The sequence below is a fragment of the Calonectris borealis genome, unplaced genomic scaffold (assembly GCF_964195595.1).
Source record: "Calonectris borealis unplaced genomic scaffold, bCalBor7.hap1.2 HAP1_SCAFFOLD_249, whole genome shotgun sequence".
Taxonomy (NCBI): domain Eukaryota; kingdom Metazoa; phylum Chordata; class Aves; order Procellariiformes; family Procellariidae; genus Calonectris; species Calonectris borealis.
Genome location: NW_027441633.1, coordinates 1 through 60,137, shown reverse-complemented (window position 1 = coordinate 60,137; position 60,137 = coordinate 1). Strand labels below are relative to the sequence as shown.

General features: G+C 58.0%; 4 long non-coding RNA genes across 7 annotated transcripts; all 4 read left to right on the top strand.

Moving 5' to 3' along the window:
• Window positions 1-1,329: 1,329 nt before the first annotated feature.
• LOC142077428 (uncharacterized) lies at window positions 1,330-7,118 on the top strand. Of its 3 annotated transcripts, XR_012671815.1 has the most exons (6): window positions 1,330-2,295; window positions 4,346-4,409; window positions 4,792-4,965; window positions 5,070-5,305; window positions 5,659-5,812; window positions 6,009-7,118. It is a non-coding gene; the product is annotated as an uncharacterized LOC142077428 (long non-coding RNA). The 3 variants fall into 3 exon arrangements; XR_012671813.1 differs by lacking the exons at window positions 5,070-5,305; window positions 5,659-5,812 and having other exon boundaries at window positions 4,905-4,965; XR_012671814.1 differs by lacking the exons at window positions 5,070-5,305; window positions 5,659-5,812.
• A 9,674-nt stretch (window positions 7,119-16,792) lies between these two features.
• LOC142077430 (uncharacterized) lies at window positions 16,793-22,294 on the top strand. Of its 2 annotated transcripts, XR_012671818.1 has the most exons (4): window positions 16,793-17,469; window positions 19,520-19,583; window positions 19,966-20,139; window positions 21,185-22,294. It is a non-coding gene; the product is annotated as an uncharacterized LOC142077430 (long non-coding RNA). The 2 variants fall into 2 exon arrangements; XR_012671817.1 differs by lacking the exon at window positions 16,793-17,469 and having other exon boundaries at window positions 18,995-19,583.
• Window positions 22,295-33,693: 11,399 nt separating this feature from the next.
• On the top strand, window positions 33,694-36,363 carry LOC142077427 (uncharacterized). Its single transcript, XR_012671812.1, has 3 exons — window positions 33,694-34,087; window positions 34,470-34,643; window positions 35,689-36,363. It is a non-coding gene; the product is annotated as an uncharacterized LOC142077427 (long non-coding RNA).
• A 10,146-nt stretch (window positions 36,364-46,509) lies between these two features.
• LOC142077429 (uncharacterized) lies at window positions 46,510-51,649 on the top strand. Its single transcript, XR_012671816.1, has 4 exons — window positions 46,510-47,258; window positions 49,309-49,372; window positions 49,755-49,928; window positions 50,972-51,649. It is a non-coding gene; the product is annotated as an uncharacterized LOC142077429 (long non-coding RNA).
• The last annotated feature ends 8,488 nt before the right edge of the window (window positions 51,650-60,137 follow it).

The following is a 60,137-nucleotide window of genomic DNA, read 5'->3' as shown; positions in this document are numbered from 1 at the left end:
CCCCAGGGCCCCAAGGGGAAGCCCTCGGAGCAGGGACTTGGGGTCGTTCCAGGAGCAAAAGCTGGTCCCAGCCAGCTCGCCTCTGCTCCCCCGGCACCGGGATCGGACCTTTCAGTCCTGTTTCTGCCCGAAGCATCACACAAGCGCTTGCCCTCCCCGGGGGCATCTTTGGGCCTTGAGAACAGGCGCAGCAGCTGGGTTTTTGGGCTCAGAAATGGGTGCCAAGTGAGCTGGTTTGGGGGCCCAAAGCAGAAGCCGGTTTGGCCGTTTGTGCGGGGGGCTGGGAGGGCATTGGGGGCTGCGGGGGAAAGCAGGGGGTGGGCAGGGTGCGTGGACCCTCCCCGGGGGGAGGGGCTCTGGTCCTGCTGGACCCCGAAGTGCGGGAGGCCGGCACGCACCAGGCCCAACTCAACGTCTGCGGTGGTCTCTGGGGGGAAGAGGTGGTCTCTGCTTTTCAGACCCCGCACGCCCTCTTCGAGTCCAGCTCTTGCTTGTCGACTGCTTCGAATAGTTATTAACTGATTAGTCGTACAAACTAATTAATGTTTATACAATGTCCAACTATGATATTTAATCCTAATAGTCGAGTTTTGACGGCGATTGGTTTACGACCTTGTCAAAAGCCCAGGCTGTTGCAAATAGCTGGAGCTTGTAAGGAGAAGGAGCTGAAATCAACGGTGCAGAGCTGGAGCTTCAATTAGCCAGAACCGTCGCAAGCAGGAGCTGGAACGAGACGGGGTGTCCGCTGTCTGGGGCATGCCTTAGCCAGAGGCAAAATTACCAGCAGCTGTAACGAGCGGGAGCTGCGATTCGCTGCAGTGTCTGTTTGCCGGAGCATCCGTCGGCCAGACTGCACTCCCAGCACGGCTGAAGAGCAGCCAGGCGCAGGCAGGGCTGTCCCCGGCAAGGCGCTCCGAGCGGCAGGGAGGCGAGTTGTCCTTCTGCTAGCGGGGAGCCCGGCCTCTTCCCTCGGGGATTAAATCCACGCCACGCGTGGATCCGCTCTCTTTGCGTGGAGGGTCTCTCCCGGTCCCGTTCCCGAGGGCTGAAGCGAGGTCCCCCGGGGGGCAGGCGGCAGCACGAGGCGGCGGTGTCTCCCCGGTACCCGGCAAAGGGGAGCGAAACCGGCCGGCTGGAGCTCCCGGGGTGCACAGCCCGGCCCCGCACGGCAGAATCCTTCCCTGGGTTTTCGCCGTTGGCTGGGTGTGACAAACAGGTTCATTTTGTGCCTCCTCTTTTCCCAGCGTCACCTTCTGCGTCACGTGAAGAAAATCCTGCGTGGTTGACGCCGCTTGCTGCTCAGGTGATGGCACGTGTGGGGCCGGGGGAGCCGGGAGAAACATTGGTGCGTTCAAGGTCGCTGCAGGTGCTCCCCGTTAAACCCAGGGAAAAGGCAAATTTGCTGCTGGTGCAGAAAAGCTGATGAACAATTGCCGTGAACAGAGCGTGCCTACGTACCCTCGTTAGCGTAACTAACCCTGGGTAGTTACGAGTGTTTTCCTTTCAGGGAAAAGAATGAGCTTTCATCTACGAAAAATTAAGAGCTGCCTGTGTCCTTCTTTAAGTTCAAGTGTTTCTCTTCTGTTTGTTCATACTGATTTTATGGGCAGGTTGGAAATAGCCTTTTATTTTTATAGGCATAACTCAATTTGTAGTACTACGTGGTGTCAGGAGAGTGAATTTTGGAGCACCCAGGTATCACTAGAAACGGAATGAATGAGACACGATGGAAACTGATATTTAAACTTGATTTTTACTTGATATTTTTTTTTTCCTGAGAGTGTTGACGGCACGTTGTCCTGTGGCTCAATCCACGTTCTGTTCAGTGGAGTCTTCAGTCTAGGACTTTTAAGGAAAAAAGTTGGTCCTTCCGAAAAAGGGCTAGTCATTCATAGGCTCGAGGCATAGACTTGGAGAGCCGCTTAAGTACGTGATCAGAATTAAAGCCAAATGTCGCTTCGTGTTGCTGCTGTTGGCCTTCACTTTCGTTAATTTCCCCGCTGCTCCGTCATGGTTGGGAGCTCTGAATCATCATTTTTTTCACTCCCTAACGCATTTTTCTCCCCAAGGAGAGGCTACGTTTAAAAGTTACTTAGTTTCCTCGCAAATGCATCGGTCAATAAAACGGAGTTATGATTATTAAAACCACACAAATGACACCGGTCTTACAGATCTGGACTATTTCTGAACACGTGTTCATCGCGTGCAGATGTCATTGGGATACGGATCACCTGCATTTCATGCTCTGACGAGACAATCTGCTGAGACAGGGACGAGCTCCAAAAGAAAAAAAAGGTACAACGTCAAGGTTTTGTTTTGTTGTTGGTTTTTGTGGGCTTTTTGTGTTTGTGTTATTTTTTGGTTTGTGTTTTTTTTTTTTTTAAAAAGAGTGCGATGTTGACTGGTGGCAGCCTGCAGAGCTCTCTTGCTGCCTGACCTCTCCTTTTCTTCTCTGTCACTCCTCTTTCGTGGCTGTAATTTTCACTCGGGTAGTTTTAGAAGAGCGATTTAGTTCCTCGCCTGTGTAGATGTGCTGGTAATACCTGGAAGGTAAATGCTTGAACCGGTAGCGAATAACTTGGCTACAAGTAGAATTTCTGAAGGAAGAACAACAACAGCAGGAAGCAAGTAGCGAGTTACCCCAAATTTGTGTGTGTCAAACACATCAAAGTTTTATTGCCAAACATTGTTTGGCAATGTGTTCCAAATGGCTCGTTTTGGTAAACTTAAATTTTCAGGAAGTTCAGGGTTGTGTGTGGAAAAACGTGCCCCTCTGTCTAGGTGTCCTGCTGCGTAAATAGCATCAGTCAGTAGCACATCCAGCGGCAGGGCTGCTGTTCCCTGCTCTCGATATTGCCGTAGTAGTGTTGTGATATTTCGACCTAAGAGGCGGGTTTAGGAATGGAAGGAGAATGCCTGCGTCCTGCAAGGGCTACGAATGCCGACCCTTTTCTCTGCCTGCTGCTTTCCTGTGCGTGAGATGAAACTGTATTGTTTTTCTCCCTTGTTCCCGGTAGAAATATTTCTGAAGCTGTCGCTGCTGTGGGTTTGCAATGTGCGTTACTGCGTTTTTGTAGAGTTCTAGTTACGGATCGTTTCTGCCGCGGCAAAGTGTCAAGATACGGTTTTCAGTTTAAAGCTTCAGAAGCTGCATTCGCTGAAATCGGCGTAGGTGAAGCTGGTTGTTGTGGTTTAACCCGGCAGGCAGCTAAACACCACGCAGCTGCTCGCTCGCTCCCCCTGCCCCCAAAGTGGGGTGGGGGAGAGAATCGGAAAAAAAAGTGAAGTTCGTGGGGTGAAGTAAAGACAGTTTAATGGGACAGAACAGGAAGGGGAAACAATCGTAACGATAAAAGAATATACAAAATAAGCGGCGCACAATGCGATTGCTCACCGCCCGCCGACTGATGCCCAGCCGGTCCCCGAGCGGCAGTCGCCGCTGCCCGGCCAACTCCCCCAGCTTATGTACTGAGCGTGACGTCATATGGTACGGACTGTCCCTTTGGCCGGTTTGGGTCATCTGTCCTGGCTAAGGTCCCTCCCAGCTTCTCGCTGGCAGGGCATGAGAAGCTGAAAAGTCCCCGACTAGCGTAAGCGCTACTTAGCCACAACTAAAACATCAGCGTGTTATCCACGTTTTTCTCGTCCTAAATCTAAAACACAGCGCTATACCAGTTACCAGGAAGAGAATTAACTCTATCCCAGCCGAAACCAGGACGCTGGTCTTGCGCATGATCCCGCTGTGCTCGCAGGGGTGCTCAGTGGCTCCTCATCAAAACAGCGAGGTGTGTGTGGACGTCCGTAGGGTTGCGCTAGGGGTCTGGGGGCGTTATGTATTTTTGCTGTTGGAAGACGGAATAGAGCGTGTGCCTGTTAAATCTAACGATGGTCGAAGGTTGGGAGGGACCCTGAGCAGGTTTGGTGGCACAACTGCAGTTTTCAAAGATCTCGACCGTTTGGAGAAACGGCCTGGAAAAAAGGATTCCTCTTTTGCAGCGAGTTCGCGAGGACAGACGGGTTGCCGTACTCTTTAACAAAAATACTCAACTTGGGACGTATCGGGTGAGGAAATCGCGGCTCTACTTAGGCTTGAGAAAACGTACGTAGGTGTCTGTGCCTGTCACCTGCGCGTCTCTAGGCAAGTGAGTTCTAAAGCTGCCGATGAGCCAAAAGAAAAGGCACGGTTGTCTAAAACATGCAGAAGCTCTAGTGGCCTGTCTCAACAACTGCACCAAAGATGATGCAAAATACTTTCTCCTCCACTCAGTTGTAGTCTTCACAGAAAAGGAAGCTTTGTGCTAAACGTGTTTGTTGTTTTTTTTTTTTTTTCCTTTCCTCTCAGCAGAATGTCAACTGCCGTGAAAGTACGAGACGGATGGAAAGGATCCATAGTGGTCTGCAAGTACAAGGTATGCCTGTGATGTGTGTCTGCATTTTTCCTAAGGTGCTTGTAGTGTGGACTTTACAGTTAACACGAAGAATGTGGCAGCTCTCCTTCTATCTGATTTTTTTAACATGAAATATTTTAACACAAATACTAAAAATAAAGGTCTGTTCTGGAGCGTGGTACGCCTATTCAAGGCTTGCTTTCCTTCGTCTGTTTTCTCTTCCTGAAAGCAGAGTCTTCTGTTTCTGTGCGCTTGCTATTAAAGGGTGCTGTGAAAATAATGTTGGACTAGAAGAGGAAAGGAACCGTTTGTAAGAGTTCGGACGTTCGGGAGAAACAGGCTTTGTTTTCACGATAAAAGCTTTATGCTTTTTCAGTCAGTCAGTGTTTAAAATACCTTACAGGAGCACTCGAAAACCTTACTGAGATACTGGCATCTGTGCTAAAAGCAATCAAGGTCAAAGAAGAGGCGTGGACAACACGGGACAAATCGGCGTCGCTTCGGTGTGTTTTCCAGGCTTTCCCGAGAAGCGGTAGCAGCCTCGTAACTAGCGACAGAGAGTCCTGATGTGTTTTCGGTGAGTTACTGATTCTCTAATGTCCTTTTTCCTAACCTGCAGCGCGTAATTTTGACTTCGGGTGGAAAGAGATTTTCCAGAATGGAAATCTTTTTCATTCAAAGGAGTTGCCTTTTACAAACTTCCCATCAGAATGGATCTTCAGAGATGACGTGCTTGGCAGTAGAAGTCATCCGCAAGGAGACTTTTCACTCTCTCTGGAAAAAAAAAAGGAGTTAAGTCGATTTCCTTGCAAGGACCCAAGCGCAGCACATCTTCCAATAGTCGACGTATGGCTGATCTTTGGTTCTCGGGTGTAACGGTCGAGAGATCGTAAAGACGCGTTCCTCCGCACGCTTGGGTACAGCCAACAGCGTTAGCAAACCTGCCAGTCCTTTTTGGTAGCCTGATGTATTGCAGCACCGGGGATTTGATATTCCCCACCGCCTGCCCCCCCCCCCCCCCCCCCCAAAAAAAAAGTAAAACCGTATGGGAGATCTCTTATCTCACTGATTTTTCTATCATAAATGAAACTTTAAAAAGAAAGTTAAAATTGTCTAATTTCCAAACTGACTTGCGTTGTTTAAACTGCAACTGCCAAATAGCTGTAGTGTATAATTTATTAGGTGTGCTTAAGCAGTTGGGTAGTTGCTCTAAACGTTTAAAAAGAGAGGCAACTGAACGTTAGGGGCTTTTTTCCTGATCTTTTGGCAGAGTGCTCTGAAGCACTTTATTTCTGTCTCGCTTTCGACGGCGCGTTTCCCCGGCAGTTCGGTAGCATCGGTCTCGGCGCAGCTGGCCAGGCGTCCCTCCTAGTCATGTCACACGCGCAAAACCCCTGGTCAAACGATAGCTGTGTAGCTTGGAGGTAGATAATTTAACGGTATGAATTCACAGCTACGCAATTTCAATGAACGCAAAAGGAAAATCAAATATTTTTATAGTACGAGTCTTCTCATTGTACGTATGTAAGCGTGCGCACGCCTTTTTAGCATAAAATGAATTGCTGAGATTTGTTCTTTCTTTTTCATTTTACTCTTCAAAGTTTTACGCTTCACTTTCAGCTTTATCGGCCAAGCGAGCGAGATGCGCAGCAGCAGCAGCAGCAGCGCAAGGGCTGGAGCTGCGGCGGTGGATCCGTGAGCGTAGATGCTGATTACGGCGCGCCCTTGTCCTGCAGCCTCACGGGGTTATCTCCCTGCAGCGGTGCTGTAAGGAAGGGACGAGGCGTTTTCCGACACCAGCGAGAGCGTTTACTTCTCTGCGAAGAACGTGTTCAGAATTGTGTCAATTAGTCTTCACGCCGATTTTAAGCGTTCGAATCGCTTGAGCTTTTAAAGGCGGCGTTGTATTTCGAGCTGACCCGTTTGCCTGGCACCCTCCTTTAGCTCGACTGCTACCCTCTCCCTTATCCTGACCGAATTCCTCTGCTGCCTTCGGTGCTGTTTTTTTAACGTGCTGAAATATCCGTTGGGATTTTTGTTTTTCAGATGCCTCGCTGTGAGCGTCCCGTGGTGCTCAGGAGAGACCCCCGGCCCAGGTTTGCCTGCCGGTCGTTGGGCGTGCTGAGGGTGAGGGGCCGGCTGGCAGCCTGCGGGACGGGGGCTGGGGGGGGCTGCAAGCGTTTGGGGGGGCCGCCCCTCCTTTATCTTTCTAGCAGAGCCCCCCTTTTTGGCGGGGGTGCGTGCGTACATACGTAAACGGCATTATTAAAGTAACGAGCTGCCGGTTGGGGCCGTTTCCCTCGTTTTGTGTCTTTTTGGGGGGGTGAATAAAAAGGGGGGGTTGGGGGGCCTGGAGGGGTGATGATGTCATTTGGGGCACCCCAGCATCACCACGGGGGTGATGATGCCGTGGAGGAGCAGGTGAGTGGGGAATGGGGGGTCATGGGGGTCCGTGTCCCCCCCCCCCCCCCCAAAGGGGGTCACAGCCCAAATTGCCTGAAAATTCATGGGGGGGGGTTCAAAAATTTTTAAAAACTGTAAATATATCTGTGAGGCCTCGAAATAGAAAAAAATCTCTCCTTGTTACGTATATTGAAAAATAATATTAATTTATACGTACAAAAGGATTTCAAAATAAGGACCTATATCTGCCCTATTATATAAAGGATTTTAGAGTATAAAAAAATTCGAAAGATGTATATAGGGTTTTAAGATACAAAAATAACTCACGTCTCTATAAATCAAAAAATAAAGAACTTCCAAATGCAAAAAGGATGATACATTTTATACATGAAGGAATTTAAAATAGAAAAAGGTCTGAATAGATACCGCTATCTACACTTACTACGTGTTACATAGAGAGTCTACATAGACATTATATGTAATCTAAGAGATTATGTACAAGTGTAAATAGACATCTAAGTCTAAAACCTAAGTCTATAAAGATATAGGTGTAAATATATGTAAGTGTAAATAGAGAAGTCTATAAAGACATTTAAGTGTTCAAAATATGTAAGTCAACAGATCCATAGTCTGAGCAGGTATTATATATAAGAAGTGGGAAATAGGGGGGTATAAGTGAAACGTAAATATATTCACTAAATATATATAGAGAGATATGTGTAAATACATTAAGTGTAAATGTCTCTGATAATAAGGTTTTTAAAATGCAAAGAAACCCTGTTTACAGAAAGGATTTTAAAATTCGACACACACACACACACACACCCCCCCACACACACACACACACCCCCACACCCACACCCACACCCACCCCCCCCCCCACCCCCCCCCCCCACCCCCCCCACCCCCCCCCCCCCCCGCCCCGGAACACCTCTCTATTGAAGATATAAAAGCGCTTTCAAAAGCTGCCTCTTCCCTGTTCTCCTTTTCCGCCTGTTCCCATCCTGATTGGGGGCCAGTTCCCCCAACAGGGACTTTCCCCTGCAGGGCTGCGCACGCAGAGCGGGACCTGCCGCCATGGCCTAAAAATACCACAAAACCCCTAATTCGGGGCCTGCAAGGGGTGGGGAAAAAAAAGCCCGCAATTTTGGGGGGAAAAATACCCAACTTGGAGCTCCCGGGAAAGCCAAATCCGCCTGGATTTGGGCAGCCGGAAAGCAAAAAAAACCCCATTTTCACGCACAAAACGAAAAAGCAAAAACCACCAATTTTTGTTGTGAAAAAGCGTTGAAAAACCTCCAAATGGTGGAATGTTTTGGAAAAGGAAAAAACCCCAATTTTGATATTATGGAAAAGCAAAAAACCCCCCGATTTGGGGAAGATTTGGGGTGAAACACCAGCCCCTTGAGGGGCATCGCTCGTGGTTATCCAGCGAGGGTCAGTCATCGGGAACGGATTATCTGTTGCGGGTCATCCCAGGCGAGTTTTCTGCTGTGGGTGGTCCCGGGTGGACCCCCTGGCGTAGGTCACCCCCACGCATGTCCCCCCCCGCCCCTCCCGGTGTCCGCCCCGCCTTTCCCGTGCGAGGTTTTCCCCGTGACGCGCCCCCCGTATCCCCTGCCCTCCTACCTCGTGCCCGCACTGCCCTCCTCTCTCCTCTCCCTCCTCCCACCCCCCGTGTTCCGCACTGCCTCCCCGTAACCCCTCTGCCCCGGACCCCTGGGGTGCTGCCTGCCCCGCCAACCTGCCCGTTGCCCCCCGCCCAAACTCTGGCACCCCCCTCCCGCTCCCCCGCACCCCACTCCCACCCCGCTCTCCCTCCTCCTGCGTTTTGGGTTTGTGCTGCAAACGGCGTCGGTGACGCGGGGCTGCGTGAGTTCCCGCTGCGCAGCGCTTGCACCGCGCCGGGGGCTGTGCTGCTCCTCGCCCCGCCCTGCCGGCGAGCGGGCTGGGGGTGCGCGAGGGCCTGGGAGGGGGCACCGCTGGGAGAGCTGACCCCGGCGGACCCAGGGGATGTTCCAGACCCTGTGGCGTCAGGAAATAAAACTCGGGGGGCGGTTGGCGGGGGGGCCGCTGCTGGGCTGCGGCTGGCTGGGCATCCGTCGGTTGGCGGTGAGCCGTTGTTTTCATTTGTACCGCTTGTCTGTGTGGGGTTTTTCGCTCTGTTGTTTGGGGTTTTTTTCCCCCCTTTTCCTTACAAGTGGAGTTTTTTCACTTTTGCCCTTCCAATTCTCTCCCCCCTCCCACTGAGGGGGGAGCGAGTGAGCGGTTGTGTGGTGCTGAGTTGCCAGCTGGGATTAAACCACGGCACAAGGTGAGTTGCAAGCCCTGCTGGCTAAACGCTTTAGGCTCTCCGTGTTATTCCTGCCATCTTGCCATCCTTGTTCTTTCCTGCTGCTTTCAAGTGCCTTGTGCTCCAGCAGCAGGCTGGGAAGGAGGGTTGTGGCAGGAGCTGCAGCACCCTGTGACTCCTTCTCAGGCTGCTAGCTTCGCCCTTTGTATGGGCTGCCGAGGTCGTCGGCTCCGCAGGGGCCACAGGCAGCCCGCAGAGCTTGAGGCCAAGCCATTCCTTTCCCCTCTGCGCAGCAGCGGTTCTGCCGCTGCTACAGGCAGCCGCTTGCTCGAGGGCGAGGGGCTGGGATGACGACAGGCTGCTGCACGCTTCAGTCGAACTGAGACGCCGTTCTCTGGGGAGCCGGTGCAAGGAGAGCTCAGGTCCGTTCTGTACTGCCGATGGCTCTTCACAAGGGAAGCGTGCTCTGGTTTTAGCAGAAAAAGGTGTCGGTCACAGGCAGCCGCCTATCACTGCGCACAGCTCAGCTATTTGGCAGGGGTCTTGCTTGTTCAAGTAGAGGCGTATTCCTCGCCTTGCAGTCTCGATGGCAAAACAATCGGGGGTTCAAGCTACAAAAGCACAGAGCAAGGATGGAACCTGCCGGGCTCTACGGTCAACTGCTGAGGACGCCTAATACACCAGCAGGCCTCTTGGCTTTCCCTGCCTCATTTCTAATTCCTTTGCACGCTGGAGGGCAGGGTGGTAAGTGACGTCGTGCAGTGTCTCTCCTCCAAGTGGCAAGCCCTGCGCGTGTGCAGGGTGAGGAGAGCAGAGTGCTGATAGCACAGAGGCGAGGAAAGGTGCAAACACCGCAACACAGCCCCAGGACCACCAGCGTATCGCTCGTTGTTTGCAGGTCAGCCACTGGCACCGGGTCTGCTCAGAAGCGCGGTTTCCTGATGGACATAGCTGCCCCTCCCCTGCTCTCAGGGTGTCACCCGTGTGGCCTTATTTTTTTTAAATCTCTCTCCAGCATCTGTTGAGTCGCCGCTGTCACTCCCACAACCCCGATGCCACCTGCAGACCGAGACAGCGATCCCTGGGGCTTCCTCCGGGTTAGAAAGAAACCTGTTCCACAGGTTCCCTGTGCTGCTTCTCCTCCCCGGGTAATGGGCTGGGGGGCACGGGCAGAAACCACCACGGGACTTGTAAAGTTACCGTCTTTCGATGGTACGAACTGGGCGGAGAGAAGGGGAAAGGGCCGGTGAGGCGACGGTGGCACCCGGCGGGCGGAATTGGGTACTGCAGCTCTTGAGCCGCGCATGCGCGGTGGGGCGCGCTCCTCTGCTCGCTGCTGCCACCGAGCGATCAAAGCTGGGTACTGCAGCTGTTGGGCCGCGCATGCGCGGTGGCGCGCTTTTCTTTGCTCGCTGCTGCCACCCTGTGACCAAAACTGGGTACTGCAGCTCTTGAGCCGCGCATGCGCAGTGGCGCGCCTTTCTTTGCTCGCTGCTGCCACCGAGCGACCAGAATTCGGTATTGCAGCTCTTCAGCTGCGCATGCGCGGTGGCGCGCTCTCCTTTGCTCGCTGCTGCCACCGAGCGACCAGAATTCGGTACTGCAGCTCTTGAGCCGCGCATGCGCAGTGGCGCGCCTTTCTTTGCTCGCTGCTGCCACCGAGCGACCAGAATTCGGTACTGCAGTGCTTCAGCCGCGCATGCGCAGTGGCGCGCTCTCCTTTGTTCGCTGCTGCCACCGAGCGACCAAAACTGGGTACTGCAGCTCTTGAGCCGCGCATGCGCGGTGGCGCCCCCTTTCTCCGCGCTGCCGTCCGCCGGTAACGGCAATGCCGTACTGTGGTGCCTGCGGGGTGATGCCGCCGCGTTCGTTGGTTCGTTCCGGTAAGGAAACGCCGCTGCCGCCCCACGTGCGCGGTGCCGGCGGGCGCTGGGCCTGCAAAGCGCGGACCTGCAGCGCCGGTGCCGCCCCCGTGCACGCGCCGCCCGGCGGCTGCTCGCTGCTGCCGCCCCGTGGCCGAATCGCGGTACTGCAGCGCCGGCACCGCTCAGGTGCGCAGCAGCGCCGCCGCCGCCGCCGCCTTCGCTGCTGCCGCCCCGAAGCCGAAGCGTGGTCCTGCAGCCCGGCGTTCGCGCGCCGGCTCTGGCCCCTCCATGCGCCGTCCCCATCCCGGTGCCTCCCTCATCCCGGTGCATTCGTCATCCCGGGCGGCAATGGTTAGGGTGCCCCCCCCCCGCATGCCAGCACCCCCAAGAGTATCGGCGTGTCCCGGTGCTGTCCCCATCCCTGGGGCAGCTCCCCGTCCCCTGTCCCTGCGGCTGGTCGTTGGGCTCTGTGTTCCCCCAATAAACCACGGGGACGGAGGGGACCCCTGGGGACAGGGGGTGGGGACCCCCAGAGAGTAGGCTGTGCTGCCGTCGCTCCTCGGTGCTGGCCCTGCTTGTCCCCTGTCCCCCCAGCGGTGACGAACTCCGGGCCACTGGCGGGGACCCTCACTGTCACCTTCCCCCCATGCCGGTTGCCACCAGCGACAGGGACAGCGACGCACCCCCGGGGGTGTTTGGGGTCCCCAGGGTGGGAGCGGAGCTGCAGGATGCCGGGTCCCCCCTGCCCGAGCCCTGCAGACCCAGGTGGAGCGCAGGCAACCCCGGCCCTGTCCCCAGCCCTGTCTCCGCGTGGCCGTGGGTCGGTGCTGCCATTGCGTGGCCAGCGGCTGGGAGGACACAGCTCCCGCCGGCTGGGGCCAGAGGAACCCGGCAGCCTGGGGACCCCCGGGAAGGGCCGGCTGTCATGGGGACTCGGCGCCCAGGGCACCCCAGAGACCCTACAACAGGGTGCAGCATGAACTATTTTATTACCTGTGCAGTATCCATGAGTGAGTCCCCATCGTTCCCATCCTGGTCCCCCAGTGGGTCGGGGTCCCAGCTGCCCCTGGGGGTGGCTGCAGGTGTCGGGGGTGGGATCCCTTCTCCCCGCGGTGCCCCCCACCTCCCCAGGGTCATCCCTCCCAGTCTCAACTCCCCACATGGTGTCCTCAATCTCCCGAGAGACACCTCTGTCCCCCAATGTCCCCCTACCTACCCCACTCCCAGGGTCCCTCCCGGACCCCAGGATTCCCCCCCTGCCCCATCCTGAGGCCGCCCCCCCCCCATCCCCATGGTCATGAGACACACACACGCACACCCCCTCCAGCACTGGGGAGACACTGGGAAGAGCCGGCACTGCCATCTCGGGGACCTGCTAGCCCTCATCCTCCCTAAAGTCTTGCACCATGCTCTGCTCCTTGGGGGGAGTGCCCACAGTCAGGGGGGTGGGGGCTCCCCTCCTCCCCAGGGAACCCCCCCAACCTGTCCAGGGCACCCTCTGCCACCTCCCCAGGGTCCAATCACCGTAACAGGGTCTGACCCTGGGATCCCGCTGGCTAACGTCAGGTGCAAGAGAAGGTTCCTCATTACTCCTTGATTAGTTCTTAGGTGCCAGCTCGAGCTGGGTGCCTCCAGAGAGGGACCCCTACCCCGGATCACCCTCCTTGCACACCTGCACCCGTTGCAGGAGGGTCCACGCGCACCATGGGAGCCATGTGGGAACCAGAGGCGGCCTCGAGGCTGCTCAGCAGCAGTCAAAACACCCCAGTGGTTTCAGGCACCGGCTGTTTTGCTCCCGAACCCAAGGGTACTGCCGAGAAAAATAACCACCACTGTCACACGAGGGTCCTGCACAATCCCCACCATCGCACAAGGGTCCCCGTGCACCTGCCCGCCATTGCACGAGGGTCCCCTGCACACCAACCAATTGCATAAGGGTCTTCCTGCACTGCCCCCCCCATTGCATGGGTGTCTCCACACACCGACCCCCCGCTGCGCAAAGGTCCCTGCACAATCCCCACCGTTGCAGGGAGGTCCCTGCGCAGGCACCCGCCGCGCACAAGGCGCCGTGCGCATGCGCACTTCCGGGGCGGGGACTACACCTCCCGGCGTGCCCCCCGCGGGCGGCCCGGAGGAGCCGCGCGCTGATTGGCTGCGGAGGATATTTCAACGGGGCGCGCGGCGGGCTCTGCACCCAGGCGGCGGCGGCGGCGGCGGCGGCGGCGGCGGCGGCGGCGGCGGCGGCGGCGGCGGCGGCGGCGGCGGCGGCGGCGGCGGCGGCGGCGGCGGCAGTCTGAGGTGCCGCGGGCACGGCGGGCTGGCGGGAGGCTGGGGACCCCCCGGGGGACTGAGGAGGGGGGCTGTGCGTCTCGGGGGGACCGGGGAGGGGGGCCGGGGGGGGCTGTGCGTCCCGGAGGGGGCCGGGGAGGGGGGCCGGGGGGGGGGCTGTGCGTCCCGGAGGGGGCCGGGGGGGGGGCTGTGCGTCCCGGAGGGGGCCGGGGAGGGGGGCTGGGGGGGGCTGTGCGTCCCGGAGGGGGGCTGGGGGGGGGCTGTGCGTCCCGGGGGGGCCGGGGAGGGGGGCTGGGGGGGGCTGTGCGTCCCGGAGGGGGCCGGGGAGGGGGGGCTGTTCGTCCTAGGGGGGCTGGGGAGTGGGGCTGGGGGCGGGGGCTGCAGTCCCCCAAGGAGCTGGGGAGTGGGGCTGTGGGTCCTGGCGGGGCTTGAGAGTGGGGCTTGGGGCTCCCACGGGGCTGGAAAATGGTGTGGTCGGGTGCTGTGAGCACCGGGGGTCCTGGGGCTGGGAGGCGCTTGCAAACACCGGGGAGGGGCTGCGAGCATGGGGGGGCACAAGGGTTGCACCAGGGTCGGTGCACGATCACCTCCATTGTACGGGTGTCGATGTACAGCCAGCCGGGCTGCACGAGGCGCCGTGCGCATGCGCGGTCCCGGGGCGGGGACTACAACTCCCGGCGTGCCCCGCGCGGGCCGTGTGGTGGAGCCGCGCGCTGATTGGCTGCGGAGGGTATTTCAACGGGGCGCGCGGCGGGCTCTGCACCCAGGCGGCGGCGGCGGCAGTCTGAGGTGCCGCGGGCACGGCGGGCTGGCGGGAGGCTGGGGACCCCCCGGGGGACTGAGGAGGGGGGCTGTGCGTCTCGGGGGGACCGGGGAGGGGGGCCGGGGGGGGCTGTGCGTCCCGGAGGGGGCCGGGGAGGGGGGCTGGGGGGGGCTGTGCGTCCCGGAGGGGGGCTGGGGGGGGGCTGTGCGTCCCGGGGGGGCCGGGGAGGGGGGCTGGGGGGGGCTGTGCGTCCCGGAGGGGGCCGGGGAGGGGGGGCTGTTCGTCCTAGGGGGGCTGGGGAGTGGGGCTGGGGGCGGGGGCTGCAGTCCCCCAAGGAGCTGGGGAGTGGGGCTGTGGGTCCTGGCGGGGCTTGAGAGTGGGGCTTGGGGCTCCCACGGGGCTGGAAAATGGTGTGGTCGGGTGCTGTGAGCACCGGGGGTCCTGGGGCTGGGAGGCGCTTGCAAACACCGGGGAGGGGCTGCGAGCATGGGGGGGCACAAGGGTTGCACCAGGGTCGGTGCACGATCACCTCCATTGTACGGGTGTCGATGTACAGCCAGCCGGGCTGCACGAGGCGCCGTGCGCATGCGCGGTCCCGGGGCGGGGACTACAACTCCCGGCGTGCCCCGCGCGGGCGGTCTGGTGGAGCCGCGCGCTGATTGGCTGCGGAGGGTATTTCAACGGGGCGCGCGGCGGGCTCTGCACCGAGGCGGCGGCGCAGCGTGAGTGTGAGGGGCCGCGGGCCCGGGGAGCCGAGGAGTGGGGCTGTGGCGGGGGGGCGGGGCGGTCCTGCAGGCTCCGGGGACGGGGGCTGGGGGGGCTCCAGGCGGAGGAGGGGCTGTGAGCATCTGGGGAGTGGGGCTGGGGGGCGGGGCTGTGTGCCCTAGGGGGGCCGCGCAGTGGGGCCGGGGCGGGGGGGCGGGGTGGGCGCTGTGTGCAAACAGACCCTCCCTGCGAGTCCCCACTGTCGCCCCGTGGGGCCGGGCACCCCCCAGCCCTCCCTGCAGGCAGACGGGCAGCCTGTAGGCGATGGAGGCCGCCCGCCCCAGCGAGGTGCTCGAGCCTGGGGGCTTCACGGGCCGAGTCGAGGGAGGAGCTGCTGGAGAGAGGGCTTAGAAACGGCCTTCTGCTCCCGAAACTGCTGGAGCATTTGAAGGGGAGGGACAGGTCCACCCCAGGGCCCCAAGGGGAAGCCCTCGGAGCAGGGACTTGGGGTCGTTCCAGGAGCAAAAGCTGGTCCCAGCCAGCTCGCCTCTGCTCCCCCGGCACCGGGATCGGACCTTTCAGTCCTGTTTCTGCCCGAAGCATCACACAAGCGCTTGCCCTCCCCGGGGGCATCTTTGGGCCTTGAGAACAGGCGCAGCAGCTGGGTTTTTGGGCTCAGAAATGGGTGCCAAGTGAGCTGGTTTGGGGGCCCAAAGCAGAAGCCGGTTTGGCCGTTTGTGCGGGGGGCTGGGAGGGCATTGGGGGCTGCGGGGGAAAGCAGGGGGTGGGCAGGGTGCGTGGACCCTCCCCGGGGGGAGGGGCTCTGGTCCTGCTGGACCCCGAAGTGCGGGAGGCCGGCACGCACCAGGCCCAACTCAACGTCTGCGGTGGTCTCTGGGGGGAAGAGGTGGTCTCTGCTTTTCAGACCCCGCACGCCCTCTTCGAGTCCAGCTCTTGCTTGTCGACTGCTTCGAATAGTTATTAACTGATTAGTCGTACAAACTAATTAATGTTTATACAATGTCCAACTATGATATTTAATCCTAATAGTCGAGTTTTGACGGCGATTGGTTTACGACCTTGTCAAAAGCCCAGGCTGTTGCAAATAGCTGGAGCTTGTAAGGAGAAGGAGCTGAAATCAACGGTGCAGAGCTGGAGCTTCAATTAGCCAGAACCGTCGCAAGCAGGAGCTGGAACGAGACGGGGTGTCCGCTGTCTGGGGCATGCCTTAGCCAGAGGCAAAATTACCAGCAGCTGTAACGAGCGGGAGCTGCGATTCGCTGCAGTGTCTGTTTGCCGGAGCATCCGTCGGCCAGACTGCACTCCCAGCACGGCTGAAGAGCAGCCAGGCGCAGGCAGGGCTGTCCCCGGCAAGGCGCTCCGAGCGGCAGGGAGGCGAGTTGTCCTTCTGCTAGCGGGGAGCCCGGCCTCTTCCCTCGGGGATTAAATCCACGCCACGCGTGGATCCGCTCTCTTTGCGTGGAGGGTCTCTCCCGGTCCCGTTCCCGAGGGCTGAAGCGAGGTCCCCCGGGGGGGCAGGCGGCAGCACGAGGCGGCGGTGTCTCCCCGGTACCCGGCAAAGGGGAGCGAAACCGGCCGGCTGGAGCTCCCGGGGTGCACAGCCCGGCCCCGCACGGCAGAATCCTTCCCTGGGTTTTCGCCGTTGGCTGGGTGTGACAAACAGGTTCATTTTGTGCCTCCTCTTTTCCCAGCGTCACCTTCTGCGTCACGTGAAGAAAATCCTGCGTGGTTGACGCCGCTTGCTGCTCAGGTGATGGCACGTGTGGGGCCGGGGGAGCCGGGAGAAACATTGGTGCGTTCAAGGTCGCTGCAGGTGCTCCCCGTTAAACCCAGGGAAAAGGCAAATTTGCTGCTGGTGCAGAAAAGCTGATGAACAATTGCCGTGAACAGAGCGTGCCTACGTACCCTCGTTAGCGTAACTAACCCTGGGTAGTTACGAGTGTTTTCCTTTCAGGGAAAAGAATGAGCTTTCATCTACGAAAAATTAAGAGCTGCCTGTGTCCTTCTTTAAGTTCAAGTGTTTCTCTTCTGTTTGTTCATACTGATTTTATGGGCAGGTTGGAAATAGCCTTTTATTTTTATAGGCATAACTCAATTTGTAGTACTACGTGGTGTCAGGAGAGTGAATTTTGGAGCACCCAGGTATCACTAGAAACGGAATGAATGAGACACGATGGAAACTGATATTTAAACTTGATTTTTACTTGATATTTTTTTTTTCCTGAGAGTGTTGACGGCACGTTGTCCTGTGGCTCAATCCACGTTCTGTTCAGTGGAGTCTTCAGTCTAGGACTTTTAAGGAAAAAAGTTGGTCCTTCCGAAAAAGGGCTAGTCATTCATAGGCTCGAGGCATAGACTTGGAGAGCCGCTTAAGTACGTGATCAGAATTAAAGCCAAATGTCGCTTCGTGTTGCTGCTGTTGGCCTGCACTTTCGTTAATTTCCCCGCTGCTCCGTCATGGTTGGGAGCTCTGAATCATCATTTTTTTCACTCCCTAACGCATTTTTCTCCCCAAGGAGAGGCTACGTTTAAAAGTTACTTAGTTTCCTCGCAAATGCATCGGTCAATAAAACGGAGTTATGATTATTAAAACCACACAAATGACACCGGTCTTACAGATCTGGACTATTTCTGAACACGTGTTCATCGCGTGCAGATGTCATTGGGATACGGATCACCTGCATTTCATGCTCTGACGAGACAATCTGCTGAGACAGGGACGAGCTCCAAAAGAAAAAAAAGGTACAACGTCAAGGTTTTGTTTTGTTGTTGGTTTTTGTGGGCTTTTTGTGTTTGTGTTATTTTTTGGTTTGTGTTGTTTTTTTTTTTAAAAAGAGTGCGATGTTGACTGGTGGCAGCCTGCAGAGCTCTCTTGCTGCCTGACCTCTCCTTTTCTTCTCTGTCACTCCTCTTTCGTGGCTGTAATTTTCACTCGGGTAGTTTTAGAAGAGCGATTTAGTTCCTCGCCTGTGTAGATGTGCTGGTAATACCTGGAAGGTAAATGCTTGAACCGGTAGCGAATAACTTGGCTACAAGTAGAATTTCTGAAGGAAGAACAACAACAGCAGGAAGCAAGTAGCGAGTTACCCCAAATTTGTGTGTGTCAAACACATCAAAGTTTTATTGCCAAACATTGTTTGGCAATGTGTTCCAAATGGCTCGTTTTGGTAAACTTAAATTTTCAGGAAGTTCAGGGTTGTGTGTGGAAAAACGTGCCCCTCTGTCTAGGTGTCCTGCTGCGTAAATAGCATCAGTCAGTAGCACATCCAGCGGCAGGGCTGCTGTTCCCTGCTCTCGATATTGCCGTAGTAGTGTTGTGATATTTCGACCTAAGAGGCGGGTTTAGGAATGGAAGGAGAATGCCTGCGTCCTGCAAGGGCTACGAATGCCGACCCTTTTCTCTGCCTGCTGCTTTCCTGTGCGTGAGATGAAACTGTATTGTTTTTCTCCCTTGTTCCCGGTAGAAATATTTCTGAAGCTGTCGCTGCTGTGGGTTTGCAATGTGCGTTACTGCGTTTTTGTAGAGTTCTAGTTACGGATCGTTTCTGCCGCGGCAAAGTGTCAAGATACGGTTTTCAGTTTAAAGCTTCAGAAGCTGCATTCGCTGAAATCGGCGTAGGTGAAGCTGGTTGTTGTGGTTTAACCCGGCAGGCAGCTAAACACCACGCAGCTGCTCGCTCGCTCCCCCTGCCCCCAAAGTGGGGTGGGGGAGAGAATCGGAAAAAAAAGTGAAGTTCGTGGGGTGAAGTAAAGACAGTTTAATGGGACAGAACAGGAAGGGGAAACAATCGTAACGATAAAAGAATATACAAAATAAGCGGCGCACAATGCGATTGCTCACCGCCCGCCGACTGATGCCCAGCCGGTCCCCGAGCGGCAGTCGCCGCTGCCCGGCCAACTCCCCCAGCTTATGTACTGAGCGTGACGTCATATGGTACGGACTGTCCCTTTGGCCGGTTTGGGTCATCTGTCCTGGCTAAGATCCCTCCCAGCTTCTCGCTGGCAGGGCATGAGAAGCTGAAAAGTCCCCGACTAGCGTAAGCGCTACTTAGCCACAACTAAAACATCAGCGTGTTATCCACGTTTTTCTCGTCCTAAATCTAAAACACAGCGCTATACCAGTTACCAGGAAGAGAATTAACTCTATCCCAGCCGAAACCAGGACGCTGGTCTTGCGCATGATCCCGCTGTGCTCGCAGGGGTGCTCAGTGGCTCCTCATCAAAACAGCGAGGTGTGTGTGGACGTCCGTAGGGTTGCGCTAGGGGTCTGGGGGCGTTATGTATTTTTGCTGTTGGAAGACGGAATAGAGCGTGTGCCTGTTAAATCTAACGATGGTCGAAGGTTGGGAGGGACCCTGAGCAGGTTTGGTGGCACAACTGCAGTTTTCAAAGATCTCGACCGTTTGGAGAAACGGCCTGGAAAAAAGGATTCCTCTTTTGCAGCGAGTTCGCGAGGACAGACGGGTTGCCGTACTCTTTAACAAAAATACTCAACTTGGGACGTATCGGGTGAGGAAATCGCGGCTCTACTTAGGCTTGAGAAAACGTACGTAGGTGTCTGTGCCTGTCACCTGCGCGTCTCTAGGCAAGTGAGTTCTAAAGCTGCCGATGAGCCAAAAGAAAAGGCACGGTTGTCTAAAACATGCAGAAGCTCTAGTGGCCTGTCTCAACAACTGCACCAAAGATGATGCAAAATACTTTCTCCTCCACTCAGTTGTAGTCTTCACAGAAAAGGAAGCTTTGTGCTAAACGTGTTTGTTGTTTTTTTTTTTTTTTCCTTTCCTCTCAGCAGAATGTCAACTGCCGTGAAAGTACGAGACGGATGGAAAGGATCCATAGTGGTCTGCAAGTACAAGGTATGCCTGTGATGTGTGTCTGCATTTTTCCTAAGGTGCTTGTAGTGTGGACTTTACAGTTAACACGAAGAATGTGGCAGCTCTCCTTCTATCTGATTTTTTTAACATGAAATATTTTAACACAAATACTAAAAATAAAGGTCTGTTCTGGAGCGTGGTACGCCTATTCAAGGCTTGCTTTCCTTCGTCTGTTTTCTCTTCCTGAAAGCAGAGTCTTCTGTTTCTGTGCGCTTGCTATTAAAGGGTGCTGTGAAAATAATGTTGGACTAGAAGAGGAAAGGAACCGTTTGTAAGAGTTCGGACGTTCGGGAGAAACAGGCTTTGTTTTCACGATAAAAGCTTTATGCTTTTTCAGTCAGTCAGTGTTTAAAATACCTTACAGGAGCACTCGAAAACCTTACTGAGATACTGGCATCTGTGCTAAAAGCAATCAAGGTCAAAGAAGAGGCGTGGACAACACGGGACAAATCGGCGTCGCTTCGGTGTGTTTTCCAGGCTTTCCCGAGAAGCGGTAGCAGCCTCGTAACTAGCGACAGAGAGTCCTGATGTGTTTTCGGTGAGTTACTGATTCTCTAATGTCCTTTTTCCTAACCTGCAGCGCGTAATTTTGACTTCGGGTGGAAAGAGATTTTCCAGAATGGAAATCTTTTTCATTCAAAGGAGTTGCCTTTTACAAACTTCCCATCAGAATGGATCTTCAGAGATGACGTGCTTGGCAGTAGAAGTCATCCGCAAGGAGACTTTTCACTCTCTCTGGAAAAAAAAAAGGAGTTAAGTCGATTTCCTTGCAAGGACCCAAGCGCAGCACATCTTCCAATAGTCGACGTATGGCTGATCTTTGGTTCTCGGGTGTAACGGTCGAGAGATCGTAAAGACGCGTTCCTCCGCACGCTTGGGTACAGCCAACAGCGTTAGCAAACCTGCCAGTCCTTTTTGGTAGCCTGATGTATTGCAGCACCGGGGATTTGATATTCCCCACCGCCTGCCCCCCCCCCCCCCCCCCCCCCAAAAAAAAAGTAAAACCGTATGGGAGATCTCTTATCTCACTGATTTTTCTATCATAAATGAAACTTTAAAAAGAAAGTTAAAATTGTCTAATTTCCAAACTGACTTGCGTTGTTTAAACTGCAACTGCCAAATAGCTGTAGTGTATAATTTATTAGGTGTGCTTAAGCAGTTGGGTAGTTGCTCTAAACGTTTAAAAAGAGAGGCAACTGAACGTTAGGGGCTTTTTTCCTGATCTTTTGGCAGAGTGCTCTGAAGCACTTTATTTCTGTCTCGCTTTCGACGGCGCGTTTCCCCGGCAGTTCGGTAGCATCGGTCTCGGCGCAGCTGGCCAGGCGTCCCTCCTAGTCATGTCACACGCGCAAAACCCCTGGTCAAACGATAGCTGTGTAGCTTGGAGGTAGATAATTTAACGGTATGAATTCACAGCTACGCAATTTCAATGAACGCAAAAGGAAAATCAAATATTTTTATAGTACGAGTCTTCTCATTGTACGTATGTAAGCGTGCGCACGCCTTTTTAGCATAAAATGAATTGCTGAGATTTGTTCTTTCTTTTTCATTTTACTCTTCAAAGTTTTACGCTTCACTTTCAGCTTTATCGGCCAAGCGAGCGAGATGCGCAGCAGCAGCAGCAGCAGCGCAAGGGCTGGAGCTGCGGCGGTGGATCCGTGAGCGTAGATGCTGATTACGGCGCGCCCTTGTCCTGCAGCCTCACGGGGTTATCTCCCTGCAGCGGTGCTGTAAGGAAGGGACGAGGCGTTTTCCGACACCAGCGAGAGCGTTTACTTCTCTGCGAAGAACGTGTTCAGAATTGTGTCAATTAGTCTTCACGCCGATTTTAAGCGTTCGAATCGCTTGAGCTTTTAAAGGCGGCGTTGTATTTCGAGCTGACCCGTTTGCCTGGCACCCTCCTTTAGCTCGACTGCTACCCTCTCCCTTATCCTGACCGAATTCCTCTGCTGCCTTCGGTGCTGTTTTTTTAACGTGCTGAAATATCCGTTGGGATTTTTGTTTTTCAGATGCCTCGCTGTGAGCGTCCCGTGGTGCTCAGGAGAGACCCCCGGCCCAGGTTTGCCTGCCGGTCGTTGGGCGTGCTGAGGGTGAGGGGCCGGCTGGCAGCCTGCGGGACGGGGGCTGGGGGGGGCTGCAAGCGTTTGGGGGGGCCGCCCCTCCTTTATCTTTCTAGCAGAGCCCCCCTTTTTGGCGGGGGTGCGTGCGTACATACGTAAACGGCATTATTAAAGTAACGAGCTGCCGGTTGGGGCCGTTTCCCTCGTTTTGTGTCTTTTTGGGGGGGTGAATAAAAAGGGGGGGTTGGGGGGCCTGGAGGGGTGATGATGTCATTTGGGGCACCCCAGCATCACCACGGGGGTGATGATGCCGTGGAGGAGCAGGTGAGTGGGGAATGGGGGGTCATGGGGGTCCGTGTCCCCCCCCCCCCCCCCAAAGGGGGTCACAGCCCAAATTGCCTGAAAATTCATGGGGGGGGGTTCAAAAATTTTTAAAAACTGTAAATATATCTGTGAGGCCTCGAAATAGAAAAAAATCTCTCCTTGTTACGTATATTGAAAAATAATATTAATTTATACGTACAAAAGGATTTCAAAATAAGGACCTATATCTGCCCTATTATATAAAGGATTTTAGAGTATAAAAAAATTCGAAAGATGTATATAGGGTTTTAAGATACAAAAATAACTCACGTCTCTATAAATCAAAAAATAAAGAACTTCCAAATGCAAAAAGGATGATACATTTTATACATGAAGGAATTTAAAATAGAAAAAGGTCTGAATAGATACCGCTATCTACACTTACTACGTGTTACATAGAGAGTCTACATAGACATTATATGTAATCTAAGAGATTATGTACAAGTGTAAATAGACATCTAAGTCTAAAACCTAAGTCTATAAAGATATAGGTGTAAATATATGTAAGTGTAAATAGAGAAGTCTATAAAGACATTTAAGTGTTCAAAATATGTAAGTCAACAGATCCATAGTCTGAGCAGGTATTATATATAAGAAGTGGGAAATAGGGGGGTATAAGTGAAACGTAAATATATTCACTAAATATATATAGAGAGATATGTGTAAATACATTAAGTGTAAATGTCTCTGATAATAAGGTTTTTAAAATGCAAAGAAACCCTGTTTACAGAAAGGATTTTAAAATTCGACACACACACACACACACACACACACACACACACACACCCCCCCACACCCACACCCACACCCACCCCCCCCCCACCCCCCCCCCCCCCCACCCCCCCCCCCCCGCCCCGGAACACCTCTCTATTGAAGATATAAAAGCGCTTTCAAAAGCTGCCTCTTCCCTGTTCTCCTTTTCCGCCTGTTCCCATCCTGATTGGGGGCCAGTTCCCCCAACAGGGACTTTCCCCTGCAGGGCTGCGCACGCAGAGCGGGACCTGCCGCCATGGCCTAAAAATACCACAAAACCCCTAATTCGGGGCCTGCAAGGGGTGGGGAAAAAAAAGCCCGCAATTTTGGGGGGAAAAATACCCAACTTGGAGCTCCCGGGAAAGCCAAATCCGCCTGGATTTGGGCAGCCGGAAAGCAAAAAAAACCCCATTTTCACGCACAAAACGAAAAAGCAAAAACCACCAATTTTTGTTGTGAAAAAGCGTTGAAAAACCTCCAAATGGTGGAATGTTTTGGAAAAGGAAAAAACCCCAATTTTGATATTATGGAAAAGCAAAAAACCCCCCGATTTGGGGAAGATTTGGGGTGAAACACCAGCCCCTTGAGGGGCATCGCTCGTGGTTATCCAGCGAGGGTCAGTCATCGGGAACGGATTATCTGTTGCGGGTCATCCCAGGCGAGTTTTCTGCTGTGGGTGGTCCCGGGTGGACCCCCTGGCGTAGGTCACCCCCACGCATGTCCCCCCCCGCCCCTCCCGGTGTCCGCCCCGCCTTTCCCGTGCGAGGTTTTCCCCGTGACGCGCCCCCCGTATCCCCTGCCCTCCTACCTCGTGCCCGCACTGCCCTCCTCTCTCCTCTCCCTCCTCCCACCCCCCGTGTTCCGCACTGCCTCCCCGTAACCCCTCTGCCCCGGACCCCTGGGGTGCTGCCTGCCCCGCCAACCTGCCCGTTGCCCCCCGCCCAAACTCTGGCACCCCCCTCCCGCTCCCCCGCACCCCACTCCCACCCCGCTCTCCCTCCTCCTGCGTTTTGGGTTTGTGCTGCAAACGGCGTCGGTGACGCGGGGCTGCGTGAGTTCCCGCTGCGCAGCGCTTGCACCGCGCCGGGGGCTGTGCTGCTCCTCGCCCCGCCCTGCCGGCGAGCGGGCTGGGGGTGCGCGAGGGCCTGGGAGGGGGCACCGCTGGGAGAGCTGACCCCGGCGGACCCAGGGGATGTTCCAGACCCTGTGGCGTCAGGAAATAAAACTCGGGGGGCGGTTGGCGGGGGGGCCGCTGCTGGGCTGCGGCTGGCTGGGCATCCGTCGGTTGGCGGTGAGCCGTTGTTTTCATTTGTACCGCTTGTCTGTGTGGGGTTTTTCGCTCTGTTGTTTGGGGTTTTTTTCCCCCCTTTTCCTTACAAGTGGAGTTTTTTCACTTTTGCCCTTCCAATTCTCTCCCCCCTCCCACTGAGGGGGGAGCGAGTGAGCGGTTGTGTGGTGCTGAGTTGCCAGCTGGGATTAAACCACGGCACAAGGTGAGTTGCAAGCCCTGCTGGCTAAACGCTTTAGGCTCTCCGTGTTATTCCTGCCATCTTGCCATCCTTGTTCTTTCCTGCTGCTTTCAAGTGCCTTGTGCTCCAGCAGCAGGCTGGGAAGGAGGGTTGTGGCAGGAGCTGCAGCACCCTGTGACTCCTTCTCAGGCTGCTAGCTTCGCCCTTTGTATGGGCTGCCGAGGTCGTCGGCTCCGCAGGGGCCACAGGCAGCCCGCAGAGCTTGAGGCCAAGCCATTCCTTTCCCCTCTGCGCAGCAGCGGTTCTGCCGCTGCTACAGGCAGCCGCTTGCTCGAGGGCGAGGGGCTGGGATGACGACAGGCTGCTGCACGCTTCAGTCGAACTGAGACGCCGTTCTCTGGGGAGCCGGTGCAAGGAGAGCTCAGGTCCGTTCTGTACTGCCGATGGCTCTTCACAAGGGAAGCGTGCTCTGGTTTTAGCAGAAAAAGGTGTCGGTCACAGGCAGCCGCCTATCACTGCGCACAGCTCAGCTATTTGGCAGGGGTCTTGCTTGTTCAAGTAGAGGCGTATTCCTCGCCTTGCAGTCTCGATGGCAAAACAATCGGGGGTTCAAGCTACAAAAGCACAGAGCAAGGATGGAACCTGCCGGGCTCTACGGTCAACTGCTGAGGACGCCTAATACACCAGCAGGCCTCTTGGCTTTCCCTGCCTCATTTCTAATTCCTTTGCACGCTGGAGGGCAGGGTGGTAAGTGACGTCGTGCAGTGTCTCTCCTCCAAGTGGCAAGCCCTGCGCGTGTGCAGGGTGAGGAGAGCAGAGTGCTGATAGCACAGAGGCGAGGAAAGGTGCAAACACCGCAACACAGCCCCAGGACCACCAGCGTATCGCTCGTTGTTTGCAGGTCAGCCACTGGCACCGGGTCTGCTCAGAAGCGCGGTTTCCTGATGGACATAGCTGCCCCTCCCCTGCTCTCAGGATGTCACCCGTGTGGCCTTATTTTTTTTAAATCTCTCTCCAGCATCTGTTGAGTCGCCGCTGTCACTCCCACAACCCCGATGCCACCTGCAGACCGAGACAGCGATCCCTGGGGCTTCCTCCGGGTTAGAAAGAAACCTGTTCCACAGGTTCCCTGTGCTGCTTCTCCTCCCCGGGTAATGGGCTGGGGGGCACGGGCAGAAACCACCACGGGACTTGTAAAGTTACCGTCTTTCGATGGTACGAACTGGGCGGAGAGAAGGGGAAAGGGCCGGTGAGGCGACGGTGGCACCCGGCGGGCGGAATTGGGTACTGCAGCTCTTGAGCCGCGCATGCGCGGTGGGGCGCGCTCCTCTGCTCGCTGCTGCCACCGAGCGATCAAAGCTGGGTACTGCAGCTGTTGGGCCGCGCATGCGCGGTGGCGCGCTTTTCTTTGCTCGCTGCTGCCACCCTGTGACCAAAACTGGGTACTGCAGCTCTTGAGCCGCGCATGCGCAGTGGCGCGCCTTTCTTTGCTCGCTGCTGCCACCGAGCGACCAGAATTCGGTATTGCAGCTCTTCAGCTGCGCATGCGCGGTGGCGCGCTCTCCTTTGCTCGCTGCTGCCACCGAGCGACCAGAATTCGGTACTGCAGCTCTTGAGCCGCGCATGCGCAGTGGCGCGCCTTTCTTTGCTCGCTGCTGCCACCGAGCGACCAGAATTCGGTACTGCAGTGCTTCAGCCGCGCATGCGCAGTGGCGCGCTCTCCTTTGTTCGCTGCTGCCACCGAGCGACCAAAACTGGGTACTGCAGCTCTTGAGCCGCGCATGCGCGGTGGCGCCCCCTTTCTCCGCGCTGCCGTCCGCCGGTAACGGCAATGCCGTACTGTGGTGCCTGCGGGGTGATGCCGCCGCGTTCGTTGGTTCGTTCCGGTAAGGAAACGCCGCTGCCGCCCCACGTGCGCGGTGCCGGCGGGCGCTGGGCCTGCAAAGCGCGGACCTGCAGCGCCGGTGCCGCCCCCGTGCACGCGCCGCCCGGCGGCTGCTCGCTGCTGCCGCCCCGTGGCCGAATCGCGGTACTGCAGCGCCGGCACCGCTCAGGTGCGCAGCAGCGCCGCCGCCGCCGCCGCCTTCGCTGCTGCCGCCCCGAAGCCGAAGCGTGGTCCTGCAGCCCGGCGTTCGCGCGCCGGCTCTGGCCCCTCCATGCGCCGTCCCCATCCCGGTGCCTCCCTCATCCCGGTGCATTCGTCATCCCGGGCGGCAATGGTTAGGGTGCCCCCCCCCCGCATGCCAGCACCCCCAAGAGTATCGGCGTGTCCCGGTGCTGTCCCCATCCCTGGGGCAGCTCCCCGTCCCCTGTCCCTGCGGCTGGTCGTTGGGCTCTGTGTTCCCCCAATAAACCACGGGGACGGAGGGGACCCCTGGGGACAGGGGGTGGGGACCCCCAGAGAGTAGGCTGTGCTGCCGTCGCTCCTCGGTGCTGGCCCTGCTTGTCCCCTGTCCCCCCAGCGGTGACGAACTCCGGGCCACTGGCGGGGACCCTCACTGTCACCTTCCCCCCATGCCGGTTGCCACCAGCGACAGGGACAGCGACGCACCCCCGGGGGTGTTTGGGGTCCCCAGGGTGGGAGCGGAGCTGCAGGATGCCGGGTCCACCCTGCCCGAGCCCTGCAGACCCAGGTGGAGCGCAGGCAACCCCGGCCCTGTCCCCAGCCCTGTCTCCGCGTGGCCGTGGGTCGGTGCTGCCATTGCGTGGCCAGCGGCTGGGAGGACACAGCTCCCGCCGGCTGGGGCCAGAGGAACCCGGCAGCCTGGGGACCCCCGGGAAGGGCCGGCTGTCATGGGGACTCGGCGCCCAGGGCACCCCAGAGACCCTACAACAGGGTGCAGCATGAACTATTTTATTACCTGTGCAGTATCCATGAGTGAGTCCCCATCGTTCCCATCCTGGTCCCCCAGTGGGTCGGGGTCCCAGCTGCCCCTGGGGGTGGCTGCAGGTGTCGGGGGTGGGATCCCTTCTCCCCGCGGTGCCCCCCACCTCCCCAGGGTCATCCCTCCCAGTCTCAACTCCCCACATGGTGTCCTCAATCTCCCGAGAAACACCTCTGTCCCCCAATGTCCCCCTACCTACCCCACTCCCAGGGTCCCTCCCGGACCCCAGGATTCCCCCCCTGCCCCATCCTGAGGCCGCCCCCCCCCCATCCCCATGGTCATGAGACACACACACGCACACCCCCTCCAGCACTGGGGAGACACTGGGAAGAGCCGGCACTGCCATCTCGGGGACCTGCTAGCCCTCATCCTCCCTAAAGTCTTGCACCATGCTCTGCTCCTTGGGGGGAGTGCCCACAGTCAGGGGGGTGGGGGCTCCCCTCCTCCCCAGGGAACCCCCCCAACCTGTCCAGGGCACCCTCTGCCACCTCCCCAGGGTCCAATCACCGTAACAGGGTCTGACCCTGGGATCCCGCTGGTTAACGTCAGGTGCAAGAGAAGGTTCCTCATTACTCCTTGATTAGTTCTTAGGTGCCAGCTCGAGCTGGGTGCCTCCAGAGAGGGACCCCTACCCCGGATCACCCTCCTTGCACACCTGCACCCGTTGCAGGAGGGTCCACGCGCACCATGGGAGCCATGTGGGAACCAGAGGCGGCCTCGAGGCTGCTCAGCAGCAGTCAAAACACCCCAGTGGTTTCAGGCACCGGCTGTTTTGCTCCCGAACCCAAGGGTACTGCCGAGAAAAATAACCACCACTGTCACACGAGGGTCCTGCACAATCCCCACCATCGCACAAGGGTCCCCGTGCACCTGCCCGCCATTGCACGAGGGTCCCCTGCACACCAACCAATTGCATAAGGGTCTTCCTGCACTGCCCCCCCCATTGCATGGGTGTCTCCACACACCGACCCCCCGCTGCGCAAAGGTCCCTGCACAATCCCCACCGTTGCAGGGAGGTCCCTGCGCAGGCACCCGCCGCGCACAAGGCGCCGTGCGCATGCGCACTTCCGGGGCGGGGACTACACCTCCCGGCGTGCCCCCCGCGGGCGGCCCGGAGGAGCCGCGCGCTGATTGGCTGCGGAGGATATTTCAACGGGGCGCGCGGCGGGCTCTGCACCCAGGCGGCGGCGGCGGCGGCGGCGGCGGCGGCGGCGGCGGCGGCGGCGGCGGCGGCGGCGGCGGCGGCGGCGGCGGCGGCGGCGGCGGCGGCGGCGGCGGCGGCGGCGGCAGTCTGAGGTGCCGCGGGCACGGCGGGCTGGCGGGAGGCTGGGGACCCCCCGGGGGACTGAGGAGGGGGGCTGTGCGTCTCGGGGGGACCGGGGAGGGGGGCCGGGGGGGGCTGTGCGTCCCGGAGGGGGCCGGGGGGGGCTGTGCGTCCCGGAGGGGGCCGGGGAGGGGGGCCGGGGGGGGGGCTGTGCGTCCCGGAGGGGGCCGGGGGGGGGGCTGTGCGTCCCGGAGGGGGCCGGGGAGGGGGGCTGGGGGGGGCTGTGCGTCCCGGAGGGGGGCTGGGGGGGGGGCTGTGCGTCCCGGGGGGGCCGGGGAGGGGGGCTGGGGGGGGCTGTGCGTCCCGGAGGGGGCCGGGGAGGGGGGGCTGTTCGTCCTAGGGGGGCTGGGGAGTGGGGCTGGGGGCGGGGGCTGCAGTCCCCCAAGGAGCTGGGGAGTGGGGCTGTGGGTCCTGGCGGGGCTTGAGAGTGGGGCTTGGGGCTCCCACGGGGCTGGAAAATGGTGTGGTCGGGTGCTGTGAGCACCGGGGGTCCTGGGGCTGGGAGGCGCTTGCAAACACCGGGGAGGGGCTGCGAGCATGGGGGGGGACAAGGGTTGCACCAGGGTCGGTGCACGATCACCTCCATTGTACGGGTGTCGATGTACAGCCAGCCGGGCTGCACGAGGCGCCGTGCGCATGCGCGGTCCCGGGGCGGGGACTACAACTCCCGGCGTGCCCCGCGCGGGCGGTCTGGTGGAGCCGCGCGCTGATTGGCTGCGGAGGGTATTTCAACGGGGCGCGCGGCGGGCTCTGCACCGAGGCGGCGGCGCAGCGTGAGTGTGAGGGGCCGCGGGCCCGGGGAGCCGAGGAGTGGGGCTGTGGCGGGGGGGCGGGGCGGTCCTGCAGGCTCCGGGGACGGGGGCTGGGGGGGCTCCAGGCGGAGGAGGGGCTGTGAGCATCTGGGGAGTGGGGCTGGGGGGCGGGGCTGTGTGCCCTAGGGGGGCCGCGCAGTGGGGCCGGGGCGGGGGGGCGGGGTGGGCGCTGTGTGCAAACAGACCCTCCCTGCGAGTCCCCACTGTCGCCCCGTGGGGCCGGGCACCCCCCAGCCCTCCCTGCAGGCAGACGGGCAGCCTGTAGGCGATGGAGGCCGCCCGCCCCAGCGAGGTGCTCGAGCCTGGGGGCTTCACGGGCCGAGTCGAGGGAGGAGCTGCTGGAGAGAGGGCTTAGAAACGGCCTTCTGCTCCCGAAACTGCTGGAGCATTTGAAGGGGAGGGACAGGTCCACCCCAGGGCCCCAAGGGGAAGCCCTCGGAGCAGGGACTTGGGGTCGTTCCAGGAGCAAAAGCTGGTCCCAGCCAGCTCGCCTCTGCTCCCCCGGCACCGGGATCGGACCTTTCAGTCCTGTTTCTGCCCGAAGCATCACACAAGCGCTTGCCCTCCCCGGGGGCATCTTTGGGCCTTGAGAACAGGCGCAGCAGCTGGGTTTTTGGGCTCAGAAATGGGTGCCAAGTGAGCTGGTTTGGGGGCCCAAAGCAGAAGCCGGTTTGGCCGTTTGTGCGGGGGGCTGGGAGGGCATTGGGGGCTGCGGGGGAAAGCAGGGGGTGGGCAGGGTGCGTGGACCCTCCCCGGGGGGAGGGGCTCTGGTCCTGCTGGACCCCGAAGTGCGGGAGGCCGGCACGCACCAGGCCCAACTCAACGTCTGCGGTGGTCTCTGGGGGGAAGAGGTGGTCTCTGCTTTTCAGACCCCGCACGCCCTCTTCGAGTCCAGCTCTTGCTTGTCGACTGCTTCGAATAGTTATTAACTGATTAGTCGTACAAACTAATTAATGTTTATACAATGTCCAACTATGATATTTAATCCTAATAGTCGAGTTTTGACGGCGATTGGTTTACGACCTTGTCAAAAGCCCAGGCTGTTGCAAATAGCTGGAGCTTGTAAGGAGAAGGAGCTGAAATCAACGGTGCAGAGCTGGAGCTTCAATTAGCCAGAACCGTCGCAAGCAGGAGCTGGAACGAGACGGGGTGTCCGCTGTCTGGGGCATGCCTTAGCCAGAGGCAAAATTACCAGCAGCTGTAACGAGCGGGAGCTGCGATTCGCTGCAGTGTCTGTTTGCCGGAGCATCCGTCGGCCAGACTGCACTCCCAGCACGGCTGAAGAGCAGCCAGGCGCAGGCAGGGCTGTCCCCGGCAAGGCGCTCCGAGCGGCAGGGAGGCGAGTTGTCCTTCTGCTAGCGGGGAGCCCGGCCTCTTCCCTCGGGGATTAAATCCACGCCACGCGTGGATCCGCTCTCTTTGCGTGGAGGGTCTCTCCCGGTCCCGTTCCCGAGGGCTGAAGCGAGGTCCCCCGGGGGGCAGGCGGCAGCACGAGGCGGCGGTGTCTCCCCGGTACCCGGCAAAGGGGAGCAAAACCGGCCGGCTGGAGCTCCCGGGGTGCACAGCCCGGCCCCGCACGGCAGAATCCTTCCCTGGGTTTTCGCCGTTGGCTGGGTGTGACAAACAGGTTCATTTTGTGCCTCCTCTTTTCCCAGCGTCACCTTCTGCGTCACGTGAAGAAAATCCTGCGTGGTTGACGCCGCTTGCTGCTCAGGTGATGGCACGTGTGGGGCCGGGGGAGCCGGGAGAAACATTGGCGCGTTCAAGGTCGCTGCAGGTGCTCCCCGTTAAACCCAGGGAAAAGGCAAATTTGCTGCTGGTGCAGAAAAGCTGATGAACAATTGCCGTGAACAGAGCGTGCCTACGTACCCTCGTTAGCGTAACTAACCCTGGGTAGTTACGAGTGTTTTCCTTTCAGGGAAAAGAATGAGCTTTCATCTACGAAAAATTAAGAGCTGCCTGTGTCCTTCTTTAAGTTCAAGTGTTTCTCTTCTGTTTGTTCATACTGATTTTATGGGCAGGTTGGAAATAGCCTTTTATTTTTATAGGCATAACTCAATTTGTAGTACTACGTGGTGTCAGGAGAGTGAATTTTGGAGCACCCAGGTATCACTAGAAACGGAATGAATGAGACACGATGGAAACTGATATTTAAACTTGATTTTTACTTGATATTTTTTTTTTCCTGAGAGTGTTGACGGCACGTTGTCCTGTGGCTCAATCCACGTTCTGTTCAGTGGAGTCTTCAGTCTAGGACTTTTAAGGAAAAAAGTTGGTCCTTCCGAAAAAGGGCTAGTCATTCATAGGCTCGAGGCATAGACTTGGAGAGCCGCTTAAGTACGTGATCAGAATTAAAGCCAAATGTCGCTTCGTGTTGCTGCTGTTGGCCTTCACTTTCGTTAATTTCCCCGCTGCTCCGTCATGGTTGGGAGCTCTGAATCATCATTTTTTTCACTCCCTAACGCATTTTTCTCCCCAAGGAGAGGCTACGTTTAAAAGTTACTTAGTTTCCTCGCAAATGCATCGGTCAATAAAACGGAGTTATGATTATTAAAACCACACAAATGACACCGGTCTTACAGATCTGGACTATTTCTGAACACGTGTTCATCGCGTGCAGATGTCATTGGGATACGGATCACCTGCGTTTCATGCTCTGACGAGACAATCTGCTGAGACAGGGACGAGCTCCAAAAGAAAAAAAAGGTACAACGTCAAGGTTTTGTTTTGTTGTTGGTTTTTGTGGGCTTTTTGTGTTTGTGTTATTTTTTGGTTTGTGTTTTTTTTTTTTTTAAAAAGAGTGCGATGTTGACTGGTGGCAGCCTGCAGAGCTCTCTTGCTGCCTGACCTCTCCTTTTCTTCTCTGTCACTCCTCTTTCGTGGCTGTAATTTTCACTCGGGTAGTTTTAGAAGAGCGATTTAGTTCCTCGCCTGTGTAGATGTGCTGGTAATACCTGGAAGGTAAATGCTTGAACCGGTAGCGAATAACTTGGCTACAAGTAGAATTTCTGAAGGAAGAACAACAACAGCAGGAAGCAAGTAGCGAGTTACCCCAAATTTGTGTGTGTCAAACACATCAAAGTTTTATTGCCAAACATTGTTTGGCAATGTGTTCCAAATGGCTCGTTTTGGTAAACTTAAATTTTCAGGAAGTTCAGGGTTGTGTGTGGAAAAACGTGCCCCTCTGTCTAGGTGTCCTGCTGCGTAAATAGCATCAGTCAGTAGCACATCCAGCGGCAGGGCTGCTGTTCCCTGCTCTCGATATTGCCGTAGTAGTGTTGTGATATTTCGACCTAAGAGGCGGGTTTAGGAATGGAAGGAGAATGCCTGCGTCCTGCAAGGGCTACGAATGCCGACCCTTTTCTCTGCCTGCTGCTTTCCTGTGCGTGAGATGAAACTGTATTGTTTTTCTCCCTTGTTCCCGGTAGAAATATTTCTGAAGCTGTCGCTGCTGTGGGTTTGCAATGTGCGTTACTGCGTTTTTGTAGAGTTCTAGTTACGGATCGTTTCTGCCGCGGCAAAGTGTCAAGATACGGTTTTCAGTTTAAAGCTTCAGAAGCTGCATTCGCTGAAATCGGCGTAGGTGAAGCTGGTTGTTGTGGTTTAACCCGGCAGGCAGCTAAACACCACGCAGCTGCTCGCTCGCTCCCCCTGCCCCCAAAGTGGGGTGGGGGAGAGAATCGGAAAAAAAAGTGAAGTTCGTGGGGTGAAGTAAAGACAGTTTAATGGGACAGAACAGGAAGGGGAAACAATCGTAACGATAAAAGAATATACAAAATAAGCGGCGCACAATGCGATTGCTCACCGCCCGCCGACTGATGCCCAGCCGGTCCCCGAGCGGCAGTCGCCGCTGCCCGGCCAACTCCCCCAGCTTATGTACTGAGCGTGACGTCATATGGTACGGACTGTCCCTTTGGCCGGTTTGGGTCATCTGTCCTGGCTAAGGTCCCTCCCAGCTTCTCGCTGGCAGGGCATGAGAAGCTGAAAAGTCCCCGACTAGCGTAAGCGCTACTTAGCCACAACTAAAACATCAGCGTGTTATCCACGTTTTTCTCGTCCTAAATCTAAAACACAGCGCTATACCAGTTACCAGGAAGAGAATTAACTCTATCCCAGCCGAAACCAGGACGCTGGTCTTGCGCATGATCCCGCTGTGCTCGCAGGGGTGCTCAGTGGCTCCTCATCAAAACAGCGAGGTGTGTGTGGACGTCCGTAGGGTTGCGCTAGGGGTCTGGGGGCGTTATGTATTTTTGCTGTTGGAAGACGGAATAGAGCGTGTGCCTGTTAAATCTAACGATGGTCGAAGGTTGGGAGGGACCCTGAGCAGGTTTGGTGGCACAACTGCAGTTTTCAAAGATCTCGACCGTTTGGAGAAACGGCCTGGAAAAAAGGATTCCTCTTTTGCAGCGAGTTCGCGAGGACAGACGGGTTGCCGTACTCTTTAACAAAAATACTCAACTTGGGACGTATCGGGTGAGGAAATCGCGGCTCTACTTAGGCTTGAGAAAACGTACGTAGGTGTCTGTGCCTGTCACCTGCGCGTCTCTAGGCAAGTGAGTTCTAAAGCTGCCGATGAGCCAAAAGAAAAGGCACGGTTGTCTAAAACATGCAGAAGCTCTAGTGGCCTGTCTCAACAACTGCACCAAAGATGATGCAAAATACTTTCTCCTCCACTCAGTTGTAGTCTTCACAGAAAAGGAAGCTTTGTGCTAAACGTGTTTGTTGTTTTTTTTTTTTTTTCCTTTCCTCTCAGCAGAATGTCAACTGCCGTGAAAGTACGAGACGGATGGAAAGGATCCATAGTGGTCTGCAAGTACAAGGTATGCCTGTGATGTGTGTCTGCATTTTTCCTAAGGTGCTTGTAGTGTGGACTTTACAGTTAACACGAAGAATGTGGCAGCTCTCCTTCTATCTGATTTTTTTAACATGAAATATTTTAACACAAATACTAAAAATAAAGGTCTGTTCTGGAGCGTGGTACGCCTATTCAAGGCTTGCTTTCCTTCGTCTGTTTTCTCTTCCTGAAAGCAGAGTCTTCTGTTTCTGTGCGCTTGCTATTAAAGGGTGCTGTGAAAATAATGTTGGACTAGAAGAGGAAAGGAACCGTTTGTAAGAGTTCGGACGTTCGGGAGAAACAGGCTTTGTTTTCACGATAAAAGCTTTATGCTTTTTCAGTCAGTCAGTGTTTAAAATACCTTACAGGAGCACTCGAAAACCTTACTGAGATACTGGCATCTGTGCTAAAAGCAATCAAGGTCAAAGAAGAGGCGTGGACAACACGGGACAAATCGGCGTCGCTTCGGTGTGTTTTCCAGGCTTTCCCGAGAAGCGGTAGCAGCCTCGTAACTAGCGACAGAGAGTCCTGATGTGTTTTCGGTGAGTTACTGATTCTCTAATGTCCTTTTTCCTAACCTGCAGCGCGTAATTTTGACTTCGGGTGGAAAGAGATTTTCCAGAATGGAAATCTTTTTCATTCAAAGGAGTTGCCTTTTACAAACTTCCCATCAGAATGGATCTTCAGAGATGACGTGCTTGGCAGTAGAAGTCATCCGCAAGGAGACTTTTCACTCTCTCTGGAAAAAAAAAAGGAGTTAAGTCGATTTCCTTGCAAGGACCCAAGCGCAGCACATCTTCCAATAGTCGACGTATGGCTGATCTTTGGTTCTCGGGTGTAACGGTCGAGAGATCGTAAAGACGCGTTCCTCCGCACGCTTGGGTACAGCCAACAGCGTTAGCAAACCTGCCAGTCCTTTTTGGTAGCCTGATGTATTGCAGCACCGGGGATTTGATATTCCCCACCGCCTGCCCCCCCCCCCCCCCCCCCCCCAAAAAAAAAGTAAAACCGTATGGGAGATCTCTTATCTCACTGATTTTTCTATCATAAATGAAATTTTAAAAAGAAAGTTAAAATTGTCTAATTTCCAAACTGACTTGCGTTGTTTAAACTGCAACTGCCAAATAGCTGTAGTGTATAATTTATTAGGTGTGCTTAAGCAGTTGGGTAGTTGCTCTAAACGTTTAAAAAGAGAGGCAACTGAACGTTAGGGGCTTTTTTCCTGATCTTTTGGCAGAGTGCTCTGAAGCACTTTATTTCTGTCTCGCTTTCGACGGCGCGTTTCCCCGGCAGTTCGGTAGCATCGGTCTCGGCGCAGCTGGCCAGGCGTCCCTCCTAGTCATGTCACACACGCAAAACCCCTGGTCAAACGATAGCTGTGTAGCTTGGAGGTAGATAATTTAACGGTATGAATTCACAGCTACGCAATTTCAATGAACGCAAAAGGAAAATCAAATATTTTTATAGTACGAGTCTTCTCATTGTACGTATGTAAGCGTGCGCACGCCTTTTTAGCATAAAATGAATTGCTGAGATTTGTTCTTTCTTTTTCATTTTACTCTTCAAAGTTTTACGCTTCACTTTCAGCTTTATCGGCCAAGCGAGCGAGATGCGCAGCAGCAGCAGCAGCAGCGCAAGGGCTGGAGCTGCGGCGGTGGATCCGTGAGCGTAGATGCTGATTACGGCGCGCCCTTGTCCTGCAGCCTCACGGGGTTATCTCCCTGCAGCGGTGCTGTAAGGAAGGGACGAGGCGTTTTCCGACACCAGCGAGAGCGTTTACTTCTCTGCGAAGAACGTGTTCAGAATTGTGTCAATTAGTCTTCACGCCGATTTTAAGCGTTCGAATCGCTTGAGCTTTTAAAGGCGGCGTTGTATTTCGAGCTGACCCGTTTGCCTGGCACCCTCCTTTAGCTCGACTGCTACCCTCTCCCTTGCCCTGACCGAATTCCTCTGCTGCCTTCGGTGCTGTTTTTTTAACGTGCTGAAATATCCGTTGGGATTTTTGTTTTTCAGATGCCTCGCTGTGAGCGTCCCGTGGTGCTCAGGAGAGACCCCCGGCCCAGGTTTGCCTGCCGGTCGTTGGGCGTGCTGAGGGTGAGGGGCCGGCTGGCAGCCTGCGGGACGGGGGCTGGGGGGGGCTGCAAGCGTTTGGGGGGGCCGCCCCTCCTTTATCTTTCTAGCAGAGCCCCCCTTTTTGGCGGGGGTGCGTGCGTACATACGTAAACGGCATTATTAAAGTAACGAGCTGCCGGTTGGGGCCGTTTCCCTCGTTTTGTGTCTTTTTGGGGGGGTGAATAAAAAGGGGGGGTTGGGGGGCCTGGAGGGGTGATGATGTCATTTGGGGCACCCCAGCATCACCACGGGGGTGATGATGCCGTGGAGGAGCAGGTGAGTGGGGAATGGGGGGTCATGGGGGTCCGTGTCCCCCCCCCCCCCCAAAGGGGGTCACAGCCCAAATTGCCTGAAAATTCATGGGGGGGGGTTCAAAAATTTTTAAAAACTGTAAATATATCTGTGAGGCCTCGAAATAGAAAAAAATCTCTCCTTGTTACGTATATTGAAAAATAATATTAATTTATACGTACAAAAGGATTTCAAAATAAGGACCTATATCTGCCCTATTATATAAAGGATTTTAGAGTATAAAAAAATTCGAAAGATGTATATAGGGTTTTAAGATACAAAAATAACTCACGTCTCTATAAATCAAAAAATAAAGAACTTCCAAATGCAAAAAGGATGATACATTTTATACATGAAGGAATTTAAAATAGAAAAAGGTCTGAATAGATACCGCTATCTACACTTACTACGTGTTACATAGAGAGTCTACATAGACATTATATGTAATCTAAGAGATTATGTACAAGTGTAAATAGACATCTAAGTCTAAAACCTAAGTCTATAAAGATATAGGTGTAAATATATGTAAGTGTAAATAGAGAAGTCTATAAAGACATTTAAGTGTTCAAAATATGTAAGTCAACAGATCCATAGTCTGAGCAGGTATTATATATAAGAAGTGGGAAATAGGGGGGTATAAGTGAAACATAAATATATTCACTAAATATATATAGAGAGATATGTGTAAATACATTAAGTGTAAATGTCTCTGATAATAAGGTTTTTAAAATGCAAAGAAACCCTGTTTACAGAAAGGATTTTAAAATTCGACACACACACACACACACACACACACACACACACACACACACACACACACACACACACACACACACACCCCCACCCACACACACACCCACACACACCCACCCCCCCACCCCCCCCCCCCCCCCACCCACCCACCCACCCCCCGCCCCGGAACACCTCTCTATTGAAGATATAAAAGCGCTTTCAAAAGCTGCCTCTTCCCTGTTCTCCTTTTCCGCCTGTTCCCATCCTGATTGGGGGCCAGTTCCCCCAACAGGGACTTTCCCCTGCAGGGCTGCGCACGCAGAGCGGGACCTGCCGCCATGGCCTAAAAATACCACAAAACCCCTAATTCGGGGCCTGCAAGGGGTGGGGAAAAAAAAGCCCGCAATTTTGGGGGGAAAAATACCCAACTTGGAGCTCCCGGGAAAGCCAAATCCGCCTGGATTTGGGCAGCCGGAAAGCAAAAAAAACCCCATTTTCACGCACAAAACGAAAAAGCAAAAACCACCAATTTTTGTTGTGAAAAAGCGTTGAAAAACCGCCAAATGGTGGAATGTTTTGGAAAAGGAAAAAACCCCAATTTTGATATTATGGAAAAGCAAAAAACCCCCCGATTTGGGGAAGATTTGGGGTGAAACACCAGCCCCTTGAGGGGCATCGCTCGTGGTTATCCAGCGAGGGTCAGTCATCGGGAACGGATTATCTGTTGCGGGTCATCCCAGGCGAGTTTTCTGCTGTGGGTGGTCCCGGGTGGACCCCCTGGCGTAGGTCACCCCCACGCATGTCCCCCCCCGCCCCTCCCGGTGTCCGCCCCGCCTTTCCCGTGCGAGGTTTTCCCCGTGACGCGCCCCCCGTATCCCCTGCCCTCCTACCTCGTGCCCGCACTGCCCTCCTCTCTCCTCTCCCTCCTCCCACCCCCCGTGTTCCGCACTGCCTCCCCGTAACCCCTCTGCCCCGGACCCCTGGGGTGCTGCCTGCCCCGCCAACCTGCCCGTTGCCCCCCGCCCAAACTCTGGCACCCCCCTCCCGCTCCCCCGCACCCCACTCCCACCCCGCTCTCCCTCCTCCTGCGTTTTGGGTTTGTGCTGCAAACGGCGTCGGTGACGCGGGGCTGCGTGAGTTCCCGCTGCGCAGCGCTTGCACCGCGCCGGGGGCTGTGCTGCTCCTCGCCCCGCCCTGCCGGCGAGCGGGCTGGGGGTGCGCGAGGGCCTGGGAGGGGGCACCGCTGGGAGAGCTGACCCCGGCGGACCCAGGGGATGTTCCAGACCCTGTGGCGTCAGGAAATAAAACTCGGGGGGCGGTTGGCGGGGGGGCCGCTGCTGGGCTGCGGCTGGCTGGGCATCCGTCGGTTGGCGGTGAGCCGTTGTTTTCATTTGTACCGCTTGTCTGTGTGGGGTTTTTCGCTCTGTTGTTTGGGGTTTTTTTCCCCCCTTTTCCTTACAAGTGGAGTTTTTTCACTTTTGCCCTTCCAATTCTCTCCCCCCTCCCACTGAGGGGGGAGCGAGTGAGCGGTTGTGTGGTGCTGAGTTGCCAGCTGGGATTAAACCACGGCACAAGGTGAGTTGCAAGCCCTGCTGGCTAAACGCTTTAGGCTCTCCGTGTTATTCCTGCCATCTTGCCATCCTTGTTCTTTCCTGCTGCTTTCAAGTGCCTTGTGCTCCAGCAGCAGGCTGGGAAGGAGGGTTGTGGCAGGAGCTGCAGCACCCTGTGACTCCTTCTCAGGCTGCTAGCTTCGCCCTTTGTATGGGCTGCCGAGGTCGTCGGCTCCGCAGGGGCCACAGGCAGCCCGCAGAGCTTGAGGCCAAGCCATTCCTTTCCCCTCTGCGCAGCAGCGGTTCTGCCGCTGCTACAGGCAGCCGCTTGCTCGAGGGCGAGGGGCTGGGATGACGACAGGCTGCTGCACGCTTCAGTCGAACTGAGACGCCGTTCTCTGGGGACCCGGTGCAAGGAGAGCTCAGGTCCGTTCTGTACTGCCGATGGCTCTTCACAAGGGAAGCGTGCTCTGGTTTTAGCAGAAAAAGGTGTCGGTCACAGGCAGCCGCCTATCACTGCGCACAGCTCAGCTATTTGGCAGGGGTCTTGCTTGTTCAAGTAGAGGCGTATTCCTCGCCTTGCAGTCTCGATGGCAAAACAATCGGGGGTTCAAGCTACAAAAGCACAGAGCAAGGATGGAACCTGCCGGGCTCTACGGTCAACTGCTGAGGACGCCTAATACACCAGCAGGCCTCTTGGCTTTCCCTGCCTCATTTCTAATTCCTTTGCACGCTGGAGGGCAGGGTGGTAAGTGACGTCGTGCAGTGTCTCTCCTCCAAGTGGCAAGCCCTGCGCGTGTGCAGGGTGAGGAGAGCAGAGTGCTGATAGCACAGAGGCGAGGAAAGGTGCAAACACCGCAACACAGCCCCAGGACCACCAGCGTATCGCTCGTTGTTTGCAGGTCAGCCACTGGCACCGGGTCTGCTCAGAAGCGCGGTTTCCTGATGGACATAGCTGCCCCTCCCCTGCTCTCAGGATGTCACCCGTGTGGCCTTATTTTTTTTAAATCTCTCTCCAGCATCTGTTGAGTCGCCGCTGTCACTCCCACAACCCCGATGCCACCTGCAGACCGAGACAGCGATCCCTGGGGCTTCCTCCGGGTTAGAAAGAAACCTGTTCCACAGGTTCCCTGTGCTGCTTCTCCTCCCCGGGTAATGGGCTGGGGGGCACGGGCAGAAACCACCACGGGACTTGTAAAGTTACCGTCTTTCGATGGTACGAACTGGGCGGAGAGAAGGGGAAAGGGCCGGTGAGGCGACGGTGGCACCCGGCGGGCGGAATTGGGTACTGCAGCTCTTGAGCCGCGCATGCGCGGTGGGGCGCGCTCCTCTGCTCGCTGCTGCCACCGAGCGATCAAAGCTGGGTACTGCAGCTGTTGGGCCGCGCATGCGCGGTGGCGCGCTTTTCTTTGCTCGCTGCTGCCACCCTGTGACCAAAACTGGGTACTGCAGCTCTTGAGCCGCGCATGCGCAGTGGCGCGCCTTTCTTTGCTCGCTGCTGCCACCGAGCGACCAGAATTCGGTATTGCAGCTCTTCAGCTGCGCATGCGCGGTGGCGCGCTCTCCTTTGCTCGCTGCTGCCACCGAGCGACCAGAATTCGGTACTGCAGCTCTTGAGCCGCGCATGCGCAGTGGCGCGCCTTTCTTTGCTCGCTGCTGCCACCGAGCGACCAGAATTCGGTACTGCAGTGCTTCAGCCGCGCATGCGCAGTGGCGCGCTCTCCTTTGTTCGCTGCTGCCACCGAGCGACCAAAACTGGGTACTGCAGCTCTTGAGCCGCGCATGCGCGGTGGCGCCCCCTTTCTCCGCGCTGCCGTCCGCCGGTAACGGCAATGCCGTACTGTGGTGCCTGCGGGGTGATGCCGCCGCGTTCGTTGGTTCGTTCCGGTAAGGAAACGCCGCTGCCGCCCCACGTGCGCGGTGCCGGCGGGCGCTGGGCCTGCAAAGCGCGGACCTGCAGCGCCGGTGCCGCCCCCGTGCACGCGCCGCCCGGCGGCTGCTCGCTGCTGCCGCCCCGTGGCCGAATCGCGGTACTGCAGCGCCGGCACCGCTCAGGTGCGCAGCAGCGCCGCCGCCGCCGCCGCCTTCGCTGCTGCCGCCCCGAAGCCGAAGCGTGGTCCTGCAGCCCGGCGTTCGCGCGCCGGCTCTGGCCCCTCCATGCGCCGTCCCCATCCCGGTGCCTCCCTCATCCCGGTGCATTCGTCATCCCGGGCGGCAATGGTTAGGGTGCCCCCCCCCCGCATGCCAGCACCCCCAAGAGTATCGGCGTGTCCCGGTGCTGTCCCCATCCCTGGGGCAGCTCCCCGTCCCCTGTCCCTGCGGCTGGTCGTTGGGCTCTGTGTTCCCCCAATAAACCACGGGGACGGAGGGGACCCCTGGGGACAGGGGGTGGGGACCCCCAGAGAGTAGGCTGTGCTGCCGTCGCTCCTCGGTGCTGGCCCTGCTTGTCCCCTGTCCCCCCAGCGGTGACGAACTCCGGGCCACTGGCGGGGACCCTCACTGTCACCTTCCCCCCATGCCGGTTGCCACCAGCGACAGGGACAGCGACGCACCCCCGGGGGTGTTTGGGGTCCCCAGGGTGGGAGCGGAGCTGCAGGATGCCGGGTCCACCCTGCCCGAGCCCTGCAGACCCAGGTGGAGCGCAGGCAACCCCGGCCCTGTCCCCAGCCCTGTCTCCGCGTGGCCGTGGGTCGGTGCTGCCATTGCGTGGCCAGCGGCTGGGAGGACACAGCTCCCGCCGGCTGGGGCCAGAGGAACCCGGCAGCCTGGGGACCCCCGGGAAGGGCCGGCTGTCATGGGGACTCGGCGCCCAGGGCACCCCAGAGACCCTACAACAGGGTGCAGCATGAACTATTTTATTACCTGTGCAGTATCCATGAGTGAGTCCCCATCGTTCCCATCCTGGTCCCCCAGTGGGTCGGGGTCCCAGCTGCCCCTGGGGGTGGCTGCAGGTGTCGGGGGTGGGATCCCTTCTCCCCGCGGTGCCCCCCACCTCCCCAGGGTCATCCCTCCCAGTCTCAACTCCCCACATGGTGTCCTCAATCTCCCGAGAAACACCTCTGTCCCCCAATGTCCCCCTACCTACCCCACTCCCAGGGTCCCTCCCGGACCCCAGGATTCCCCCCCTGCCCCATCCTGAGGCCGCCCCCCCCCCATCCCCATGGTCATGAGACACACACACGCACACCCCCTCCAGCACTGGGGAGACACTGGGAAGAGCCGGCACTGCCATCTCGGGGACCTGCTAGCCCTCATCCTCCCTAAAGTCTTGCACCATGCTCTGCTCCTTGGGGGGAGTGCCCACAGTCAGGGGGGTGGGGGCTCCCCTCCTCCCCAGGGAACCCCCCCAACCTGTCCAGGGCACCCTCTGCCACCTCCCCAGGGTCCAATCACCGTAACAGGGTCTGACCCTGGGATCCCGCTGGCTAACGTCAGGTGCAAGAGAAGGTTCCTCATTACTCCTTGATTAGTTCTTAGGTGCCAGCTCGAGCTGGGTGCCTCCAGAGAGGGACCCCTACCCCGGATCACCCTCCTTGCACACCTGCACCCGTTGCAGGAGGGTCCACGCGCACCATGGGAGCCATGTGGGAACCAGAGGCGGCCTCGAGGCTGCTCAGCAGCAGTCAAAACACCCCAGTGGTTTCAGGCACCGGCTGTTTTGCTCCCGAACCCAAGGGTACTGCCGAGAAAAATAACCACCACTGTCACACGAGGGTCCTGCACAATCCCCACCATCGCACAAGGGTCCCCGTGCACCTGCCCGCCATTGCACGAGGGTCCCCTGCACACCAACCAATTGCATAAGGGTCTTCCTGCACTGCCCCCCCCATTGCATGGGTGTCTCCACACACCGACCCCCCGCTGCGCAAAGGTCCCTGCACAATCCCCACCGTTGCAGGGAGGTCCCTGCGCAGGCACCCGCCGCGCACAAGGCGCCGTGCGCATGCGCACTTCCGGGGCGGGGACTACACCTCCCGGCGTGCCCCCCGCGGGCGGCCCGGAGGAGCCGCGCGCTGATTGGCTGCGGAGGATATTTCAACGGGGCGCGCGGCGGGCTCTGCACCCAGGCGGCGGCGGCGGCGGCGGCGGCGGCGGCGGCGGCGGCGGCGGCGGCGGCGGCGGCGGCGGCGGCGGCGGCGGCGGCGGCGGCGGCGGCGGCGGCGGCGGCGGCGGCGGCGGCGGCGGCAGTCTGAGGTGCCGCGGGCACGGCGGGCTGGCGGGAGGCTGGGGACCCCCCGGGGGACTGAGGAGGGGGGCTGTGCGTCTCGGGGGGACCGGGGAGGGGGGCCGGGGGGGGCTGTGCGTCCCGGAGGGGGCCGGGGGGGGCTGTGCGTCCCGGAGGGGGCCGGGGAGGGGGGCCGGGGGGGGGGCTGTGCGTCCCGGAGGGGGCCGGGGGGGGGGCTGTGCGTCCCGGAGGGGGCCGGGGAGGGGGGCTGGGGGGGGCTGTGCGTCCCGGAGGGGGGCTGGGGGGGGGCTGTGCGTCCCGGGGGGGCCGGGGAGGGGGGCTGGGGGGGGCTGTGCGTCCCGGAGGGGGCCGGGGAGGGGGGGCTGTTCGTCCTAGGGGGGCTGGGGAGTGGGGCTGGGGGCGGGGGCTGCAGTCCCCCAAGGAGCTGGGGAGTGGGGCTGTGGGTCCTGGCGGGGCTTGAGAGTGGGGCTTGGGGCTCCCACGGGGCTGGAAAATGGTGTGGTCGGGTGCTGTGAGCACCGGGGGTCCTGGGGCTGGGAGGCGCTTGCAAACACCGGGGAGGGGCTGCGAGCATGGGGGGGCACAAGGGTTGCACCAGGGTCGGTGCACGATCACCTCCATTGTACGGGTGTCGATGTACAGCCAGCCGGGCTGCACGAGGCGCCGTGCGCATGCGCGGTCCCGGGGCGGGGACTACAATTCCCGGCGTGCCCCGCGCGGGCCGTGTGGTGGAGCCGCGCGCTGATTGGCTGCGGAGGGTATTTCAACGGGGCGCGCGGCGGGCTCTGCACCCAGGCGGCGGCGGCGGCAGTCTGAGGTGCCGCGGGCACGGCGGGCTGGCGGGAGGCTGGGGACCCCCCGGGGGACTGAGGAGGGGGGCTGTGCGTCTCGGGGGGACCGGGGAGGGGGGCCGGGGGGGCTGTGCGTCCCGGAGGGGGCCGGGGGGGGCTGTGCGTCCCGGAGGGGGCCGGGGAGGGGGGCTGGGGGGGGCTGTGCGTCCCGGAGGGGGGCTGGGGGGGGGCTGTGCGTCCCGGGGGGGCCGGGGAGGGGGGCTGGGGGGGGCTGTGCGTCCCGGAGGGGGCCGGGGAGGGGGGGCTGTTCGTCCTAGGGGGGCTGGGGAGTGGGGCTGGGGGCGGGGGCTGCAGTCCCCCAAGGAGCTGGGGAGTGGGGCTGTGGGTCCTGGCGGGGCTTGAGAGTGGGGCTTGGGGCTCCCACGGGGCTGGAAAATGGTGTGGTCGGGTGCTGTGAGCACCGGGGGTCCTGGGGCTGGGAGGCGCTTGCAAACACCGGGGAGGGGCTGCGAGCATGGGGGGGGACAAGGGTTGCACCAGGGTCGGTGCACGATCACCTCCATTGTACGGGTGTCGATGTACAGCCAGCCGGGCTGCACGAGGCGCCGTGCGCATGCGCGGTCCCGGGGCGGGGACTACAACTCCCGGCGTGCCCCGCGCGGGCGGTCTGGTGGAGCCGCGCGCTGATTGGCTGCGGAGGGTATTTCAACGGGGCGCGCGGCGGGCTCTGCACCGAGGCGGCGGCGCAGCGTGAGTGTGAGGGGCCGCGGGCCCGGGGAGCCGAGGAGTGGGGCTGTGGCGGGGGGGCGGGGCGGTCCTGCAGGCTCCGGGGACGGGGGCTGGGGGGGCTCCAGGCGGAGGAGGGGCTGTGAGCATCTGGGGAGTGGGGCTGGGGGGCGGGGCTGTGTGCCCTAGGGGGGCCGCGCAGTGGGGCCGGGGCGGGGGGGCGGGGTGGGCGCTGTGTGCAAACAGACCCTCCCTGCGAGTCCCCACTGTCGCCCCGTGGGGCCGGGCACCCCCCAGCCCTCCCTGCAGGCAGACGGGCAGCCTGTAGGCGATGGAGGCCGCCCGCCCCAGCGAGGTGCTCGAGCCTGGGGGCTTCACGGGCCGAGTCGAGGGAGGAGCTGCTGGAGAGAGGGCTTAGAAACGGCCTTCTGCTCCCGAAACTGCTGGAGCATTTGAAGGGGAGGGACAGGTCCACCCCAGGGCCCCAAGGGGAAGCCCTCGGAGCAGGGACTTGGGGTCGTTCCAGGAGCAAAAGCTGGTCCCAGCCAGCTCGCCTCTGCTCCCCCGGCACCGGGATCGGACCTTTCAGTCCTGTTTCTGCCCGAAGCATCACACAAGCGCTTGCCCTCCCCGGGGGCATCTTTGGGCCTTGAGAACAGGCGCAGCAGCTGGGTTTTTGGGCTCAGAAATGGGTGCCAAGTGAGCTGGTTTGGGGGCCCAAAGCAGAAGCCGGTTTGGCCGTTTGTGCGGGGGGCTGGGAGGGCATTGGGGGCTGCGGGGGAAAGCAGGGGGTGGGCAGGGTGCGTGGACCCTCCCCGGGGGGAGGGGCTCTGGTCCTGCTGGACCCCGAAGTGCGGGAGGCCGGCACGCACCAGGCCCAACTCAACGTCTGCGGTGGTCTCTGGGGGGAAGAGGTGGTCTCTGCTTTTCAGACCCCGCACGCCCTCTTCGAGTCCAGCTCTTGCTTGTCGACTGCTTCGAATAGTTATTAACTGATTAGTCGTACAAACTAATTAATGTTTATACAATGTCCAACTATGATATTTAATCCTAATAGTCGAGTTTTGACGGCGATTGGTTTACGACCTTGTCAAAAGCCCAGGCTGTTGCAAATAGCTGGAGCTTGTAAGGAGAAGGAGCTGAAATCAACGGTGCAGAGCTGGAGCTTCAATTAGCCAGAACCGTCGCAAGCAGGAGCTGGAACGAGACGGGGTGTCCGCTGTCTGGGGCATGCCTTAGCCAGAGGCAAAATTACCAGCAGCTGTAACGAGCGGGAGCTGCGATTCGCTGCAGTGTCTGTTTGCCGGAGCATCCGTCGGCCAGACTGCACTCCCAGCACGGCTGAAGAGCAGCCAGGCGCAGGCAGGGCTGTCCCCGGCAAGGCGCTCCGAGCGGCAGGGAGGCGAGTTGTCCTTCTGCTAGCGGGGAGCCCGGCCTCTTCCCTCGGGGATTAAATCCACGCCACGCGTGGATCCGCTCTCTTTGCGTGGAGGGTCTCTCCCGGTCCCGTTCCCGAGGGCTGAAGCGAGGTCCCCCGGGGGGCAGGCGGCAGCACGAGGCGGCGGTGTCTCCCCGGTACCCGGCAAAGGGGAGCAAAACCGGCCGGCTGGAGCTCCCGGGGTGCACAGCCCGGCCCCGCACGGCAGAATCCTTCCCTGGGTTTTCGCCGTTGGCTGGGTGTGACAAACAGGTTCATTTTGTGCCTCCTCTTTTCCCAGCGTCACCTTCTGCGTCACGTGAAGAAAATCCTGCGTGGTTGACGCCGCTTGCTGCTCAGGTGATGGCACGTGTGGGGCCGGGGGAGCCGGGAGAAACATTGGCGTGTTCAAGGTCGCTGCAGGTGCTCCCCGTTAAACCCAGGGAAAAGGCAAATTTGCTGCTGGTGCAGAAAAGCTGATGAACAATTGCCGTGAACAGAGCGTGCCTATGTACCCTCGTTAGCGTAACTAACCCTGGGTAGTTACGAGTGTTTTCCTTTCAGGGAAAAGAATGAGCTTTCATCTACGAAAAATTAAGAGCTGCCTGTGTCCTTCTTTAAGTTCAAGTGTTTCTCTTCTGTTTGTTCATACTGATTTTATGGGCAGGTTGGAAATAGCCTTTTATTTTTATAGGCATAACTCAATTTGTAGTACTACGTGGTGTCAGGAGAGTGAATTTTGGAGCACCCAGGTATCACTAGAAACGGAATGAATGAGACACGATGGAAACTGATATTTAAACTTGATTTTTACTTGATATTTTTTTTTTCCTGAGAGTGTTGACGGCACGTTGTCCTGTGGCTCAATCCACGTTCTGTTCAGTGGAGTCTTCAGTCTAGGACTTTTAAGGAAAAAAGTTGGTCCTTCCGAAAAAGGGCTAGTCATTCATAGGCTCGAGGCATAGACTTGGAGAGCCGCTTAAGTACGTGATCAGAATTAAAGCCAAATGTCGCTTCGTGTTGCTGCTGTTGGCCTTCACTTTCGTTAATTTCCCCGCTGCTCCGTCATGGTTGGGAGCTCTGAATCATCATTTTTTTCACTCCCTAACGCATTTTTCTCCCCAAGGAGAGGCTACGTTTAAAAGTTACTTAGTTTCCTCGCAAATGCATCGGTCAATAAAACGGAGTTATGATTATTAAAACCACACAAATGACACCGGTCTTACAGATCTGGACTATTTCTGAACACGTGTTCATCGCGTGCAGATGTCATTGGGATACGGATCACCTGCATTTCATGCTCTGACGAGACAATCTGCTGAGACAGGGACGAGCTCCAAAAGAAAAAAAAGGTACAACGTCAAGGTTTTGTTTTGTTGTTGGTTTTTGTGGGCTTTTTGTGTTTGTGTTATTTTTTGGTTTGTGTTTTTTTTTTTTTTAAAAAGAGTGCGATGTTGACTGGTGGCAGCCTGCAGAGCTCTCTTGCTGCCTGACCTCTCCTTTTCTTCTCTGTCACTCCTCTTTCGTGGCTGTAATTTTCACTCGGGTAGTTTTAGAAGAGCGATTTAGTTCCTCGCCTGTGTAGATGTGCTGGTAATACCTGGAAGGTAAATGCTTGAACCGGTAGCGAATAACTTGGCTACAAGTAGAATTTCTGAAGGAAGAACAACAACAGCAGGAAGCAAGTAGCGAGTTACCCCAAATTTGTGTGTGTCAAACACATCAAAGTTTTATTGCCAAACATTGTTTGGCAATGTGTTCCAAATGGCTCGTTTTGGTAAACTTAAATTTTCAGGAAGTTCAGGGTTGTGTGTGGAAAAACGTGCCCCTCTGTCTAGGTGTCCTGCTGCGTAAATAGCATCAGTCAGTAGCACATCCAGCGGCAGGGCTGCTGTTCCCTGCTCTCGATATTGCCGTAGTAGTGTTGTGATATTTCGACCTAAGAGGCGGGTTTAGGAATGGAAGGAGAATGCCTGCGTCCTGCAAGGGCTACGAATGCCGACCCTTTTCTCTGCCTGCTGCTTTCCTGTGCGTGAGATGAAACTGTATTGTTTTTCTCCCTTGTTCCCGGTAGAAATATTTCTGAAGCTGTCGCTGCTGTGGGTTTGCAATGTGCGTTACTGCGTTTTTGTAGAGTTCTAGTTACGGATCGTTTCTGCCGCGGCAAAGTGTCAAGATACGGTTTTCAGTTTAAAGCTTCAGAAGCTGCATTCGCTGAAATCGGCGTAGGTGAAGCTGGTTGTTGTGGTTTAACCCGGCAGGCAGCTAAACACCACGCAGCTGCTCGCTCGCTCCCCCTGCCCCCAAAGTGGGGTGGGGGAGAGAATCGGAAAAAAAAGTGAAGTTCGTGGGGTGAAGTAAAGACAGTTTAATGGGACAGAACAGGAAGGGGAAACAATCGTAACGATAAAAGAATATACAAAATAAGCGGCGCACAATGCGATTGCTCACCGCCCGCCGACTGATGCCCAGCCGGTCCCCGAGCGGCAGTCGCCGCTGCCCGGCCAACTCCCCCAGCTTATGTACTGAGCGTGACGTCATATGGTACGGACTGTCCCTTTGGCCGGTTTGGGTCATCTGTCCTGGCTAAGGTCCCTCCCAGCTTCTCGCTGGCAGGGCATGAGAAGCTGAAAAGTCCCCGACTAGCGTAAGCGCTACTTAGCCACAACTAAAACATCAGCGTGTTATCCACGTTTTTCTCGTCCTAAATCTAAAACACAGCGCTATACCAGTTACCAGGAAGAGAATTAACTCTATCCCAGCCGAAACCAGGACGCTGGTCTTGCGCATGATCCCGCTGTGCTCGCAGGGGTGCTCAGTGGCTCCTCATCAAAACAGCGAGGTGTGTGTGGACGTCCGTAGGGTTGCGCTAGGGGTCTGGGGGCGTTATGTATTTTTGCTGTTGGAAGACGGAATAGAGCGTGTGCCTGTTAAATCTAACGATGGTCGAAGGTTGGGAGGGACCCTGAGCAGGTTTGGTGGCACAACTGCAGTTTTCAAAGATCTCGACCGTTTGGAGAAACGGCCTGGAAAAAAGGATTCCTCTTTTGCAGCGAGTTCGCGAGGACAGACGGGTTGCCGTACTCTTTAACAAAAATACTCAACTTGGGACGTATCGGGTGAGGAAATCGCGGCTCTACTTAGGCTTGAGAAAACGTACGTAGGTGTCTGTGCCTGTCACCTGCGCGTCTCTAGGCAAGTGAGTTCTAAAGCTGCCGATGAGCCAAAAGAAAAGGCACGGTTGTCTAAAACATGCAGAAGCTCTAGTGGCCTGTCTCAACAACTGCACCAAAGATGATGCAAAATACTTTCTCCTCCACTCAGTTGTAGTCTTCACAGAAAAGGAAGCTTTGTGCTAAACGTGTTTGTTGTTTTTTTTTTTTTTTCCTTTCCTCTCAGCAGAATGTCAACTGCCGTGAAAGTACGAGACGGATGGAAAGGATCCATAGTGGTCTGCAAGTACAAGGTATGCCTGTGATGTGTGTCTGCATTTTTCCTAAGGTGCTTGTAGTGTGGACTTTACAGTTAACACGAAGAATGTGGCAGCTCTCCTTCTATCTGATTTTTTTAACATGAAATATTTTAACACAAATACTAAAAATAAAGGTCTGTTCTGGAGCGTGGTACGCCTATTCAAGGCTTGCTTTCCTTCGTCTGTTTTCTCTTCCTGAAAGCAGAGTCTTCTGTTTCTGTGCGCTTGCTATTAAAGGGTGCTGTGAAAATAATGTTGGACTAGAAGAGGAAAGGAACCGTTTGTAAGAGTTCGGACGTTCGGGAGAAACAGGCTTTGTTTTCACGATAAAAGCTTTATGCTTTTTCAGTCAGTCAGTGTTTAAAATACCTTACAGGAGCACTCGAAAACCTTACTGAGATACTGGCATCTGTGCTAAAAGCAATCAAGGTCAAAGAAGAGGCGTGGACAACACGGGACAAATCGGCGTCGCTTCGGTGTGTTTTCCAGGCTTTCCCGAGAAGCGGTAGCAGCCTCGTAACTAGCGACAGAGAGTCCTGATGTGTTTTCGGTGAGTTACTGATTCTCTAATGTCCTTTTTCCTAACCTGCAGCGCGTAATTTTGACTTCGGGTGGAAAGAGATTTTCCAGAATGGAAATCTTTTTCATTCAAAGGAGTTGCCTTTTACAAACTTCCCATCAGAATGGATCTTCAGAGATGACGTGCTTGGCAGTAGAAGTCATCCGCAAGGAGACTTTTCACTCTCTCTGGAAAAAAAAAAGGAGTTAAGTCGATTTCCTTGCAAGGACCCAAGCGCAGCACATCTTCCAATAGTCGACGTATGGCTGATCTTTGGTTCTCGGGTGTAACGGTCGAGAGATCGTAAAGACGCGTTCCTCCGCACGCTTGGGTACAGCCAACAGCGTTAGCAAACCTGCCAGTCCTTTTTGGTAGCCTGATGTATTGCAGCACCGGGGATTTGATATTCCCCACCGCCTGCCCCCCCCCCCCCCCCCCCCAAAAAAAAAGTAAAACCGTATGGGAGATCTCTTATCTCACTGATTTTTCTATCATAAATGAAATTTTAAAAAGAAAGTTAAAATTGTCTAATTTCCAAACTGACTTGCGTTGTTTAAACTGCAACTGCCAAATAGCTGTAGTGTATAATTTATTAGGTGTGCTTAAGCAGTTGGGTAGTTGCTCTAAACGTTTAAAAAGAGAGGCAACTGAACGTTAGGGGCTTTTTTCCTGATCTTTTGGCAGAGTGCTCTGAAGCACTTTATTTCTGTCTCGCTTTCGACGGCGCGTTTCCCCGGCAGTTCGGTAGCATCGGTCTCGGCGCAGCTGGCCAGGCGTCCCTCCTAGTCATGTCACACACGCAAAACCCCTGGTCAAACGATAGCTGTGTAGCTTGGAGGTAGATAATTTAACGGTATGAATTCACAGCTACGCAATTTCAATGAACGCAAAAGGAAAATCAAATATTTTTATAGTACGAGTCTTCTCATTGTACGTATGTAAGCGTGCGCACGCCTTTTTAGCATAAAATGAATTGCTGAGATTTGTTCTTTCTTTTTCATTTTACTCTTCAAAGTTTTACGCTTCACTTTCAGCTTTATCGGCCAAGCGAGCGAGATGCGCAGCAGCAGCAGCAGCAGCGCAAGGGCTGGAGCTGCGGCGGTGGATCCGTGAGCGTAGATGCTGATTACGGCGCGCCCTTGTCCTGCAGCCTCACGGGGTTATCTCCCTGCAGCGGTGCTGTAAGGAAGGGACGAGGCGTTTTCCGACACCAGCGAGAGCGTTTACTTCTCTGCGAAGAACGTGTTCAGAATTGTGTCAATTAGTCTTCACGCCGATTTTAAGCGTTCGAATCGCTTGAGCTTTTAAAGGCGGCGTTGTATTTCGAGCTGACCCGTTTGCCTGGCACCCTCCTTTAGCTCGACTGCTACCCTCTCCCTTATCCTGACCGAATTCCTCTGCTGCCTTCGGTGCTGTTTTTTTAACGTGCTGAAATATCCGTTGGGATTTTTGTTTTTCAGATGCCTCGCTGTGAGCGTCCCGTGGTGCTCAGGAGAGACCCCCGGCCCAGGTTTGCCTGCCGGTCGTTGGGCGTGCTGAGGGTGAGGGGCCGGCTGGCAGCCTGCGGGACGGGGGCTGGGGGGGGCTGCAAGCGTTTGGGGGGGCCGCCCCTCCTTTATCTTTCTAGCAGAGCCCCCCTTTTTGGCGGGGGTGCGTGCGTACATACGTAAACGGCATTATTAAAGTAACGAGCTGCCGGTTGGGGCCGTTTCCCTCGTTTTGTGTCTTTTTGGGGGGGTGAATAAAAAGGGGGGGTTGGGGGGCCTGGAGGGGTGATGATGTCATTTGGGGCACCCCAGCATCACCACGGGGGTGATGATGCCGTGGAGGAGCAGGTGAGTGGGGAATGGGGGGTCATGGGGGTCCGTGTCCCCCCCCCCCCCCAAAGGGGGTCACAGCCCAAATTGCCTGAAAATTCATGGGGGGGGGTTCAAAAATTTTTAAAAACTGTAAATATATCTGTGAGGCCTCGAAATAGAAAAAAATCTCTCCTTGTTACGTATATTGAAAAATAATATTAATTTATACGTACAAAAGGATTTCAAAATAAGGACCTATATCTGCCCTATTACATAAAGGATTTTAGAGTATAAAAAAATTCGAAAGATGTATATAGGGTTTTAAGATACAAAAATAACTCACGTCTCTATAAATCAAAAAATAAAGAACTTCCAAATGCAAAAAGGATGATACATTTTATACATGAAGGAATTTAAAATAGAAAAAGGTCTGAATAGATACCGCTATCTACACTTACTACGTGTTACATAGAGAGTCTACATAGACATTATATGTAATCTAAGAGATTATGTACAAGTGTAAATAGACATCTAAGTCTAAAACCTAAGTCTATAAAGATATAGGTGTAAATATATGTAAGTGTAAATAGAGAAGTCTATAAAGACATTTAAGTGTTCAAAATATGTAAGTCAACAGATCCATAGTCTGAGCAGGTATTATATATAAGAAGTGGGAAATAGGGGGGTATAAGTGAAACATAAATATATTCACTAAATATATATAGAGAGATATGTGTAAATACATTAAGTGTAAATGTCTCTGATAATAAGGTTTTTAAAATGCAAAGAAACCCTGTTTACAGAAAGGATTTTAAAATTCGACACACCCACACACACCCACACACACCCACACACACCCACACACACCCACACACACCCACACACACCCACACACACCCACACACACCCACACACACACACCCCCCCACACCCCCCCCCCCCCCCCACCCCCCCACCCACCCCGCCCCGGAACACCTCTCTATTGAAGATATAAAAGCGCTTTCAAAAGCTGCCTCTTCCCTGTTCTCCTTTTCCGCCTGTTCCCATCCTGATTGGGGGCCAGTTCCCCCAACAGGGACTTTCCCCTGCAGGGCTGCGCACGCAGAGCGGGACCTGCCGCCATGGCCTAAAAATACCACAAAACCCCTAATTCGGGGCCTGCAAGGGGTGGGGAAAAAAAAGCCCGCAATTTTGGGGGGAAAAATACCCAACTTGGAGCTCCCGGGAAAGCCAAATCCGCCTGGATTTGGGCAGCCGGAAAGCAAAAAAAACCCCATTTTCACGCACAAAACGAAAAAGCAAAAACCACCAATTTTTGTTGTGAAAAAGCGTTGAAAAACCTCCAAATGGTGGAATGTTTTGGAAAAGGAAAAAACCCCAATTTTGATATTATGGAAAAGCAAAAAACCCCCCGATTTGGGGAAGATTTGGGGTGAAACACCAGCCCCTTGAGGGGCATCGCTCGTGGTTATCCAGCGAGGGTCAGTCATCGGGAACGGATTATCTGTTGCGGGTCATCCCAGGCGAGTTTTCTGCTGTGGGTGGTCCCGGGTGGACCCCCTGGCGTAGGTCACCCCCACGCATGTCCCCCCCCGCCCCTCCCGGTGTCCGCCCCGCCTTTCCCGTGCGAGGTTTTCCCCGTGACGCGCCCCCCGTATCCCCTGCCCTCCTACCTCGTGCCCGCACTGCCCTCCTCTCTCCTCTCCCTCCTCCCACCCCCCGTGTTCCGCACTGCCTCCCCGTAACCCCTCTGCCCCGGACCCCTGGGGTGCTGCCTGCCCCGCCAACCTGCCCGTTGCCCCCCGCCCAAACTCTGGCACCCCCCTCCCGCTCCCCCGCACCCCACTCCCACCCCGCTCTCCCTCCTCCTGCGTTTTGGGTTTGTGCTGCAAACGGCGTCGGTGACGCGGGGCTGCGTGAGTTCCCGCTGCGCAGCGCTTGCACCGCGCCGGGGGCTGTGCTGCTCCTCGCCCCGCCCTGCCGGCGAGCGGGCTGGGGGTGCGCGAGGGCCTGGGAGGGGGCACCGCTGGGAGAGCTGACCCCGGCGGACCCAGGGGATGTTCCAGACCCTGTGGCGTCAGGAAATAAAACTCGGGGGGCGGTTGGCGGGGGGGCCGCTGCTGGGCTGCGGCTGGCTGGGCATCCGTCGGTTGGCGGTGAGCCGTTGTTTTCATTTGTACCGCTTGTCTGTGTGGGGTTTTTCGCTCTGTTGTTTGGGGTTTTTTTCCCCCCTTTTCCTTACAAGTGGAGTTTTTTCACTTTTGCCCTTCCAATTCTCTCCCCCCTCCCACTGAGGGGGGAGCGAGTGAGCGGTTGTGTGGTGCTGAGTTGCCAGCTGGGATTAAACCACGGCACAAGGTGAGTTGCAAGCCCTGCTGGCTAAACGCTTTAGGCTCTCCGTGTTATTCCTGCCATCTTGCCATCCTTGTTCTTTCCTGCTGCTTTCAAGTGCCTTGTGCTCCAGCAGCAGGCTGGGAAGGAGGGTTGTGGCAGGAGCTGCAGCACCCTGTGACTCCTTCTCAGGCTGCTAGCTTCGCCCTTTGTATGGGCTGCCGAGGTCGTCGGCTCCGCAGGGGCCACAGGCAGCCCGCAGAGCTTGAGGCCAAGCCATTCCTTTCCCCTCTGCGCAGCAGCGGTTCTGCCGCTGCTACAGGCAGCCGCTTGCTCGAGGGCGAGGGGCTGGGATGACGACAGGCTGCTGCACGCTTCAGTCGAACTGAGACGCCGTTCTCTGGGGAGCCGGTGCAAGGAGAGCTCAGGTCCGTTCTGTACTGCCGATGGCTCTTCACAAGGGAAGCGTGCTCTGGTTTTAGCAGAAAAAGGTGTCGGTCACAGGCAGCCGCCTATCACTGCGCACAGCTCAGCTATTTGGCAGGGGTCTTGCTTGTTCAAGTAGAGGCGTATTCCTCGCCTTGCAGTCTCGATGGCAAAACAATCGGGGGTTCAAGCTACAAAAGCACAGAGCAAGGGTGGAACCTGCCGGGCTCTACGGTCAACTGCTGAGGACGCCTAATACACCAGCAGGCCTCTTGGCTTTCCCTGCCTCATTTCTAATTCCTTTGCACGCTGGAGGGCAGGGTGGTAAGTGATGTCGTGCAGTGTCTCTCCTCCAAGTGGCAAGCCCTGCGCGTGTGCAGGGTGAGGAGAGCAGAGTGCTGATAGCACAGAGGCGAGGAAAGGTGCAAACACCGCAACACAGCCCCAGGACCACCAGCGTATCGCTCGTTGTTTGCAGGTCAGCCACTGGCACCGGGTCTGCTCAGAAGCGCGGTTTCCTGATGGACATAGCTGCCCCTCCCCTGCTCTCAGGATGTCACCCGTGTGGCCTTATTTTTTTTAAATCTCTCTCCAGCATCTGTTGAGTCGCCGCTGTCACTCCCACAACCCCGATGCCACCTGCAGACCGAGACAGCGATCCCTGGGGCTTCCTCCGGGTTAGAAAGAAACCTGTTCCACAGGTTCCCTGTGCTGCTTCTCCTCCCCGGGTAATGGGCTGGGGGGCACGGGCAGAAACCACCACGGGACTTGTAAAGTTACCGTCTTTCGATGGTACGAACTGGGCGGAGAGAAGGGGAAAGGGCCGGTGAGGCGACGGTGGCACCCGGCGGGCGGAATTGGGTACTGCAGCTCTTGAGCCGCGCATGCGCGGTGGGGCGCGCTCCTCTGCTCGCTGCTGCCACCGAGCGATCAAAGCTGGGTACTGCAGCTGTTGGGCCGCGCATGCGCGGTGGCGCGCTTTTCTTTGCTCGCTGCTGCCACCCTGTGACCAAAACTGGGTACTGCAGCTCTTGAGCCGCGCATGCGCAGTGGCGCGCCTTTCTTTGCTCGCTGCTGCCACCGAGCGACCAGAATTCGGTATTGCAGCTCTTCAGCTGCGCATGCGCGGTGGCGCGCTCTCCTTTGCTCGCTGCTGCCACCGAGCGACCAGAATTCGGTACTGCAGCTCTTGAGCCGCGCATGCGCAGTGGCGCGCCTTTCTTTGCTCGCTGCTGCCACCGAGCGACCAGAATTCGGTACTGCAGTGCTTCAGCCGCGCATGCGCAGTGGCGCGCTCTCCTTTGTTCGCTGCTGCCACCGAGCGACCAAAACTGGGTACTGCAGCTCTTGAGCCGCGCATGCGCGGTGGCGCCCCCTTTCTCCGCGCTGCCGTCCGCCGGTAACGGCAATGCCGTACTGTGGTGCCTGCGGGGTGATGCCGCCGCGTTCGTTGGTTCGTTCCGGTAAGGAAACGCCGCTGCCGCCCCACGTGCGCGGTGCCGGCGGGCGCTGGGCCTGCAAAGCGCGGACCTGCAGCGCCGGTGCCGCCCCCGTGCACGCGCCGCCCGGCGGCTGCTCGCTGCTGCCGCCCCGTGGCCGAATCGCGGTACTGCAGCGCCGGCACCGCTCAGGTGCGCAGCAGCGCCGCCGCCGCCGCCGCCTTCGCTGCTGCCGCCCCGAAGCCGAAGCGTGGTCCTGCAGCCCGGCGTTCGCGCGCCGGCTCTGGCCCCTCCATGCGCCGTCCCCATCCCGGTGCCTCCCTCATCCCGGTGCATTCGTCATCCCGGGCGGCAATGGTTAGGGTGCCCCCCCCCCGCATGCCAGCACCCCCAAGAGTATCGGCGTGTCCCGGTGCTGTCCCCATCCCTGGGGCAGCTCCCCGTCCCCTGTCCCTGCGGCTGGTCGTTGGGCTCTGTGTTCCCCCAATAAACCACGGGGACGGAGGGGACCCCTGGGGACAGGGGGTGGGGACCCCCAGAGAGTAGGCTGTGCTGCCGTCGCTCCTCGGTGCTGGCCCTGCTTGTCCCCTGTCCCCCCAGCGGTGACGAACTCCGGGCCACTGGCGGGGACCCTCACTGTCACCTTCCCCCCATGCCGGTTGCCACCAGCGACAGGGACAGCGACGCACCCCCGGGGGTGTTTGGGGTCCCCAGGGTGGGAGCGGAGCTGCAGGATGCCGGGTCCACCCTGCCCGAGCCCTGCAGACCCAGGTGGAGCGCAGGCAACCCCGGCCCTGTCCCCAGCCCTGTCTCCGCGTGGCCGTGGGTCGGTGCTGCCATTGCGTGGCCAGCGGCTGGGAGGACACAGCTCCCGCCGGCTGGGGCCAGAGGAACCCGGCAGCCTGGGGGCCCCCGGGAAGGGCCGGCTGTCATGGGGACTCGGCGCCCAGGGCACCCCAGAGACCCTACAACAGGGTGCAGCATGAACTATTTTATTACCTGTGCAGTATCCATGAGTGAGTCCCCATCGTTCCCATCCTGGTCCCCCAGTGGGTCGGGGTCCCAGCTGCCCCTGGGGGTGGCTGCAGGTGTCGGGGGTGGGATCCCTTCTCCCCGCGGTGCCCCCCACCTCCCCAGGGTCATCCCTCCCAGTCTCAACTCCCCACATGGTGTCCTCAATCTCCCGAGAAACACCTCTGTCCCCCAATGTCCCCCTACCTACCCCACTCCCAGGGTCCCTCCCGGACCCCAGGATTCCCCCCCTGCCCCATCCTGAGGCCGCCCCCCCCCCATCCCCATGGTCATGAGACACACACACGCACACCCCCTCCAGCACTGGGGAGACACTGGGAAGAGCCGGCACTGCCATCTCGGGGACCTGCTAGCCCTCATCCTCCCTAAAGTCTTGCACCATGCTCTGCTCCTTGGGGGGAGTGCCCACAGTCAGGGGGGTGGGGGCTCCCCTCCTCCCCAGGGAACCCCCCCAACCTGTCCAGGGCACCCTCTGCCACCTCCCCAGGGTCCAATCACCGTAACAGGGTCTGACCCTGGGATCCCGCTGGTTAACGTCAGGTGCAAGAGAAGGTTCCTCATTACTCCTTGATTAGTTCTTAGGTGCCAGCTCGAGCTGGGTGCCTCCAGAGAGGGACCCCTACCCCGGATCACCCTCCTTGCACACCTGCACCCGTTGCAGGAGGGTCCACGCGCACCATGGGAGCCATGTGGGAACCAGAGGCGGCCTCGAGGCTGCTCAGCAGCAGTCAAAACACCCCAGTGGTTTCAGGCACCGGCTGTTTTGCTCCCGAACCCAAGGGTACTGCCGAGAAAAATAACCACCACTGTCACACGAGGGTCCTGCACAATCCCCACCATCGCACAAGGGTCCCCGTGCACCTGCCCGCCATTGCACGAGGGTCCCCTGCACACCAACCAATTGCATAAGGGTCTTCCTGCACTGCCCCCCCCATTGCATGGGTGTCTCCACACACCGACCCCCCGCTGCGCAAAGGTCCCTGCACAATCCCCACCGTTGCAGGGAGGTCCCTGCGCAGGCACCCGCCGCGCACAAGGCGCCGTGCGCATGCGCACTTCCGGGGCGGGGACTACACCTCCCGGCGTGCCCCCCGCGGGCGGCCCGGAGGAGCCGCGCGCTGATTGGCTGCGGAGGATATTTCAACGGGGCGCGCGGCGGGCTCTGCACCCAGGCGGCGGCGGCGGCGGCGGCGGCGGCGGCGGCGGCGGCGGCGGCGGCGGCGGCGGCGGCGGCGGCGGCGGCGGCGGCAGCGGCAGTCTGAGGTGCCGCGGGCACGGCGGGCTGGCGGGAGGCTGGGGACCCCCCGGGGGACTGAGGAGGGGGGCTGTGCGTCTCGGGGGGACCGGGGAGGGGGGCCGGGGGGGGCTGTGCGTCCCGGAGGGGGCCGGGGGGGGCTGTGCGTCCCGGAGGGGGCCGGGGAGGGGGGCCGGGGGGGGGGCTGTGCGTCCCGGAGGGGGCCGGGGGGGGGGCTGTGCGTCCCGGAGGGGGCCGGGGAGGGGGGCTGGGGGGGGCTGTGCGTCCCGGAGGGGGCCGGGGAGGGGGGGCTGTTCGTCCTAGGGGGGCTGGGGAGTGGGGCTGGGGGCGGGGGCTGCAGTCCCCCAAGGAGCTGGGGAGTGGGGCTGTGGGTCCTGGCGGGGCTTGAGAGTGGGGCTTGGGGCTCCCACGGGGCTGGAAAATGGTGTGGTCGGGTGCTGTGAGCACCGGGGGTCCTGGGGCTGGGAGGCGCTTGCAAACACCGGGGAGGGGCTGCGAGCATGGGGGGGCACAAGGGTTGCACCAGGGTCGGTGCACGATCACCTCCATTGTACGGGTGTCGATGTACAGCCAGCCGGGCTGCACGAGGCGCCGTGCGCATGCGCGGTCCCGGGGCGGGGACTACAACTCCCGGCGTGCCCCGCGCGGGCCGTGTGGTGGAGCCGCGCGCTGATTGGCTGCGGAGGGTATTTCAACGGGGCGCGCGGCGGGCTCTGCACCCAGGCGGCGGCGGCGGCAGTCTGAGGTGCTGCGGGCACGGCGGGCTGGCGGGAGGCTGGGGACCCCCCGGGGGACTGAGGAGGGGGGCTGTGCGTCTCGGGGGGACCGGGGAGGGGGGCCGGGGGGGCTGTGCGTCCCGGAGGGGGCCGGGGGGGGCTGTGCGTCCCGGAGGGGGCCGGGGAGGGGGGCTGGGGGGGGCTGTGCGTCCCGGAGGGGGTTGGGGGGGGGCTGTGCGTCCCGGGGGGGCCGGGGAGGGGGGCTGGGGGGGGCTGTGCGTCCCGGAGGGGGCCGGGGAGGGGGGGCTGTTCGTCCTAGGGGGGCTGGGGAGTGGGGCTGGGGGCGGGGGCTGCAGTCCCCCAAGGAGCTGGGGAGTGGGGCTGTGGGTCCTGGCGGGGCTTGAGAGTGGGGCTTGGGGCTCCCACGGGGCTGGAAAATGGTGTGGTCGGGTGCTGTGAGCACCGGGGGTCCTGGGGCTGGGAGGCGCTTGCAAACACCGGGGAGGGGCTGCGAGCATGGGGGGGGACAAGGGTTGCACCAGGGTCGGTGCACGATCACCTCCATTGTACGGGTGTCGATGTACAGCCAGCCGGGCTGCACGAGGCGCCGTGCGCATGCGCGGTCCCGGGGCGGGGACTACAACTCCCGGCGTGCCCCGCGCGGGCGGTCTGGTGGAGCCGCGCGCTGATTGGCTGCGGAGGGTATTTCAACGGGGCGCGCGGCGGGCTCTGCACCGAGGCGGCGGCGCAGCGTGAGTGTGAGGGGCCGCGGGCCCGGGGAGCCGAGGAGTGGGGCTGTGGCGGGGGGGCGGGGCGGTCCTGCAGGCTCCGGGGACGGGGGCTGGGGGGGCTCCAGGCGGAGGAGGGGCTGTGAGCATCTGGGGAGTGGGGCTGGGGGGCGGGGCTGTGTGCCCTAGGGGGGCCGCGCAGTGGGGCCGGGGCGGGGGGGCGGGGTGGGCGCTGTGTGCAAACAGACCCTCCCTGCGAGTCCCCACTGTCGCCCCGTGGGGCCGGGCACCCCCCAGCCCTCCCTGCAGGCAGACGGGCAGCCTGTAGGCGATGGAGGCCGCCCGCCCCAGCGAGGTGCTCGAGCCTGGGGGCTTCACGGGCCGAGTCGAGGGAGGAGCTGCTGGAGAGAGGGCTTAGAAACGGCCTTCTGCTCCCGAAACTGCTGGAGCATTTGAAGGGGAGGGACAGGTCCA